Source organism: Styela clava, chromosome 14, assembly GCF_964204865.1.
Source record: "Styela clava chromosome 14, kaStyClav1.hap1.2, whole genome shotgun sequence".
NCBI lineage: Eukaryota > Metazoa > Chordata > Ascidiacea > Stolidobranchia > Styelidae > Styela > Styela clava.
The window spans coordinates 8645492-8707404 of NC_135263.1; the positions used below are offsets into that span (position 1 = coordinate 8645492).

Genomic DNA, 61913 nt, shown 5'->3' on the forward strand with positions numbered 1-61913 from the left:
TCTGCTGCTGCCGATGACACTGATATGGCCTAACCAGCTTTTAGCAGTGGAAACGGCTGTTCATTTTCAATAATAATTCAGATTTTACCCCAAGGATTAAATAACATAGGCGGAGTATTTTTTGCACCATAGATTCTAGCTTAGTGTTTATAAATTTGAATTTACACTTCGGCATAGAAAAGTGTGCACTTTGAGTGATATCCACTTTCTGAGTCCAATTCATATTGATTGGTTTGGATTTAAGGATCCATTGCTTTTTTATTTAATATTCTGGAAAGTTTTATTTAGATGGGTGTGCAGAGCGCGTTATATTGATGAAATATATATTTCAAACATTAGAAAAGTTAGGGGTGTGTTGGGGATTAGACCTCGTCGAAAATGTAAATTTCATACGTTTTTCGAATGTTTGGTTTACAGGACTGATGATATAGTCAAGTTGCAAAATTGCGTATGTCCCCAAGTCATAAGCACATTTCTGCACCATTATCACGCCACATGCCTACATCATACAAATTAATTTAAAATCCGGATACGACTAAAAATTTGAACCATGGGAAATTATTTTCTCTCAATGGCATAACAATATCATTTGGAAGTTTTTTATGTTTTTCTCAAAATTGCTAAATATGACTCACGCAATTTGGTTATAAGCGTGACGATATACAAGTATATGAAGAGAAGAAGAAGAGCAAAAAAGTTAAAAACTAACTAGGAAAAAGACTAAGGTTAGACCTGACGTAATAAAATTGCTATGACATGGCTACTACCCCGTGGGAAATACAAATGGGTGTTGTCGCATTCCGTGGGAACATGGTGATAAGTAAAGATCACGCCACAGCAAACTCTTGTTTCGCATAGTTTTAATTCTGCTGATTTTATTCTGTTCTTGTTAAACCATCGGTATTAGTTAAAGCGCTATAATTTACTCTATACATTGATCACTTATGGTTCCCGCACATTGACGAAAGTTCGTGTTTCAAGCACGTTAACTCAGAAAGTGAATAATCTTTTTTTCAATTCGTTCACAAATGAATTTTAATGATAAGAGATGACTCACCAGCAGATAAATATATAAGTATAGGTATATGGCATTGTTAAGGTATTGCTCAATTTTGAAGTATATTCGAGCCCTATGTAAATTCACGATTTTTTATTACTCGAAAAATCTATATCGTTGGACGATTTTTGTCGATTTTATTGCTATTCAATGAATTTTACCATGTTAAATGGCCGCCTTTTTTAATGATGTCGACCGCTGCTCTTTGAGTATTTAACAATCGTCTTCTTCAGTTCGTGCACTTCAAAATAAATATTTACTATATATACTTATTACGAAACTCACGATTCCTTATTCGAGGATATTTTTATATATTATCACGTTTCAATTGAATTTGTGACTCTGTGTGAAAGGTTAAAACGTATATTAGTTTATTCAGTAGTCTCCGATTTGTTGCCATTATGATACAGTACAGCTATTTTTAAAGCTTGCAATTAATTACCATGGAAATTTATATATCATGAGATATTTGTAGTAGCAAATAAAAAGATCCACTCACTTCAGTTGATGATAGTTATTCCGTTTGTTTGAAGCGTGTTCTGGTTTTCAGTGTGGTGTATAAACACTTCTTAGAATTTCTATTCTATTCTCGTTTATTTTTTTATTATATTTTGATAATTCACTTCTAAATTTTTAAATTTAAATAAAATCAGAAAAGCAATATGAAGTTGCTCGCGTGGGCAGATTTTACTTTTAGGTAAAGTATTTTCTTCTACGAAAAAATCGAATTTTTCTTTTAATACTGGACCGATTGCTTTGAAATTTTCAGTGGTTAAAGATTATTGTTTTCGTTACAAGATAGATATATTTTACATTGATGTTTCATTTATCGGTAATTGAATCATGCCCCAGCCCCCCCCCCCCCCCCCCCCCCCCACCCTCTCGCGACTAGAAAATGGCAATATGAGGTAGGATGTGTTGTTGATCCAAAGATTTCCATGCGATGATCCTAATTTTGTGGAAAATAATGATCGAAATTGTTCGACAATTCTTTCAAGTGTTGACTAACGAGGCTTAACAATTCTTTATTGTTAAAATTGCCACGTGACGTATATTCATTTAAAGTTATGAACATGACTGTATTTGATTCGACCTAAAAACTATTTCACACAGCCAGCTTCTTTTTAAATGCATGTGCCTTGTTTCTTAGTACAAAGATATTAGTGCAAACGACTGGCAGGAATGTATTGAGCTCGTTCAAACGACCGAATATATCTGCCAAGTAAGCAAGCTTGCACAACCAATTTTCATCCGTCATAAATTCTGTTAATAGGAAGTTCATTTCAATAAAAAAGAGTTTGGTTTTCCTCGGAGTTTAAAAATGCGGGTGAGGACTCGCCCTCCAACTTCTGCGTGAAAAGGAAGGTGTTGATTCTGTGAATCAAACCTTTCGCCCACTGCAACAAAGGAGAATGACACAGTTACTTGGGTCTGTGGATTCGTCGAGTTGAATCAAAAAACACGACTCCTTTGCTTTCTCTACTACATCGGAAGGCGAAAGAGAAATTGCGTAATAAAAACAACGCAACTTTGTTTTTCGGTTTCGGTAAACGAAATCTCTCGCGAATCGGCACAAATCCGCGGACCAGCGATTGGGAATCACTGATCTAAATCTAAATCACCGCACGCACAGCGGATGTTCAGTTCACTATTTTGTCTTTGAGAAACTGCACGCAAACTGTGTTCTAAGTGTGGCGCGTGAGTTATGACCGTCTATTTTTATGTCTATTGGTTCAGCTTTGTGACTTGTTTCTTATTCTTCTTCAGCGAGTGAACGCGTTTAATACGTTTTAAACTTAATTATAGATTTTGTTCGCTTCCAAGATTAGTCGCCTCAATTTTTTTTTGTATGTGTATTTTTTTTTGCGAATGAATCGAAATAAAATCTATCTGCATGGCACCGGTAGTTGTTCCACAGTTCCGGCTTCGTGATTTTCTGGGAATTGATGGTAAAATATTGCATTTTAGCTTCCGTGTCCATATATTAGATGGAGCTTTGCTCTCTTGTATTTATACGAATTATATATCAACTATATTAATTCTAGAATAAATGTTAGGTATGGGTAATTATAATAAAGTAATTTGTATAGCATGTATTGTTGTTATATCAATGATCGCAATGTTGCAATATAACGCATCATACTTTCGATACGATGAGCTAATTTCGCAATGTTGCCAAGAATACACGAAGGAATGTTGGGCTTGTCAAAAAGGAGAAACAATTAAAGAATTTTGTGCTTTGAATCCCGGGCGATTCGGTTGCCCGACTTCACCTCCAACTCTTCAAATATCGCCTAAGCCAAAATGCTGTACACAAAAAAGAAAGGAATGTCTAGCTTGCTGGCTAGAAATTGAGGTAGATGAATTCTGCAAAATTAATTCTGGAAAATATGAATGTGACGGTGATATAAAAGAAACCAAGGAATGTTGCAACAGATTGGACAAAGAATGCCTTGCCTGTATCGGTGGGACATCAGTGGATCTATTTTGTGAAAAATACAGAGGTGTTATCGGTTGTGTTGATGATATCATGATCGGAATTCCACTTAGCAATAAAACGGGTATAATGGCATTCACCGCTTCTGTATGGAGAAAGTATCACAATTTTTCCGAAGAACACATTTATTTGTTCAAAGAATCATCATCGTCTCAAATAAATGACGACGAGTTAAGGAAATGGTACGGTGATAAAATAAAAATCAAAGCGTCTTCAAAAGATGGAAACGTTTTCAGGATTTTTGATCATTTCTCACAATCAAGTTACAAGATTTTGTTGCTTGCCGATTCTGAAACCGTGCTTTTGAAAAATTGGAAAACTTTGATTGATGAGAACATTTATGAAGCGACTGACGGATTTTTATCGCTATATCATTCATCAGCAATGCACAATTATACAGTCGATTGTGAACATATGTCCGGTGATTTGTGTGTAGGGAATGCAGTGGGAAGGTACGGCGTTGCTCTCACCAAGGAATTAGTTTTAAAACTTCTGAAAAATTACGACGTTTTTTTCGAAAGCCTGAATTGGAATAACATTCTAAACGGCAGAAAATTACGCTTGCTGTATCCTGCTAAATCTTTGGGCATGCAGATTGGTCAAACGAATCAACTTGAAGACAACTGTGGTGAAAACGAAGTCGCATATAGATTTAATATTTGTGAATTCCCAGAGTGGATCAAAAATGGAATACAATTTTATTTTGAGAGGTGCACAAATCCAACAGAGCAATATTTACCAGACAAATCCATGGATGTCATTGATAAAGAAGGACGCTTTTGGGCGAGACCTGCTATATCTTACTGCTTGTATGGCGATTCAAAACGTTACAATCAGCTCGCTCGTCAAAACATACGCAGAGTTTTCAGCATCTACCCAGGCTGGAAAATATGGATTTATACAGATGGTTCGACTCCAGAAAAAACAAACAATGAGCTCTGTGAGTTTAACGTAAAGGTTATCGATATGTCTAAAACTACGATAAAAAGCAAAATGTCGTGGAGGTTTCTCGTGGCGTCGGCCCCAGTGAAAATGTATGCGATACGGGACATTGATTCGTGGTTACTTCAACGGGGTAAAGAAGCAGTAGACGAATGGATTGCATCAGGAAAAAAGTTTCACAACATGAGAGATCATCCAAACCACTCCAGATATCCAATGAACGGCGGAATGTGGGGAGGAGTACACGATGCTATTCCAAATATGAAAGAGCTTTTAGAATCACGACAAATGAATAACAATTATATGACTGACATGAATTTTTTGAACAGTGTTATATGGCCAACCGTAAAACAGTCGGTTTGGACTCATGATTCCCATTCCTTGCACAAGTTTGGAGAGGATCATCCATTTCCTACAAAACAAAGAGGAAATAATTTATTTGTAGGAAATTATTTTATGCCCGATTTTCATTTAGAGTGAGCATATCAAGATGCACAAAGTACTTCGTTATATTGCATATTCTGTTTTCCTAACTTATCTGCCTTGCCCTTCTTTTTGGATTGCCTTTGCATCCTATTTTTAATCACGATCACCACGGCATATTTTTGTTTTTCAAAATTGTATAACAAAAATTACATAGTTCCTATAGCACAATTTTTACCATATTTAATCCAGGCCACAAATACACTCTGATGTCTACGTGACAGCTCAAAATGCTCCCGAAGCTAGCTATTTAAATGGCAATTGGGATCGTATATCATTCCTATTCCTAACTTTGTACGTGACTGTGAGACAGAAGATAGTTGCAATAAACATTTATCAATAGAACTGTTTTGTAAAAACATAATAATACTCAGAAGTTGTTGGTGTTATGATGCATGGCTGGATTCAAATCAATCTTTGCTAAAATACAGCTATCAAGTATCACCGCTTGTGAAAAATGTTGTCTTCAAAAACAAGGGGAAAAAACAATCAAAATTAGATTTTGGTTCAGAAGATTATTTATATATGCATAGGCTGGCTTGACTGCGTTAGTTTAATTTCATGCTTGTGATAAAATCAATCGATAATACAGTGGTTGTTGCATTTCCGAAATTTTGAAACTTTACTCGAGAAGGTGAACGCGCATCGCATCGACAAATTTTTCATTTCCAATTAAGTGACAATTAAAACACTTCTGCTTTCAATTTTGGTTTTTGAATGCAAAAATTACGGAATTGAGGTGATTCTAAAGTTTTCTTTAACTCGTTCAATATACCCAGCATGTACATGTTCTATTCCCTCAATTTAGAACGAATATAATGGCGGTTAAAGTTATTTCTAATAATTCTCATTTTTCAGTTATATATGCATTCCTTATTATGGCATTTGCGCGGTTTTGTTTTCCCCTGAAATTAAGGATACACCGGAAGTTTTGATAGCTCGTGTTCGGTTTAGGGCAAAATCCAAGCTAAACATTATAAGTATGTGAGACAGGTCTACAAAACGGTCTCCCCGCAATGTAAAATTGGGTTCTGGCAGCGTAGGATTAAATTATTCTAAGTTGTGCTGCAAAGCATAGCCTACTTCTCAAAAGTTAGCCTATTTTTCTGTTCGGCATAATTGTGGTTGTGATTTCGTTGATTTATAATATGTGATCTATGCACCAAAGGCGCTTCTGCATATAGCACTGCACCCCTATATCTTGAAAACGGAATTATCTCAATTGCTACCAATAGTTCGTCTTTTGTTATCATTATGCGATAATAACGTTCTGATTTTCTAACTAATTTCCTTAAAATTCTTTCATTTTATTTAAATTCCTCTAGCGCTAGTGTCTTTTATGTTATGCACGAATTGACTAATTGTAGTAACTTCTGGTCGAATGTTCGTTTGTTCAATTGCCTACATAATTTCCAGCTTTCATCCGTTTTTTGTCTGCCTCAATTATTCATCAACTCATCGCACTCTTCTGGCTGTTTAAGTAGCCGCCATCTCTCTTTGCTTTTTGTATACTCTGTGCTGCAGTTGCGATGGTTATAATTTTCTGCCGATGCTCGGAGTCGTTTACTTCTAGTAAATACTGGAAATATCCAGTTGTTTAAACGTATTCATATGCCAAATTTTTGGTATTATGTTGTTTTCGACCCGTTACCTAGTATAAGTTTTTTCATAGGTGTCGCTGCTCGATAGCCAATACCGGTTTATTCTGACTTCTTTCACCCTGAAATGCACCTTTTTACTTCATTTTCTATGTTCTATGTGTATTTTCAGTATGGTGAAAAAATAAACTTCTGATGCCGATACGGGCATATTGATAAATGGTATAAATGATACTAATGTGCCTCAATGAAATACTCGGATATGGAAAAATAAAATACACGAATACATACAGAATAGTTATTCAAAATACATACACTTGAATTGCCATATGGCAAGGGAGCGTCATATCTGTACCATTTCCCTCTACTAATCAGAAATTCCGCGTAGTATTTGACTGTTCTACTGAGGCACTTGTTTGAATGACAACTTACAAGCAGTCCCTAATATGAAGAGCTAGGTCTTCCGTTTTATTGATTTACAAACTGATAAAGGTTGTACTGGACAGATTAGCGTTCCATTTTCTATTTATAAACAATGGAGCCGAGCGTTCGCAATGTTTATAAATTAGACTTCGATATACTTACCTGGTGGTATTTTAATGTTGCGATCTGTGCAACAAGGCAATGTCGTATCTGTATTATTTATTCTATAGAAAAAAACAAAGTTCATGAAATGAATTGTGAAATATCGGATGTGTTACGAGCGTACGCTTCCTGGTTTGATTAGGATCAGTTTGAGCATATGCTGAGACTTTTAAGTAAAGACATGAAATTTAGTCATGGGAAACATGGTTTAATGTAGTTTTTTTGTTGTTGTCGTATGCAGAAAATTGCGAATTGATTTATATTATTCTAGGTGTAGAATGAAAATATTGAATTTATCAACTTTAAAGTTTGAATTCAAAGTCGTAATTTTGAACAAAAAGGAGCACGCATATATTTGTGGGTGATGGCTGCATGTGCTTGGTAATGCGAAATCCAATTAAAACAAGAATCTTGTGCTCACTTAAGATAGTCTTCCGTATCAATAGCCAGTAATCATCAATAGCCTGATAATCACCAAATATTTGGAATGATAGTGAGTGAGTGGCATTTTTTGCATCTTTCTTCTCTCTGTTGCTGAGAGAAGTCTCTGATAAATTTAGTTGACCTTGCATTGAGCACACATGCAAGAAAAGATATGTAACGACAAAATTGGATATTCGGGACCGTCATATTTTTTTATAAATGCTTTATACCATCGAATCAATGACGGAATGTCGTGGTTATCAGCAAAGCTGTTCTTCTTTTTTTTCGTTTTAGACGACGTCTATAGTGTGATATTTTGCGTTTCGAAAGGTATGTATTGAATTAATGTAATGTTAATGTAGCCCACGTGGTGACATCACATTCAGTAGTAAATACGACGTTTAAATTGTTCTTATTATGTAGTCTCATGTTACGTTTAGAGTTGTTATAAGGCTACTATAGTTTGGCAGGGTTTTCCGTAATTAGAGAACCTGTTGTTGGTGAGCTTGATTCAAAAAATAATCAGTCCCTAAATTGTTGAATCCTACTACTGATGATATACCCAACTCTGAAATCATAAACTTTTGTTAATTGTGAAACACATAACGGACAATTAGAAGAGAACAATAGAACGGGCTTGTGTTTCAGTAGCCGATTAGTTTTGTCATTCAAACTGAGTTGTTGGGTTTCTTCCTAATGACAGTTTGGTTTCATGTAGGTAAAGTGTAATATATGCATTTACCGTACTTTAAATGCTAAATAAACACACAGGGGTATTTGCATTGTAGGTAATCAACCGGTTCGCATTTTTTGAAAGTTTTATAGTGGATAGGGCGTGTAGAACCAGATGTTACTCAGTGTTGAAACTTGAAAGTTGGGAAACGGCAAACTTGTATTGCAAATTTATAGGTTCAGGAGCTTTATGTAATGAAAAATTTTAAACACGGCAGCCAGCGATGAAGTTGAAATGATGGAAATGGCGATTTGTGCTTCAAGCTACCCTATCAAATCCAGCTGATCAAAGCCTGGCGTTTGCCTCTTTGTTTTTACGCTACAATATAAATATTTGTAAATATGAAAACGAATTCTTTTGTTTGATACCGGCGTTCAGGAAATATGTAAGGAAAGAATGACATTTGTACAATTAGCCATTCTACTGCGTCTTACTGGCGGTTCACCTTTCATCAATCTCACCATTTTGTTTCATCTATGTAGAATTGTCATTCACCCAGGTGTGAAGTATTTACCCTATTAAACAACATTGCAGTACTAACTACTGCGAAATCTAACAGCACGGGTAATGATGATTAACGAATCGTTGCTACACCGTTACAGTAGCCTATGACTAATTTCCGACAGCGTCGACTAAGTCCACTTACCATATATATTTATTCGGATTATATATTAACTATATTAATTTCAGAATAAATGAAATAAGGTATGGGTAAATATAATGTAGTAATTTGTATAGCATGTATTGTTGTTATATCAATGATCGCAATGTTGCAATATAACGCATCATACTTTCGATACAATGAGCTTATTTCACAATGTTGCCAAGAATACACGAAGAAATGTTGGGCTTGCCAAAAAGGAGAAACAATTAAGGAATTTTGTGCTTTGAATCCCGGGCGATTTGGTTGCCCGACTTCACCTCCAACTCTTCAAATATCGCCTAAGCCAAAATGCTGTACACAAAGAAGAAAGGAATGTCTAGCTTGCTGGCTAGAAATTGAGGTAGATGAATTCTGCAAAATTAATTCTGGAAAATATGAATGTGACGGTGATATAAAAGAGACCAAGGAATGTTGCAACAGATTGGACAAAGAATGTCTTTCCTGTATCGGTGGGACATCAGTGGATCTATTTTGTGAAAAATACAGAGGTGTTTTCGGTTGTGTTGATGATATCATGATCGGAATTCCACTTAGCAATAAAACGGGTATAATGGCATTCACCGCTTCTGTATGGAGAAAGTATCACAATTTTTCCGAAGAACACATTTATTTGTTCAAAGAATCATCATCGTCTCAAATAAATGACGACGAGTTAAGAAAATGGTACGGTGATAAAGTAAAGATCAAAGCGTCTTCAAAAGATGGAAACGTTCGCAGAATTTTTGATCATTTCTCACAATCAAGTTACAAGATTTTGTTGTTAGCCGATTCTGAAACCGTGGTTTTGAAAAATTGGAAAACTTTGATTGATGGGAACATTTATGAAGCGACTGACGGATTTTTATCGCTATATCATTCATCAGCAATGCACAATTATACAGTCGATTGTGAACATATGTCCGGTGATTTGTGTGTAGGGAATGCAGTGGGAAGGTACGGCGTTGCTCTCATCAAAGAATTAGTTTTAAAACTTCTGAAAAATTACGACGTTTCATTTGAAAGCCTGAATTGGAATAACATTCTAAACGGCAGAAAATTACGCTTGCTGTATCCTGCTAAATCTTTAAGCATGCAGATTGGTCAAACGAATCAACTTGAAGACAACTGTGGTGAAAACGAAGTCGCATATAGATTTCATATTTGTGAATTCCCTGACTGGATCAAAAATGGAATACAATTTTATTTTGACAGGTGCACAAATCCAACTGAGGAATATTTACCAGACAAATCCATGGGTATCATTGAAAAAGAAGGACGATTTTGGGCAAGACCTGCTATATCTTATTGCTTGTATGGTGATTCAAAACGTTACAATCAGCTCACTCGTCAAAACATACGCAGAGTTTTCAGCATCTACCCAGGCTGGAAAATATGGATTTATACAGATGGTTCGACTCCAGAAAAAACAAACAATGAGCTCTGTGAGTTTAACGTAAGAGTTATCGATATGTCTAAAACTACGATAAAAAGCAAAATGTCGTGGAGGTTTCTCGTGGCATCAGCACCAGTAAAAATGTATGCGATACGGGACATTGATTCGTGGTTACTTCAAAGGGGTAAAGAAGCAGTAGACGAATGGATTGCGTCAGGAAAAAAATTTCACAACATGAGAGATCATCCAAACCATTCTAGATATCCAATGAGCGGCGGAATGTGGGGAGGAGTACACGATGCTATTCCAAATATGAAAGAGCTTTTAGAATCACGACAAATGGATAACAATTATATGACTGACATGAATTTTTTGAACAGTGTTATATGGCCGACCGCAAAACAGTCGGTTTGGACTCATGATTCCCATTCCTTGCACAAGTTTGGAGAAGATCATCCATTTCCTACAAAACAAAGAGGAATTAACTTATTTGTAGGTAATTATTTCATGCCCGATTTTCAATTAGACTGAGTATTTCGCTTCTGCGTGATATTATAGGGAGGATTTGGTCCCCATCTACGTTTCCTTATTCCCATTATAATGTATATTATGTATATCGTAATCATGAATGCTTGTAAGCGATAAATCGCCAAAAGGAAACAATTTAGGTTGGCCTTGTTTCCCTGCATTCATAATGCTATTAGCGTCAAATAGTTAAAAACATTGAGATCCTGAGTTACCATTCTCATGTACTCCCTAGACTATTTTTTACCTCTTTTGTGCTTGAATAGGCACAATATACATAAAACTGTCTTATCATTATAATATGCATTGTGATGTGTTTTTCGTGTTCGTTATTGAATTCAAGAAATTTATTGTTCACTGTTTCTGTTGTTTTTGACCCTGTATTCTGATAAAATATATTCAGTTTGCCATTCTGTAAAAATACCATTTGAGAACTGTTTTCGCATTGTCGTGAATAGCTACCGTAGTGCGATCTTGTAATTAAGTGTAGAGATATTTCCGAGGAGGGTGTTGCAGCCACTGACACAATAGGATCTACATATAGATTTATTGGTGCAACAGATATTGTTGGATGATTCCCCTCGATATAAGATACTATGTACGTATTTAGATAATATCTCTTCCCCCATTGACTCAAAGTGTCCGCAGGTTGATTTCAAATTGATTGGAAATCAATGAAACTTTATTTCATTATGTGGAAAGGCTATGAGTTCTTAACGTCTTAATAAACAAACAAGAGAGCGGTGCTCCAATATATGGTCATGAAGGCAAAAACAAATCAGTACGGGTATGCAATCTCTCACAGTATACTATAGGTACGGCAATCTTCAGTTAATGAATAGTTTGAATTAGTATTTAAAGAGAAAAGCGTTTTTCTATAACGATAAGAATAAAAACAGCAACAACATAATAACAAAACGATCCATATGTACATTTCGTGTCCAACAATTGAACCTTCATAACTGTCATTGGTTGAATAAGTTATATAAGTAATCACGTTACAATATTCCTCCAGATCATACGATTCCAAACTATGCGCCATGACACACTGGGGTACCGTAAATGGATTAAAGAGTGACACACGAATTTTGTGATTATAAATTTCTTACTTTTATACCATTGCATGCTACATTGTTTTGTATTTAAGTTTTTCTTCTTACTGCTCCCCTACAACAAAATTATAAGAATTTTTAAGAAGTCGTGTTGACATATTTTTCCGAATCTGTAACTCAAATAACACCACGGTAACCGTTGGCAAAACAATGTTGAATGTGTAATTAATAGAATGTATCACCACTTAACCTCCAAATTGAACCGATTCAATCGGGTCGAGTAAAATTATAGGCACTATAAATTTTCTGAACCTCTCATGTTTTGTAACATGTCGGTACTTTTATGTCTTGACTTTTCATGTTTGTTGTTCGGTAGAGAACCAAACATGAATCTGAATATGGCGTTTTCTCCACAACTTACTTTGGTGATTCATTTTCATTTGGTGATTCACTCTGATAAATAACATATATTCCAACACAAAAAATGAAGAAGATGGAAAATACAATTATGTATTAAAAAACATTGTCTTTTTTCTTTGCAATTGTTATCTATGAATGCTCTTGTTAAGTTAGTAAACTTGTAATTTGTTTTAGATAGCTTTTACTAATGAGTCATGTGCTGGGAAACATTTGTAAAGCAGAAAAATACTAAAGAGAATCGAACTAATAGTAAGAATTGAAATATAAATTTGGAAACATCACCAGTATGACCATTTGCGAGGCTCGCCTATGTTTACGTGATGAAAATTCAGAACCTGAAAATAAAGAAAGCATGTGTATCCATGCCTGCGAACCAGGAAATTAAAGGGATATGATGAGTCACATCATTCGGAATCGTCCCAAGGACAATAACAATAACATATCAGTGGGCACGATTATAAAAGAGGTCTAACGGGTTTCGGTAGGAAATGACTATGGCTTCCCGTTAACCTATGTATGCCCTGGCTAAAAAAAAACAAGCCAGTGTTGCTAATAATAATTTCCACCAGCATATATGCACTACGATTATATTTCTGAAATTGCTATTAACATGATTGAAAAAGTAATTGAAGGACGCTACTTTTAACAAACTTCACCCTCTTTAATGAATATTAGGATTTTAAAATAATATTCTTTATTCGTAAACTTTTTATGCACACAAGCTAATTAATTAATAATACCTATAGTAATTGAATACATAATGTAAATTTTATTATGGATTATATTGTTATGGGACTATATATTATCAACTGCTGGATAATCGAAATACAAAAGCTGCGGCCATCTTGTTGACACGAAGTGTACATATAAATAGTTTTTCAAAGTTGTTGTTGCTGGTGTTGTTGTTGTGAAAAAATCGCTGTTCTATGCAAGCTATAGATCAGGCCTGGGCAAGCTCCGGCCCGCGGGCCGCATCCGGCCCGCGGCAACGTTTCATCCGGCCCGCGAGCAGATTTCTAAATTAAGACACTTACATTTTTTATTTACATATAAAATATACTTTGAGGGCAAATTTCATTAATGTAATAGAAATAAGCGTTTTGGTAGCTTTGTGTATTTTAGATTAGACCATGGCATAGTACCAACTGCTATCTGTAGTCATCTTTGTCGCAACGATCAGCGCTTGTTTTTGCACGTGATTACTGAACAGCAGAGTAATCGAAGCTTGGATTTTGCGCGCGTAATTTCGATGAGTCCCGTTTTGATTCGTGTCCCAATTAAGAAGGATACAGTTAGGCTAGTCAGCTCTGCGCTACTCAGCGTTTCAAATATTGTAGAAGTAGTGGTATGTAGATAAATTGTTGAATTGCGCCCAGCTTTATTTTATTCTTTGTTTATCCTTTTATTCATGTAACTTGAACTGTAGCGTCAATTCTAAACCTGTGCTAGATCTACAAAGTTGCAAAATGTCAGCCGAAAACAAGAAAAGAAAAGTTGACACAGAATGCAGAATTTTTAACAAAAGTTGGACAGCGAAGTATTTATTCACAGAAGTCGATGGGATAGCTGTTTGTCTGGTTTGCAAGGAGAAGGTCGCGGTTATTAAGGTTTTTAATTTAAAAAGGCATTTTGAGACAAAACATGCAAAAAAATACAAAAATCTAAGTAATAATGAAATGGCGCAAACAGCGGAGAGTATGGTAGCAAAGCTCGAAAAACAGCAAAGTTTTTTCACACGACTCCATGCATCTAATGATGCAGCTGTCATGGCCAGTTTCGTAATAGCTCACAAAATCGCTCAAAACAGCAAACCATTTTCTGAAGGGGAGTTCGTCAAAGAATGTTTAGTAGAGACGGCAGCAATTGTTTGTCCTGATAAAACAGATGCTTTTAAACAAGTTCCGCTATCGAGAAGAACTGTCACCAGAAGGGTTGAGTGTATCGCAGGAGATTTAAGAGATCAGTTGCTACATTATGTCAAACAATTTGACTTCTTCACTTTAGCGTTAGACGAGAGTTGTGATGTACGCGACACTGCTCAGTTGCTTATTTTCGTTCGTGGAATTACTTGTGATTTCAAAATTACTGAAGAAATAGCTGCTATAAGACCAATGAAAGGAACAACAACAGGTGCAGATATTTTTAGCGAGGTAGATGCATCCATGGATAAGTTGGGACTTAAATGGGAAAAATTGGCGGGAGTGACGACAGATGGGTGCCCAAATCTTACAGGAAAAAATGTGGGATTGTTGAAGCGCATGAAAGACAGAGTTAATGAAATTGACCCAAAGCAGCAGTTAGTGTTTTTACATTGTATCATACATCAACAGGTATTGTGCAAGTCAGTGCTAAAAATAAGCCATGTCACTGATGTTGTTACAAAACTAGTTAACTTCATCAGGTCTCGAGCACTAAATCACAGACAGTTTATTTTCCTGTTGGAAGAGCAAGAAAATGAGCACACTGACATAGGATATCATACAACTGTGAGATGGCTCAGTTTAGGCAAAATACTGAAGCGAGTTTGGGACTTGCAGCAGGAGATTCGAGAATTCTGTCAAACAAAGAACAAGGATATTCCGCAGCTTTCAGATAAGAAATGGTTATCTGATTTTGCTTTTGTTGTTGATGTCACTGCTCTATTGAATGAGTTGAATTGCAAACTCCAAAGTAAAAAACTGTTTGTGCATAATATGCACAGCTTGGTAAAATCGTTCATAACGAAATTGCAGTTTCTTTCACGCCAATTACAGAACAATAATCTCGCTCATTTTCCCACACTCAACACAGCTACCACATCTGCAAATGATTTTCAAAAGTACTCTACAATGCTAGATGCACTGCATGCTGAATTTTTAAGACGATTTGAAGATTTCCGATTAATTGAAAAAAAAATGAGTATGGTCTCTTCTCCTTTCACCAGTAACGTGGAAAACATACCATCTGATGCACAACTCGAGCTTATTGATTTGCAGTGTGACACTTTACTTCAGGAAAAATTTAAATCATCTGAAATTCTGGATTTTTATTCCTCTCTAAATAAAAAAAGTTTTCCCAACATAAGGAGACATGCTCAAAAGATGCTAGTTCTTTTCGGATCCACTTATATTTGCGAGCAAACCTTCTCAGTAATGAATTTTACCAAATCGAAATTTCGGTCGTCTCTCACCGATGAACATCTTTCTGATTTGCTGAGAATATCTACGTCTGCCATTGAACCCGACATTCAAGGACTTGTTAGGGCGCAGCAGAGCATACACACGTCTCATTAAAAATAACAATTGTATTAGATTTTGTTTCATTCAATTGTGTAATAAAATACAATAAAAAACGCAATGTGGGTTGACTCAAATTAGTCCGGCCCGCCACTGCATTTTGATTTGCAATGTGGCCCTCGAGCAAAAATAATTGCCCAGCCCTGCTATAGATCATTTGATTTAAAATTTTCAGTTCTTAAAGATGGAAAAATTCGTTATTTCATTTTGTTTTCCACTTTTCTATGAGACCTATAGTTTTGGATATTTTCACTAAAATAATTCTATTTTGGGTATGTTGCGCTAGCAAGTGCCACTTCGTCAGAATATTCGTCTTTTTGGCGTTTCTTTGTTGGTATCCATTTCTATACGGAGATGTGCGTGACAATATTGTTAAAATCAACCACAAGCGAAACATATTTTGTCAAAAGAACTGTCGGTCATGTAATGCCGGTCCAATCGACCTCTGCAAAAATACAGCTGGCATTTCACCGGTTTAGAAGATGTTGAGTTCAAATAAACTCCGCCGATACAACAAAAAAATCTTGGATAAATTTTAGTTATAAACTTTTTATTGACTCACCATAAGAATGTAATATTTACAACAATTACATAAAAACTAATAATATTGATTAATTTAGTATGAAAACTGGAACTAGAAAATAAATCGAAACTTATCTATGGCCCATGCTCATCTATTCTATTCGACAGTGAAACAGTATGTAGATACTTAGTGAATTAGAACTAAAATCAATCAAATATAAAACATTATGACAAGGTTGCGATAATATAAATTAATTGACGGGTCATAAAATGTATCGGCAACCACAGAAAAACATCAGTTGAACGCTAGAAGTCTTGAAGCAAGTTTGCAACCGAAGCTATAAATATGATAGTACAGAATTGTTACGTTTTTATCAGATTCACTTTGTTCCATTAAAAGGTTTACTATTCCAAATATCGCATCAAGTATTTCAGAAAATAATCTGTCAACATGTTGAAAAACTGGACTCATGCGTTAATGTATATTTTGTTAACGCTCAGCAATGACGAGTGGTAACTTTGCACCAGTCTGCGAACTTCCATAAATAGTTTCACATGCAATCCCTGGTACCGATAAGTATCGAGTTTGATAAAAATTAATACTTCACATCGCAACGAAACAATGTTAGATTCTTTGAACTTTACTCATGCTTGTTGGAACGAGGTTTCAATTGAACGATACATTATTGCTATTCACTCGATTATTCACTTACACAGATTATAAAAATTTAAAATTGGATGTAAATTAGTACGAAAACTAAAATTTTTGTTCTTGATAATTATGAAAGTCTGCATGATCATCTCCGTCCTCATCTTTGAGTCCAATTTCATCAAGAGACGGTGGAACAACTTCCAATAATTGTTGAAGAAAGATGGTTAAAGATTCTACAAGTAATAAAATACTATATATGAGATTTAAAGATATTACCTTGAAATATGTGATCAATTTAAGTGACACGGAAAATCATGTCTCAATTATTGAAAACCTTGGTCATTTATTTGTTTGTGTAATCTTCTATTCCATCTTTCGTTTGTACTTTTATTATTCAAATTATAATGCTGTCTAACCTTATCTTTATATTATAATTGTGTGTATCATGTTTGACAAATTTAAACTTACTCATAAAAGGAAGATGTTTTTTGTAGTAGATAACAGGAACATAGATAACAAATCCCAACAGAATAAAAATAGTTGCGTATAAATACTCCAATGCCGGATTGTCGATGATCGGGGCAACGATCAAGTAGAGAGAACAAAGGGTGCAAACTGCTGGGATCGCAATAAATACCTAGAAATAGAAAAAAAATCCTTTATTGGGTTCTCCCTGTGCAACAGGGAGCATAGATTTAAAATTATAAATTAATTCATCACGACGTTAATCTGTATTTTGAAGACATTTCATACGTTCAAACTGCAAGAAAGGGATTTTCCAACTTCACATTACTTACTCTGTATGGTCGGTGAAGATCAGGCAAACGATAACGTAGGACAATCACAGAAGCAAATGTAGCTCCGTAGAATATCCAGGCAGAGAAGGTGAAATAGTCGATCAGACTTTCAAATGTAGAACTGTTGGGGATTATCATGAGGAGAGCAATAAACGCCTGAATTATAAGTGTAAACAAAATTAAGAATTAAGATAATTATTCAGTTATAGGCAAACCTGTCCCTGATTAGCGTGACAGTAATAAAATATTATAGAGACAGATAAAGAATAAAGAGGAGGAGCTCACATTGAACATAGCTGCTGGAGAAGGTGTTATTCTTTCAACACTAATGTATGATAGAATCTTTGCCATGTGCCCATTCCTTGCTGCGGCGTAAGTGAGTCTGCGAATATATAGTATTTTTTTCAGTATCCAATTTATTTCATCTAGTCTGAAACAAGTTGAATCTAAACATAATTTACCTTGCGCCAGTGAATGCGCTTCCATTCGCTGCTCCGAAAGTTGAACAAGCAACAGCTAATGGTACAGTCCAAGCAAAAGATCCGAACACTCGGTCTCCAAAGGTCTGATATGAGCATATTAACACATAATACTTAATAGCTCTTAAGTTCGATATAATTCAAATTTTCAATACTCTCTCATATTCTATGTTGTGGGTACAAAAACTTCACTTGTACGTGCCATTCTATGCCTATATCGTGGGTTTCACTAGATAACATCGATAACCAGTTAGAATGTTAGTTCATGTGGATAAATAGCTTGTTTCGACCCCAAAAATGAATGTTTAATCCGAATGTATTTTTCATTCAAAACGTCCGATAATGTTATCTAAAAATAGATTAATGTACTAAAAGTAGATATGACAGGCCGATGATGACCTGACTGTAAGAGCATAGACTGATGGCTGCAAGTAATCGCTAATGACTATTGGTTTGCTCAAAACTTGAAGCACTTTGAATTAACGCTTTCAGCGAATCAACTTTGTAATTTTTAAGGCATGTACGTAACTTTGATATATATATATATATGCCCCCGGTGCCCAGTAAGTAAAAGTATCTTTCAAGAGTTTGTATTCATCAAAGTCCCAAAAGGATTCTACAATTCTAAGACACACACGGTATATTCAACACTACATACCACAGCTACTGCATTTGAAGCAAGCAATTCCGCAGGAGACATCGTCGTAAAATAAGCTATGTTGACGAGAATGTAGAGGATTGTCACCATCGGGATTCCTATGTAAACAGTGAGTGGAAAATTTCTGAAAGAAGAATGATAATAGATCAGTAGACTGGTGAACTAAGTAGTTTTCAGCAAAATGAATGCTGTACTAAAATACAGGTTTTATAAATGCGATTATGAGAAGAATCCAGCTCAGCTGCAATAGAAAATTAAATTAAGGTGTGCTGTGGTATAGCCGCCATATTCGGGTGCGTAGTCATTTTACGAGAATGTATGACAATACTTAAACAATGCTAATATTTGCTGCGCGAGATACATAGCGTTACCACTTATATGAAATTTACACCAATAAGAAAACATTGAACTATATAATATGTAGCATATGACATACTTCGGAGTTTTGTTTGTCATTTATAGATGATGGAAAGAAAAGATGTGTAATGGTATAGGCTCATATCGTTTACAATTTTATAAATTTTTCTTTTTCAGACGTATAACATGCAAACTTCGGACCTCCTGAAGTATGCGCACCAAGATGGCGCACAACCTGAACTTAGGTTGTGTACCAGGTTAAAATTCAGGTTATGCGACATCTCGGTGCGCATACTTCAGGGGCACCCAAACTTTTCATAGTTATAGTTTTCCCTATTTTCTATTATTCCCGAAATCATGTTTAACTACGATAATTGAACCCGTGTAGAATTGATATCATGGGTTGCACATGTATGTATGTTGACTCAGGAAGTTAGCATTTACCTTTCTGGATTTCTGATTTCTTCTGTAACAAAATTCAATTGATTCCTGGTTATAAAATTGACATTATGTTATTAGGGAATTACTACTGCTCATATTTAATGAAATGCACATTGCTTGCATTTAGATTACAACGAGAATAAACAGGAATCAGTAAAGCACAACCACCTTTTCGTTATTATCTGTCGAATTTGCGTCATAATGGTAAAATACTACAATGACCCAATAATTATTAATTTGAAATTAAACCTCAACCTTCCCCGAAAGGCGAACAAAGTCTTGACGCTTAAATTTTCCAAAGTGGTTATTCCAAAGTGATTTAACACAGGGAATACATTCTCGGATGTATACTCAGTCTGCTACTCAAAGTTTAAAAGACATCTCATTTGTGGCGCATTGCCGATATTTGAAAATTGTTAATTACAGCATAACGTTGGAATATATAGCATATCAACTCTTTTTTTAATTTTGTATCCGGCGTAATCAACTATATATATATGACTTTGTGATCGGCCAAAATTCCATCGATTCATAATTTTAATTTGAAGAGAATTGTAATATTTTACTTCCTATAAATCAAATATTTACCATCCATCATAAGACCAAAGTCCAGAATAAAATGCCAATGCAATAGCCGAAGCAGAAGTTGTGGTTCCTTCAAACGCATTTGTTAAATATTGAGTGTTTCCGTTTGCAATTTGAACAAATCCTCCGATAATAATGGCAGCTATAATCAATAGCTTTGCAGCCGTGAAAAAAATTTGAATGAAATTTGACGCTTTCACGCTGAAGCAATTGACTGTTGTGATGGTAACTGAAAACATAAGAGTAGATCTGACAGGAAATTCATGTGACCATGTGCCTTTGCTCATATGATCATCGATAAAATATTCTCACCCAAAACGCAAAAATCCAGATATTTCTCTCTAAGAGATTGGTAGAATTAATGTTATAAAAAACTTACGGATACATATTGCTGCCGCAAATTTTGTTGCACTATCCGGTGGCACACATCCGGGATAAAACGGTGCGGTAACGTATTGAGCAAATCCGATTGATATAATAGCAAATGAAGACGGCTTTGAGATGATAATTGAAGTCCAGGCGAATACAAATCCAATGGCTTCTCCATATGCTTCTTTCAGATAATTGTATTCACCTCCTGATTTCTTGATCATTAGCCCGAGTTCAATGTAGCTAATGGCGCCTGAACACACACATTTTTAATACCTTTTCCCAATAAAACATTCGGAACATAGTAAGCTATGTACAAACAACATTTTTTGAAAACATATGTACTATAGTTGTAAAGTACATGGGCTAGTTGTTTAAAATGACAATACTCGAATTTAATTATGAGTTGTGCTGTGCGAGACTAACTCCCTATCCTTTCTCTGTGTCTTTATGGTAGTAGATCCATATGCGTACAATGCAAGGATGCTGTAACCGAAATAAATAAGACTATACTATGCAATTCAAGAGTCCTTCTGCACACTATAGCACAAATTTATTTCAATGACCAAAGTCAGATGAAACGTTACATAAATACCTTCGAATTTGAACCGTCATTCCTACATGCCTTTCCTTTAAACTTATTTGAAACCTTTTAACTTATCGTTTAACTTTTACTATAAAAATTGATTTGGGGTAATTTCGGTAACCCTCGAATTTCTGGTTTAAATGCTAAAAAACCTACAAAACATTCCAAAGTCAATATTAATGATGGTAACATTTAAATATAAAATGCACCTACTCAGGGTAGCAAGAACTCCACAACCTGCCCAACAACAAAGACTTGCGCCAACAGATTCCGCGTTGGCAAGAATTGATTTTGGCGAAAGAAATATTCCTGAACCAATCATTGTACCAACAACAAGAGAGATTCCACCAATTACTCCTAGCTGAAAACAGAAGTAAAAACACAACGATCAAAAACAGAAAACAATAAAATGAATTCGGTTACACTAGCAAAATATATTGAAATAAAATTAGACTCAACCTCCTTTTTGAGCACAATTTTTTCCTGCTTCACTACTGAAATATCCTTGTCCAGACTAGAAAATCGTCTCTTACGTATTTCGGTTCCGTACTCCATATTTCCTTATTGTATATTCGGTAAACGCAATTACTACATAAAATAAGAGTAGCAGAATTTGGTAAAAAAAACTGTAAAAACAAAATTATAGGGATGACAAACAACAGCATAAATACAACAATATCCGCAACATTTACCCTATAAGCATTAACCTACCTAATTTGAATCCTGGTCATCTTACCTTTCTGTATTTTTATTAAATGGTACATTATTTTTAAAAATCGAAAAATGGGATTGAAATCATTATGGCGCCTTTAATACTAATAGTCGCAGCAACAAAACTTTACCGAAAAATGTTAATTTAACAAAACTTGCAGATATTATTGCATCGTTTCCTTTTGAACCATTGAATTTATTGTTCAAAACTTTTGTTTGCTTGCGTCAAATTTACACAAGAAACAGACCAAGAACAGGCACACAACAGGTCGTTAAAATTCCACGATTTGGTTTGGCGGGACAGATCAGCAATTGAAAGCATTCGACAGATTGAGGTGACGTAGAATGAACATGTTTACCGAGCAAGCCGTTACCTTCCATTATAACAAATGGCCATATAACGCTTTTTGAACAAGTCGATGCATCGGAAAACAAATACCCATCCTACTAATTCCATAAATTCCAACCATAAATAAATTAGCATCATTTTATGACATCACATCAATATTCCAAAGTCAGAGGTAGGTGCTTGTAAATATATAAATGGAAAAGAGAAAGAAAGGGGTAACCTTTCAATTTATAACAATTATCAATAGTCAAACAACGGTGGTTCCAATTCTCCAAGACGTTTTGAATCTGGTTCTCAATTTGTTAGGATGCATTTAAGACTGATTTTCGTTGATATATATAATTTGAAAAAGTTTAAAATTGTTGCTTATCGGGGTAAGAATCTATGATCAATACGACTCTATACAAACAATGTTGTGGAGCCTTTTCCCGTAATTCACGATATCATTATCTGATTATTGGCGACTTTAAGGTTAGACTCAATAATAATAACGTTTCTCGTATTTCTCTCACAACGATTTGCAAAATGTCACATTGGTTGACATAACGGCTGCAGACCTAAATGGGCGAAGAATATCATCAGGCGATAAATAGCAATATCGCGCCGTATAAGGCGACCAGTGCGTGTATTCGGAAAGTGGTGACAACTGGATTCACACCTTAACTGTGACGTCACTTTCTCACTATTGAGTTTTCAATATAAAACATGACAAAGTCTAAGAGTCAACAATCACTTCTATTTCAACGTTCTCAAGTTATATATCTATAAACAAATCAAACCAACAAAATGTCTGACGGGGAAGAAGATCAAACTGCAATTGTCTGCGACAACGGATCCGGATTGGTCAAATCAGGTTTTGCTGGAGATGACGCACCAAGAGCCGTGTTTCCTTCCATTGTGGGGAGACCAAGACATCAAGGTGTAATGGTAGGAATGGGACAGAAAGACAGCTATGTTGGAGACGAGGCTCAAAGCAAAAGAGGAATTTTGACTCTCAAATATCCCATCGAACACGGAATCATTACCAACTGGGATGACATGGAAAAGATCTGGCATCACACCATGTATAATGAACTCCGAGTCGCTCCCGAAGAACACCCAACTTTACTCACTGAAGCTCCACTCAATCCTAAAGCTAATCGTGAAAAGATGACTCAAATTATGTTTGAAACTTTCAATGTCCCAGCAATGTACGTTGCCATCCAAGCTGTGCTCTCACTTTACGCATCAGGCAGAACCACCGGTAAGTCTTTCTCTTTCCAAATATCACATGTCTATTTGTATATCGGTATATATATATCAGTATAAACAGAGAAAAGACAATTCTTCTGTTTCAATTTGTCTAATTGTAGATGATCCTTTTTCTAATTGTTTTTTTTTCTTCTTTTCTTCCAGGAATTGTCATGGATGCAGGCGACGGTGTATCTCATAACGTACCAATATACGAGGGTTATGCTCTTCCTCACGCAATTGCTAGATTGGATTTGGCTGGTCGTGATCTCACTGACTATTTGATGAAAATTCTCACTGAGAGAGGATATTCTTTTGTCACAACTGCAGAACGAGAAATAGTTCGTGATATTAAAGAAAAACTGTGCTATGTTGCTCTTGACTTTGAACAAGAAATGGCAACAGCTGCTTCATCAACATCACTAGAAAAAAGCTATGAACTTCCTGACGGACAAGTGATCACAATTGGAAATGAAAGATTCCGTTGTCCAGAAACCCTCTTCCAGCCTTCATTCATCGGTGAGGAAATATTGTCCGTAAAAACACTTGTCTGAAATACCCAAATATTTACAAACTACTGAACGAAGTATTTGATACGATTAAAGTCAACATAAGTCATCCACAGATTTGATTAATTCTTTGGCTCATGAAAGCAATTGATTTAAATTGAATTTATTGTTACAAAGCATTTTACGATCGGCGCGGCGCCTGACGTACAATTCGCAACCATTTTAAAGCTGTCTAGTTTAAGTTCATTCGTTTTCAATTTGAATCTACTATATTCGTTGATTCATTTAAATCAAAATATTTATTACCACAGGAATGGAATCCGCCGGCATTCACGAAACAACCTACAACTCCATTATGAAGTGTGACATTGACATTCGCAAGGACTTGTACGCTAACAACGTTCTCTCTGGTGGAACCACAATGTATCCTGGTATTGCTGATCGTATGCAGAAAGAAATCACTGCCCTTGCACCAAGCACTATGAAAATCAAAATCATCGCTCCACCAGAAAGAAAATATTCAGTCTGGATCGGAGGATCAATCTTGGCTTCTCTCTCAACTTTCCAACAAATGTGGATATCAAAGCAAGAATATGACGAGGCTGGACCTTCCATCGTTCACAGAAAATGCTTTTAAATAATCTTTAACAAAGACCTTCTCACGATAATTATGATAAATAAATAATAATACTGCAAACCATTTGTTTATTGAATACAGTTTTGGGCACTGGGTTCTTTTAAGACATTGTCATTTTTAATAATACTCACCTACTGCAGTCAGTAGTTGATCTGCATCAACTATGGGCGCAAGGCATAATAGTCGTAATACTGTACTAATAGTAACGTAAATAGTCGTTATCAAGCAAATATTTGACTGTTTACATGAAAAAAATTAACAATAAAAAAAATGACAGCGGTAATCTCAAGAGAACAAAATTTTGCGGCCGTGTGACCTTGGCTTTAACAAAAAATTGACAATCGTTAATGATGAACTTTTCAAACGAAAAAGATGCCTTATTCAAAAAAGAACCACTTTGTATGACTTAAGCGCTAGAATGAATTATAACGACATAAATGCGACTTTGTATAACTTTTCAAAAATAACTCTCATTTAAAGGAAAAATACCAATCCATATTCTGTAAAAGACAAGTTTGCTGTTGGAATTACATAACAACCTGAATAACTTATATATGCCAGTTATGATATTAACCTCCCGCAAAGTTTATTGATTTGAATCTCGCACGAGTCAACAAATTCAGAAATCACAAAGAACAGCAAACCCACATATATATCACTACAAGCGCATCGTGTAGTTTTGTTGACAAATCAATGCATTTCGTTTGCACAAATATTTGATATTCACCACAATTAATGCGTCATACGTTTTTACAGGTGGTAATATATATATTGGATTTACCGATACCTTGAAGTAATCTGACAAACACGTTATAAGAATGCAAATATTGATCCGTAAGTTTAGGATATAGCTAGATACAGGTTTGTTAATATTTTAACTCAAAATGATGAATACTTACTACAAAATGCATGTAGTTTGAAAGTGATTACCAACAGTGTGTGTCGATTGCCTCGTGCTGGCACCACTTCATTGAATTGAATGTTATAAATGTGAAAACTTTTTTTACAATCAGCAGCCATCCATCAAACAAAGCCCTTTGCAATATTTTTGTGAACTAATATAGAATCACTTTTTCTTTCGATCGCTAACTGTCTGGCGTCACATATATACTACTCGGGGCATTGAAAATTGCAGAGAATTTATTCAAAGTGAATCGCAAATTTTCCTGAAAACAGAAAAACATCTATAGCCATGTCTAATATATATATGAATGAATTTTAAGATATATTTTTCTAATGTTCCTATATTCAAACTCGTGAATAAGACTTATACATGTAGCGTGGATGATGATATTATGTAGCTTCGAAATGTGTTGCAAATACGGTCGAATACATCTTCAACAAAAGACGCCTTCAAGTATTGTTTTAAGTATTACTTATCTATCATAACAACGGTATATTCTTTCGTTTATATTTAGGTCTCAAGTTGATACTTCATTTCGAGCGATTTTTCGCTTCTAGTGAGGCATCACCGTGACAAACAATTAGTTGCTGTTCCTATGAGAAGATAAATTATTTCCTCCCCCTTTTTTAATAACAAATTTCGCAAAGAATAGTCACGAATACGTTAGCTAATGACGATTTCCCAATGAGAAAACCAATTACTTCTTCATAAATTATCTTTCTTTAAATAAGTTTTCTCAATCAGAGATCGCAATGACTTGACTGACCGTGAACAGAAATACCGACGGAATAATAATTAACAAGCGACCATTTAATGTCTATAATATACAATTCTTTCAACAACACTGCAAACTGCCAACAAATTTAATTGTTATACAATTCATAGTATGGCAGTATTCAATGTGAACAACAAGCCACACAAGTCTCACATGATTTATTGCAGTCATAAGCAAACACATTGCGTTACAACAAATACTAACAATACGCCTCCATTAAATTTAGTTTAGTGAATGACCACGCAGAATTACCCAACAGAAGAATGAGAGGTATCATTGGAACAATATGTATTTTAAAACTTTACTGCCATGTCATCGACTGCTTAACAACTTGCGCTAACGTTACAAATATTTTACTGTAATCTGTTTAGACAAGTGGTTTAATAGTAGCCTCTTATAAGAGAACAAAATTAAAATTTATCTCCCATCGTAATTCAATAAGTACATCCTATCTAATAATATATGGATTGTAGGAGAACTATCAATGAATCAAATCGACTTCGTTTGGGCAATTTGATTCATTAATTCTGCATCAGACAAAAATAGACAACAGGTCATTTGGAAGCTTTCATTTTTCTTCAGCTATCGATTCCGTGAGACACTGTAACACAATTGTCTGCCTGTCTGTAAGTTAAGGATAGAAAGTTTAACTATTGTGTTGGTAACAATGACGCCGTATTTGATGGTGAGACAGGCCTCTAAATATTCACTATAAATAATCCCACGACCGTTCAAGCTATTAATGATGCATGTCTATGTATCTCAAAGCTCCAAGTAACGATTTTACATTTTCAAAATACTGTATAGATAATACAAATAGATCAATACATCGAAAATTATCTGCGCTTTCGATTGATTCAAACTTAGAAATATCTGATCGTGAAGATATTCAAACTTACACTAGATATTGTTAATTTGACATATACATGTATATAGTTCATTCCATCCCATTTGAAATATACATTCAATATACACTTACCGATTATTCTTTTTAGAACGGAATGCTTCGGCAGAACCACAAATATATAATATATAGGTACAGCAGACAGTACAACTCCAAGTCCTATCCCACTTTCTTCAGGTGCTTGGAAGAATGACATTATTCCAGTTATCAAGCACACAAGAACAGCCGTAATGGGAATGATCAGTGGTAGCTAAAAAGACATATTTTGTAGTAGAAAAGGTATAATAAACTATGCTTAAAATAGCCCTCGAAAAGCTTTCAAAATATTTGAAAATACATTTCAACATTTTACCTTGAACGAATGGTTCGATCTTGGATTCTTTATCCGTAAGACGATTAATCCCAATATAGCGAATCCCATCGCAAAGAAATAGACAAAATTAGTGTAGTTGATCAAAGCGAATACATCATCAGTCACCATGTACAATACTGTTAATATACTCTTAAAACAAAAATATTTTTACATATTAGTCAAAATTTTGGCGCAAGCGATTGAAATTTGAATACAAAAAAAAAAAAGATTAGGATAGAGGAATATTATCTTATATTAAAATTAAAAAGTTCTAAATTAAGAACCTGCATACCGTTAGCACGATGCTTGATATTGGTGCAGTACTTCGTACGTTTATCATTGCTAAAATTGCAGGTAGATGTCCGTTACATGCTCCAACAAAGAAAAATCTGAAAAGCATTGCAAATATTGTGGAAATTTAAATTTTCTCTCATGCTTTAATCCAAAGAAAAAATATAAAATTACGAGCTTGAAATTTTGAAAGCAAAAAATTATTTATGAGTATCAGTATATAACACAACTGAGAGCCAGAGTACATCGTGATAAAAGGACTAATACTTGAATCTGATTCGCCAAAAAAATGTCGAAACTTTCAATGTCTTTTAACATGTTAAATGCGGATGCTTCATTGAAGCGCATGTTTTTTCAAGTATATATTGAAAAATATATACCTGGATGCTGTAAATAACGATCCGTTGATACCACCGAAGCAGCACAGTGCCACACAAATCGGAATTATGAAACTGTATTTTCCCAGAACAAGATCGCCAAACAGCTGTAGAAATCCAAAAAATATAGCGGGACTTTGATAGTTTAATGGGTCAGTCAAGATGGCTGAAGTGTTCAAAAATGATGCTATAACCAAGTTCAATTCTAGACTGAAGAGATAAACTCGAAACAAGCTACGACACAGAGACGAAAAAACTGATATAACTCAATACAGCATCGTTTATCATCGTTTTCGCTCCTGTTATGCAGGACCAGGACAATGACTGGAGGTGAGCTATCTATCATAGTGTTTGAAAAACAACCAAATATCAGGATTCCTATTCTAACAACTCTTTATAGAATACCAACAATCGGAAAGCGTATGGAGATTGCTAAGATGAAAAAAATAAAATCTAAAAGAGACTCACAACAGCCGTTGCCTCTTCGCTCTCCATCTTACTTGGTGAAAGTAAAGTAAAATAAGATACATTTACCGCGACGTATAAAACAGTTGCAGAAGTTACGGATAATATTATAGATATTGGAAGGTTTCTAAACATGAAAAGATATAATTAATCATCTAAAAGCAGCCGGTTGTATAAGATATTGCAACATAATGAAAACGTGGCTCTTTTTAGTCAACAATATTTATATAGGAACTATGTTTATTTGCCAAGCAATTTCCAGTTGTACGATGCTTGGTTTGAAAGAATTCGTGATATTTTGATTTGGAATTACATGGAATAGATAAACAATAGCGAACCCTAAAATATCTGATTTGTGACGTCAAATATAATCTGAAGCGATGAACATAATCTATATACAACTATTTTACATAAATCCATGATTTCTGCAGTTCGATAATTACAAAAATCAACATCACCTGGAAGGATTTTTCACTTCATCAACCACATTATTCAGTTCGTTCCTGAATTAAAAAAAATCAAATAATAGAAAACGAAATATAAAGGACATACAAACCCAATAACTATAGGTCTTACCAGCCTGAAAACGCCCATAAACCGGCATACACCGCCATGATAATTTTTCCAGGATCTAGTACGCTATCTTTGAATACAGCATCTCTGCGAAAGTTCTCAACGTGACCTGGAATAGATATATATCGTGACGTAACAACTTATAAAAAATCATGAGTAGGCAGCCTTTTGAGCTTAAAGATCTATCGAAAACCCAACTGAAGCATCCCGATCATTCGATCGTACCCTGGATACTCATCGTCGACCATGCACTAAAATAGAAAACAACTGATACCGGCGATGTTGTTTGCAAACAAACCCAACATTCTGTAATTTTCAGTTTCATTTTTTATATTTACAGTATAAAGACAGTATACTACTACTATTGGTTTGAAATTTACAACGTAAACTATTCGGTTAGTTGTGAAAAAAACGTGTTTTATTTTAATCTCAACCGTTAGACGCCTATTTACGAAAATACACTTAAAATAAGCTATAAAATAATACTTTTCTTCATTAATTGCTGTTGCAGTGTTTCATCACGTCTGCTTCATGAACAATATTTTATAACATTGATAACATGTGGCCGCTTAATTAACAAGATTCTTACGTTTATTTTCTTAAACAACTGGACGGTCATCCCTTCATTTGATCAATGAATTTAAGGCTTTACTTCTTACCTTTTGCTATCTCAACAGCTCCGAGGATCACTATCAGCATGAGTGCAGCAACTTTGCCAATAGTAAAAACAGTTTGAATTCTGGTCGCCCATTTTACGCTAGAACAGTTGATCCAGGTCAGAAAACCTGCAAATGCAAGTTTACTTGCAGAAAAACTACGATATCGAATGTTGCACATTTCCTCTCCTCACAAATGGTCATTCAGGTACAGAAAGCCACTCTAAGGTAATAGTTGCAAGAATTCCGGTTTACACTACGATGGCGCCTCTGCTACGCTAATATTCTCAAGCAAAGTTGTCAGCAACTGATGAGAACAAACTATAATATACATTATCCAAGTACAGAAGTACAGCAGTGTAAACTGTAAACTATGCATTCATTTTTAAATAACGTTTCAAGGACTAAAACAAAGTAAAATATACCGACCAATTGATGACATTCCAAGAAGTTTTATTGCCAACGATGGGGGGTCTGAGCCGTCTGTATAAAATGGATACAATGCATAATATGCCATGGTAAGAGCAATTATGGCATGACCGGCAGGACGAACAACGATCATCTCAATCCAAAGTCTGCAAAAGAGTAAACATTGTTAAATGGTGAAAGGTATTTATCAAAATTCTTGATATTCTAGAATCTAGATTCTAGACTCTAGGTCTAGACTAGAGAATGGCTAGTAGCACATGGCAATACGTGAAATTATCACAACGGTTGGGCAGTTGCCAAACTTTTAACAACATGGAATATTTATTTAATCATCTGTATTCAATTACATCAGGGTACAAAATGTTCAAATTTTAAAATGACCGAAATATGTGAAATAATCGTGCAATTTCAAATCTTAACATTGCGTTACGTTGAAGCTACGTAATATCAAATCTGTCGCATTGTGAACAGATTGTGAAGATTTGGAACATGTGTATCTATTTGCAGACAGGCTTAAGATGTGATTAAGGGCACGACTTTGATCAATTTTATATTGCTTCCGTTGGAGGAAGCGCTTGTGCCAGAACGGTTTAGCCATATAGGATTCATTCGATCGGAGTTGGAATTGTGAATCTTGAACTGTGCAAGCTGGTAAATTGAGGCAAAAATTATGCCGCATAAAAGGCAGGTGTATGTGAGATAATAATGAATATAGAAGTTGGAGGCGCAGAGGAATATTTGAATAATACTATTCGTTTGCTGTTAGTTTCACCGCTGTATCGGATGCGATAACTAAATCGAGGGACCTATATCTAGCTTATTTGTTGTTTCTTATACTATTTTGTCTGCTTTATCGGAATTTTAATACGCTCATTAAGCGGCAGAAGTTTCCGTGTTTCATAAATGTTGAATAATTCCAAGAATACGGAGTAGTTAATTTTTGCAATCCTGGCAATAAGACATCTAGGGTGTCGGGCATGTGTGAAAATGTTCTTCCCAAATGGGGATTTTGAAATGTTGATTTTGAATTGTTCAGGTCAAATGACCCTTCAATCGAGTCATGGCAATTGATTCGGTAAATGATTCATGTGTCACTATTAATGCAGGACTAAATAATAATTATTGTTGGTATAAATGGTAATCGGGATATATATAACTAATTTTGAATATTTGTCTATTTCAGCTAAGCTGGATGGAAAATCTAATAAAACTCGTGAAATGTGTCTTTCTCGTCATTCTGTTCGTATCCGAAAGTAAAAACGCAGAACAAAAAGAACTTATTAACACATCACAATGGGTTGTCACGAAAAAATATCAAATGAGTGGGGATGAATTCGTTCGACTCTTTTTTGAAAAAGGGAAGATTCTCCGTATAACTGATAACCATCGAGAGTGGGATTTATATAACTACTGGTGGCAAGATCATCCAAATTTAACTAAAATTGAAGTGGGAAATCATAATGCAGAATTTGGAGACGTCGTTTCGCACATATCTCTAGCTAACTTGAAGTCGTCAAAGAATCAAATCAGTTTTGAACACGAAATAACAGGTAATCAGGATGTTTTGGTGGAATCTGTACTCATTCCTGTCACGATTCTATCTTGCAAAGATTTGTACCTGAGGTTTAAAGACACTTTAAAATATTCATTGTTTTATGCTGATGGTCAAATGACAAATTTCGGACATTTTAGTAGAAGTACATATGTTATGATCATTTCTGGGGAATGGGAGGTTTTTATTGAAGATGAACGCGTGATGTTCAGGCATGGTGAATTGCTCTACATACCGAAAAACTTTAAAATACAGAAATCTTACACAAAGGGAAAATTTCTAGCTATTGTCATAACTTGGGATCAATTCAAGCAAGGGGAAAATGAAACGACTATAAACTGCAACCCTGTAACGCTGCAAAGCGCTCAAGTTAAACGTGGTTGGAGTAGAATTACGTCGATTTCAGCACAAGCAAATAGCACAAAGTTGAATACTGGATATACCATTCCTCCGATAGGTCTTGGGACATATAAACTTGGACCAAAAACTTACGACACTATTGGGCGCGCGTTACGCATTGGCTATAGAATGATTGATGCTTCGAAAGATTACTTTGCAGCCCATGATCAAGATGATTCAGTAGTACGAGAAATTGGCAAGGCAATTGAAGAGAGCAAACTCTCAAGAGAAGACATTTTTCTTTCAAAAAGTATTCTTCTGGGTACAACTAGCGAAGAAATCTATGAATTGATTCAAGATTCGTTGAACAATCTGAAGTCATCTTATATGGACTTACTGATGATTGAACTTCCGTTTCGCGATCATGAAGACAATATCCCTTTGCCAGAAAGTCTCTGGAAGGTTTGGCATCACTTGAAAAAATTTCAGAAATCTGGCGTAATTCGCAGCTTAGGAATACGCAATGTAAAAGATCACAACGAACTTTCTTCAATACTCGCTGTGACTGGAAAATCCTTATCGGTTGTACAGAATTGGTTTGACCTGTTTCGCCAAGATAATAAAGTGAGGCAGGAATGTAGAAAGAACAATATAACCTATATGGGATACGGTATTATGGGATTCAGAAGAATGATCTTAGAAGATGTAAGTTTAAATATTTAACACCACTTTAAGGAGAAATGAATTGGCTATTCAAGTGGATATGTAATTATCCGCTAAAGTCTGGCTCTGGTAAGTTTAATCTGCATCACACTTTTGTGAGACACATTAAAATCGTCATAGTTAATTTAGTTTGCATATTTTGATTTTGTCACCGAACGCAAATTCCTCATTTGACGAGCTATATAAGCCGACGCAATTGTTTGAAATCTACAAAACCTAACTCTGTGATTCAAGTTTTGCATTAAGTTATTGTTCCTATTTCAAACAAAATATTAAATTGTTTTTAGACATCGGTGAACAGAATTATAGAAAACCCAGTTGTGACGCAGTTAGCTCTTGGGCGAGACATTCCACGTGGTTCGTTACTTCTTCGATGGGCTATGGAAAGAGGAGTCGTAGTCACACCGTCCAGTAGTGATGAATATCATTTAGAAAGCAACTTCTATAGCAGGCAACTCGGAATAAGAGAGGATTCTTATATTGAACTTGATAACATAGAGAAAACGGCAGAAAGTGAAATGAACGAAGAAGACGAAACCGCTCTAACGGTAGAAGTGGAAAACATAAACCCAAAAGAGGAATTGTAGTCTAGACACTAATCACAGATTTAAAAATTACTGTCCCAATATAACTTCTTTGTCAGCTGAGCAAAACGATATCTTACAAGAATGCAATATATCTTTAAGATCTCAATAATATTTTATTGAGATTGCATAAATATATTTCATCAAATCTATAGAAATCTGCAATTTACTTTATTAGTGTTATTGTGTGTATCAGAATGGTTTAAAGAAATAGATTAAAAAGAATGAATAAAGTTTCTGATTTTTCGTCAAAAAATCTGTTTTTCCATATTCATACGACTTTACGTGTGACAAGATTTAGAAGGTTTTATCTTTAAATTGTGTTCAATTGGAATGTTATGCTATGATTTAACAAAGAACCCTTCGCGAACCTATAGTTGCATACGATGCATTGTAAAAAAACGTTCCTCACCTCATGAAAGCCCATAAAGGCCCAAAAATTTCCAGCAAATATGTGTAATCCCCTCCTGATTTGGGTATAAGTATTCCGAGCTCAGCAAAACAGAGCGCCCCTATGGTCGAAAATAATCCACACATTGTCCAGATAATTAAAGCTTCGCCAACCGATCCACTGTTTTGAACGACACCTTTACATATATATACAAAAACTCGTAAATTTTCCACCGCGTTTTTTCTGGCGTCCAGTATTGATCGGAATGTATTTCAGCGAATAACTAAGATTGAATTCACTAGAATATCCTCAAATGGCACGAAACAGATTACTATTTACCTCATCCATAGATTTGAACAATTATACTCTGGTATTGTATTTATATTATAGCAAATAATATCGTCCTACCCGCTGGAGATATAAAAATCCCGGATCCGACGATAATCCCAAGCACAATGCTTACAGCTCCAGGTATTCCCAGTGTTCTTCTGAGTTTCACTTTGTCTTCATCATTTAATAAATTTCTGATAGAGCATAAAAACATATACATCGAGATAAATGGTCAGACTCGCCATGTAGATAACTTTTAATTAACTAATGTATCAAGTTGAATAATGACGACTAGGTATATATATATATTATAACTGTCTGAATTGACGATACTCTGCATCAATTACAATTTGACATCGCCCCAATTCGGGAATCAACGAAAGTTTAGTCAAGGAAATATAACCATTGCTTACATTTCTTCGGTTATCCACGGATTACTTTTTGGATCTGGAGTCTTATTTGTGACTCCCGCGTCATCCGCTTCTACATTGCCTAAATATTCGACATTGGCAGGCGTTTCCAGCAAAGGTTCAATGTCTTCAAATTCATCGTGGCATGTAACTGTTTTCCAATCAGACATTTGAAAATATTTTGAAATACACCTAAATCTCAAATTGCTAAACAAATAACCAGTTTAACACTTATATTGGTTTGGCAAATTTTTAAAATTACCCACCAGTATAGTAGGTGACATCTTACAGATTAAGAACGTGATTTCCAGGACCATGGCCAATAGTAGATCAGAGAGTTTCTGAAACTATCATAACCGCAATAAACCAATGCAACCATCGTCGTTTGGCTGCGGTGGAGGGTTATCTGCTAGTGTGACATCAACAAATTTTCTCAATCAAATACTGATTTATTTGTTTGTCAACAATCAATTACGATTTGATTGACAGTTTCATTTAGTAGTCGTAGAATGTAGACAGCGTAAATATCACATGTCATCTAAAACTGCGCGATTGAGTCATCAAGAATTTTTTCTCTTTTTACTCTTTTAGGCCTCTACTTAGTTTTTGATATTTTTATGTAAGAAAAGTTATGGGGTGATTTTGTTTTTTAGAGAGAAACCATTTTATTGTATTGTTTTTCTTCAATCCGTTACATACAAAAACTTTTTATGTGGCTAGTATTTCGGTATCTTCATTTTCACGTTATTAAACTGGAGACATCTCTAGATATCTAGGGTCAAACACTTAAGTAGAATTGGAACATTAATCTTTAAGTGTTTTGTTAAGAGTGCCCGTGATTTGTCAGAAATTTGGAAAGTTGACTGATATGCACCCGTACCACAATGACTCGTTCCGGAAACCGTCAACAAGAGCTGAGAGGAACATCTCACAGTTGATTACAAATTGTTCCTTGTTCACCCAACAAACTTCTCAGTCAAGTGTGATTTCCCATAGTTCACAAACCATATTTCGCCTGCAAACTACGCATGCTCGCCACGTCCATTGGCCATCGTATTTTAACCATACTACAGATATATCTATCCACTATAGGGCGCTACAAATTCATCATTCTTGAAAAAACAATATTTGTTTCAACGGCAGTTATTGCAGTTAAATTATAAGTAAATAAATATAAAAAAAATATAGAGTAAACAAGAGAGCTGTGCTCAAGTATGTCGACACGGAGGGCAAATCTAACTATTTTAGCGTCAATTTCCCAAAAATCATATGCGATAACGTACCAGTAGCCGTATCGGGACAACTCGACTATACACGGAAGAACCATCACAGGCAACGGTACAGGGACTGTCATAGCTTTGCTAGGTTCTGTGACGATGATCCATTCTTCATGATTCGGTTTCGCCGTGAATTAAAATACCAACTGATTTGAGTCACTTCCGTATTACCAGATCAGGCACCGCAGTCTAAACTTCCCACATTCACTAAGCACGAGATCCGCCGACGTTCGCTGAGCAGGAGACTCGTTGATATGCATTCGCAGAACCGCCACGAGGTGCGCAAATTTCAATGACCACTCCGTGTCCAATAAACAAGGCTGAACCGTGAAAGAGAAAACTTTGAAGCATCCCTGCGTGATAATTCAATGGTTTACCAACGTAGATCGTGAATGTTTAATTTAATCGAACACAATCAGCTAGTGTCTGTATTCTCGCCAAACGTCTTGGAGTATAAAAATTTGTATATCAACACTTGCGCCATTTTTATATATAATAATAATAATATAGTTTCCGTTCACCACTTTGTCACAATGATTGCACGAACTGCAATCGATCTCAATTGCTCAGTCGAATAAAAAGTTTGATCAAGTGTTTCTCCATACTTGATGTAGAGTGAACTTGGAAAAAAAATATTTTGAGATTTAATTAGAGAAGCTAGTGGTGATTTTCACACTGGGAAAGTGCCGTTACATGTTCATGTTGATCATGCTCTATGCTAAACTATTATTGAAATGTTCTGTCATGCTGTGGATTGGAAAAGTCCTAGAGGTTGCAGAAGGACAAAATTGCACTAATACAACTGATCGATGTTTTTATAACAACCACACATTCATTTCTGAAGCATGGAATTATCAATCGTAGGTTAATTGATTTATTATTAAATATGACGTGATCCGTCAAATAGAACGGAAATGGAAAATAATTTTTATTGCCACCATAACATCCGGCGGGCAATATCATTAGCTTTTCAATTCTCTGTAACATGTTCTGATTTATAACTGAGCAAAGACTGGAAACAACAGAACAGTTTTTAATAACGTAAAAACGTCATTTACTGATAACGACACAACTTGCAATTTTGTTGAGAAATTACGTATGTCTAGCACTGCATGTTGTTTTGGTACATCAACAACGACAATGAAATACTATTAATTTTAACAGTTTATGAATTTCTGCTTCAAAATAAACATGTGAAGTCCTATTGTTTGTAGAATTTCGAACAACAAAACTTTTTCAAGTTAATGCCCAGCATGTTCACAGCATTATTGTGAGGAAATCCGTTTGGAGTGTTTTATCTTATCTTGAAAAAATATTCAATTAGCAAACTTGAATAAACACAATACATTTTGGAAGCTATTAAACGGTAAATTTATAATATATTTAGTTATCTTATTTGAAAAACTAGTCTATCTGTAATACAATGCTATAACGGTTTATTTTTTATCCGAAGGTGAGGTTAGGTACTATTGTGCTCGTTTTTCTCGTTCCATTGCCAAAATGTACGAAAGAAAAATGCCATAGAAAGTATAGAAACTGAAAAAAATATCGGTTATATGAAAATAGAGTTATCTTAATGCACGTGGCGCAAAGGGCGCGACCGTTGTATTCTCGGCACTCCGCCATAAATGAGCCGTGATATTCGCAGGACGACGAGTTGCCCCGGGCTAATACAGACTGATGGATGAAGATAGCTGTGACAGGGTAGCGGAATCGATGAAGAGAAAATTTAATTGTTCCGCTGTCAAATCGGGATGCCATACTGGCCTTAGAATAATATATACAAAAAACAGCAAAGCTGACTGTAAATATGCTGATAAATCTTGTTTTACTGTTATAAATGCTGTGTGTACGCTTTATGCGTAATATAATAATCATACGCAAAGACATAATAAATCGAATCACTTATTTTTTGAAATTGTCATTTCATGTTACTCATAAATAATTTTAGCATATATTCCAGGAAATATTTGAGATTAAGGCCACATTAGAATTGAAGTTATTTACGTATGGAATTCGTGGTCATGACTCATGAATAATAGCCTGTGTTTTTGCCTGTATTTCTCTTAGACTCGATGATGCTTTCAAGATGAATTGAAGCACTTCAATGCGACCTTTCATCCATTCTCGTTTCCAACGATGTTGCATAATAGTTTACATTTTGTCGCACTTTGTTTATCAATATGTCGTCTATTCAAAATAAATAAAAGGCTGTGTTAAAAGTGTGATATTACCTGGTTAGGTTTTTCCAAGTTCATCATTTTTGTTTATTTGTTTGGAACAAAAGTGGAGACAAAATAAACCCGATTTGTGATGTTTTGCCTGTCATTTGACAAAGAAATTTCAATTTGAAAAATAAACACTCTGTGACACTATTGTAAATAATATGTGAGTTCTTAACCGTTGATTATTTTGGTTACATCACAACAGGAACAAAATGAGTGTAGGTTTAGCTTGTTGTTTACATGTAACTTTGTTTCTGGCCTGCTCAAACAAACCACAGTTAGTTAATTTTGTTTGCATGTTCAAATAAATCTCCATGTTACACATATATAAATAAACAAGTTAGAATTAATTATAGGCAGCACTATACACAAACAAATGTATAAACTTTCTTTGCGTAATGAATCCGTCCCAAGGAATCCCAATGTTTCCGTAGCCATATCAGCAAACTTTTTTAGTTAGCACGAATAGCATCTTAGCATTTAGGGGTGTTATTTTTTTGAAGGGCAACAATCGCTCTGTTTCAACGAAGTTTACCTAATTTTCCTTGCGCCGAGATGTTTCTTAATTGCCTTAACATTAGATCAATGTAATATCAGACTTGGCAATAGCATTGGAACACATATTTTGTCTGAATAAAAATACACGTCTCTCTCTGAACACAATATTCCTATCGGCTGCCTAATTAAAGACATTCGTAAAAAGTTGTCGTCAGTCAACTTTGCATTTCGAGGTATAAAATTTGTGTATGCTTTCTGAATAATAATTACTTTCGTCATTTATCACAAAAATTACCAACCGCAGTTTTTAATTTCCACAGCATACGAAAGTGCGCTTGAGGTTTCCTGGACGGCTTTGTCAGCAAACAAGAATTGTTTTTTTAATCAAAAACTAATTCAGGATGACAGATTACAATTTTTATCAGAACAAAAATCAGCGTGGTAATTGAACTTCCATGCTGCGCATAGCGATGGAAAAAGCTTCAGATGCAGAAAGTTTTGAGGTAAGCACTATTAAAAATTTCATACCTTTCATGCTATAAAGGTTTTAAAGATTTTCATGCATTAAGTATACAAATTGATATGCAAAATTCGACAACAGAAATAGCTGATAATTTGAGAAATACCTTATTTTAGAAAGAGTTGATCGAAAATAAGCTTTGTTCACTTTGGAATATTTTGGTTTATTTTATTTGAAAAATTAATTTTTCATTTTTGCATAAATATTTATTTGCAAATGAGGTCGGCATTCCACGATCCCATACTTCTTTACTCCAAATCAAGATGCTCCATATTTGCTACTAAAATGTCCAGAGGTAAAAAGCTTTAAAGCATAGACGTATTTTGATAGATAACTTCCAAGCCACGTTAAAAATGAAAAAAAAATAAGAGATATAAAATGGTAAAATTTCTTTAGTTAATGTAATATGATGATAAAATATATTTTCTACAATATTTTCAAAAGCTAGATTCATAAAAGCGAACAACAGGGTTCCATGGATCTTAATTTAAATCTAGAGGATAACATTTTTTAGAGATAACAAGTTTTTAAGTGAATTTAAAGTCTAGGATATTCTCGGCACCGAATTTCAATCCATAAATTAGAATGAATGAGTCATTTTTTTATGAAGCTACAATGCCAAAATTGCTGAATGGAAACGATTAAAAAGTCAGCCATTTTTAGGTATCATAGATTCGATTTTAGATAAGATATTTCTTGAGTCAAAATAGTTACATGGGTGGTGGTCTCGTTCGGAATAAATATTGCCAAAAAGTTAATTTTAATACTTAAAAACTCATAATATAAGCAAATAAACAAATACTTAAATTCCCACATCATCTTAATGGGTTGGGAGCATGTTAGAGAACGTTTAGGTATTTAATCAATTCAAATCATTATTGAAGTTTGTACAGTAGGATAAACAATTAAATAAATAAACAATATTAGACAAAGCTTCGAATTCGACAAAGTAATCTGTGAGATTATCATATTTTCATCACACTGATTATGACACGGTAACAATGTGACAAACAAAATATCAGTAACGCGAAAAATTTGCATTTAATTGGGTATTGGATGACTTGGTATAATAGCCGAATATTTGCTATATTTCCAACTTGTAGGCCATCTTGCTATAACTTGCTGGTTTTGTTCTGGGTACAATAATGTTTGACTTTCGATTACACATTTCTCTATATTTTGGTATAAATAAACAAATTATTTTCGCTGATATATATCTTATATTTTAGATAGATTAGGTACAAACTTAAAGAGAAAATACAACCTACTGAAGTTATCGTGTTATCAAGGCTTTTTTTGAGACTATAGATGCTGAACTTATTAAAGTATTACATAGTCTTTTGACATATCAAAAAAGTCTGTTGAGTTGGTCATATCTAACTCAGTATCAAACTCCGCACTAACAGACACTGACACACTGAAAGTTAAGAATTCTGCTGAAAATTCAGTGTACAATACTGCAATGACTGTACAGAAGTAGGGTTCGGAGATATCGGGTTGTTTAGAGACCTCATAGGTATTTTTCTCATATGAAATGCATTTGTTTATTTCGTCTTTTTCGTGAACCCGCCTATGGTTTGCATGTTGTATACAAACATCTATAATCTATTTGACGCCTAAATAGACGTGATATATTATTTTATATGTATGACGATCTTAATAATTTTAAGGTCGTGAACTCACCAAAGGCCTAATGTTGAAAAAATTGATATTATGCCCACTAATATTCCAGACTTTTCCGATATGGTGTAAATTAAAAATAGATTGGCAGACAAGAAATTATCGAAATCATAAATTCTCAAGAATTTTTCCTGTATAGAATGTTTATATATTTATATAACGTTGCCACGCGTCAAATCAGGACATGGTTTTTGAATTCCGCTAATGTGTAACAATCACGCGGTGAGGAAAAAAATTTAGCAATGCAGGATAATTAAATTATTATTGCTTCAAACTTGTTGGTTTACGGTTTTTATTTCAATTCAGGGAAATCTAAAAATAACGATAAAATATTGCCATCCTGTCATTTCCTTGAAAATTAAGTAACTTTGTTTTGCAAAAATAATAATTCAGATAAAATGTAGGTACAAGTCATAAAACGCACAAAATCGGAAGCACCACAATCATCAATAGTCGTAAATATTTCCGATCCAGAAATAAGCGCCAAATAATATTGTTTATTTATATTTGAATCGTCAGCGCTAAATAGGACAATGATACGGACGTCACAAGACAATGAATGAGCGGAGATTACCTCGACTGAAACTTTCCAAACTGTGAATAGAAATTGACTTTATCCAAACAAATTTCTCCGACGAGAGTAAAACAATTATCCGGGTTTTCTTTTTTCTAAATCCAATCAGCCAGTAATTATCACACAATTTTCACCTTCATTGTCATACGCAACAAGAAAAATGTACACTGCAACCTAGTTTTCATTTTAATAGATGGTATAAGTTAGGTATATATTTTTCAAAAGATTCAGCATTTTAAATTATCGCCGAGACAAAATCCGGTATATATAAATCACTGAGCCGCAAGATGGCGATATAGTTCATATCTTGTTTTATGTCTTTTCACCAAAATTGGACTTTACCTATTATTGTTTTCTGGTACTTCCTTTGCCTGAATCAATTTTTTTTATATAGAAAACCTTTAAGCATGTAGCAATTAGCCTTGTCACGGATTCAGATAATTTATCATTGCAGAGTGACAGGCCGGCCACCCCGACAAGCCGCCGGCGCTCGATATATTTCGAATAATGATAAACAATAGGGATTATCTTCACCAGGTCGCATTACCGACGTCGAGTCGTCCCAATCGGTACACGTCACGCCTTTGCTGTTAAAAAGCACGTCAACGTCCTAAATTTCACAGTAATTATATCTTGTAGCTGAAGCGCGGGATGCGAAATATCCCGACCGAATATAATCAATAAATACAGATCGAATGTATTGCCCGTTCTATCTATGGTCATGTACACTGTCATATATACATACCAAGAAAAAAATCGCCCAACTAAAATAATATGTGGACGAATTTTTGAAATATTTATTCCAGTCGGACATTGATTCTGGACTGGTATGCACCGCGATGTAAAAACAACTCACATCTGCAACAGATCAGCGATTATTTAAAAAATGTTGTTCAATGACAAAAATATCACGATTGGTAAACAATAACTTTTGTATTTGAATATTTCATTTAAACTTACTTATAAGTTATCAAAATTAAATATTCAAAAAGTTAATTTTATTCTCTGAACAACAATATTATATGCATTTATAATTTGAATAAGATAATGAAACGTTTATAGAAATTTTGAGATATATAACATAAATCGTATAAATATAGAATTTATAATTTTCTACCAATCACTGATTTAAAAATATTTTATTCAATAAGTTACAACCATAGAGACAGTTTGATCAAACATACAAACGCTTGTATGTTATTTTACAGCCTATTTGAAAATATGAAAATTTGTTTTCAAGTGTATCCGGAGAAAAAGTCCTCATCAATTGAGTTTTTCGTTTAAAATATTAATAAGTCCCGCGTAACGTACCATCAGATAAACATGCGCGGGTCTCATCCATTCAACGCGCAATGGGGACAAGTGTTGTAAAAGATGAATGAGAAATTTTAAATGTGTATTACGAACACGGAGTATATCGAAACACAGAGTAAAAAATTCGTATGAATGAACCACATTCGAATGCTTAAACATCAGCAAATACCTATGATAGAAAGCAAACCCAGACGATTTTTGCAAATTTTCTATAGCTTTTACTTGATTATGGAAAAAAATCCTAAACGTTGCTCGCACTGTTACACGATAATTTAGTATAATAAATTATCCAAGTAAGTTGATTGAAAACCATGAAAAAATATTCTATTCCAGAAAAGGTTTTAAACTTTTTTCCTAGCAGCCAAATTATCCGTTGCTTGTTACAATGTTTTTGGTTTTGGTTCTTGTCCAAAAATTCCATCTAAATTCGAAGGACATTGTAAATTTATTATGACACAAATTTGAATACTACATTATTTTATTTGGAAAATTTTATATTCAAAATAAAAACTTGCTTTCCGAATCAAAGTTTTGTTTCCTTACTTTTTGATATTTTTTCTCTCATTTATATCTTTTATCGAAATCAAATCGGAAATCTCGAAAGTTATTTCGGTAAAATCAATCCTCAATAAGTCGGATAGGATGATACTGTAGTTTCCTTTTTAACTGTCATTAGCACCTCGAAAAATTAGGTTCCGACGTCGGAAATCGTTAGGAAAAATATTTTCGTAAATTGGAACAAACATCCCAATTAGTATTAATTATCGCCGCTGATAAAAACCTGGCATAATCCAAACCGCTGGGTGTTTAGGCGTCGTTGAGGTACCAATTAAATTTAATCGCAAAAAAGTTATTGTTTCCTAACCAACGATTCGATCTTATCAATATGGAACTGGCGATTAGGGAATACAATCGTCTAACTCAACATACTAGACAGTTTATAAACTTCTCAATTACAATTGTTTTGCGTATCAACCTATACCATATAGCCCACACGGAAAATTTGTTTACTAAAATCACCGACAAACACGTAAAAATATTTTTATTTAATTGTACATGGAATGAACTAGTTATGGCATATCATGTTTTGAGTGAGACAGGATTATTGAGTCCAACATAATTGACTGAGTCGATAATTTCCTCCCGGAAGATTTAGACAAAATGGCGACTTTTCATACCGGCAGCTGTCTGCGCACGTCTTCTTGGAATAAAAGTGTCGCAATTTGAAAATGGTTTCTTTTGTATTATAATTCTTATCATCATTGATAAGTTGTAGTTTTCAATGCACAGAAACCAGTATTCAAATAATTTGACTTCATTTAATACACCTTATTCTTACAATATGATGTAATTTGTTTAACGCTACTTTGATTGTTTGTGCGAATGATAAATAATAAACCATTCCCTAGTAAAGTCAAATGCCTTTCTTCCGTCGAAGAAATCGGAGATCAAAATCTATGTCGCTTTGGACCCAGTAGACATATTTCTATTTGTTTACACTAAAAACACAATTTTGAATATGTCGACTTCATGCCCAAACATGGCTGGTAGGGCAGATTGATATTTTGGGTTAAACTTGAAATTAATTTGTTATGTGTCGAATTACCAGTTAACATCATTCCATTACTCTTGGGAGTTCGCTGACATTATTATATGGATTTTCAAAGTTGAATAAAATTTAATCACAAATTATGTAACACTATTCGTTGTCTTTTTGTAATTAACAATTTTGGATAAATCATGGGTACATATATATATACTCATGGGTCACAGCATAGTTATTATGAAAGACACCTCTAAGATATTTCACTCTTGCGAATATCCGCATTTTTTACCCTCAAACATTAATTCAATTTGATATTTACGAGACTCGGTAATAAACGCGCAGTTCAAGTCATTCCTCAACGCAAGATTGTAGTAAATTATCAAGTTCAACCTACGGTCGGAATCGTAAACACCAGTTCAGTTTAAGTTGCAGTATTCTAATTGAAATATTTTCCATCACACTTTGATAAAATGTCTAAAAAATTTATCACATATTTTCCGAATAAACGGTTTGAAGTTCTATAACTTTATATATAAGTATCAAAAGTTTAAAAGTGTAGTAGTGTAGTACATAGTAGTGCAATTCCGGAATACAATTTGAAACAGCAAAATATCTGAATACAAAATGGCGTAATATTATTCTAACCCAGAAGCTCTTGAGGAATACTATTTGTTTTATCTTAAACCTCGTTGTGGTTAGCTATGCATGTATTGCAAACTTGAGGGAAGTTGCCGTAAACATCGATAAGAGCTCAGGTTTTCAATAATGTATAACTAAATCTTCGTATTTTGTATTGGAAAGATATAAAAAATCTTTATCAGTATCTTTTAGTTTTGGCATATTTGAAATGTAACCACGGATAAAGTAGCGTTTTTCACTTCGAGAACAAATGAATAAGTGAAAAACAGACTATAGTGAGATTCCGTTTACTGAAATGTTGAAAGAAATAAAATCAAGCAAATTGTTCTACAGGCGAACGCGAATCTCTGATTTTGCATACAGCGTACAATTTCGTAGTAATTATATCACCCGTTTATGAACTTGCTTAACGCAGCGATTGAAGGCATCATAAAGTTTTATATTTATTTTTGTAGTGCTATCATGGTGAATGAAACAACGTGTTTAGCTTAATTTTCATTACCGCGAATTTGTTTATGCGATATACCGTTAGTGGAAATGTTTACATTTAAATAGCAACTAAATTTTATTTAATATTGAAATTATATTTCGCGATAACAACGGATAGGATACATTGTTTATTTATATATAGAAACAAGTAACGTAACTGCTTCATTTAGCAAATTTTGTTGATGTTAACTGGTTTGAGGTGTGTCTTCATTTCTTGTTTTCTTCCCACTTTGATAAATTAAAAAAACCTTAATGAATAGCGAATCCCGGTTCGATGCAAAAAGCTTTCTTCGATATTTTGCATTTTGACGCTCATGCATATAATAAGCGCGTTCGATTGTTAATAGCTATAATTTAGAGAGCAACGAATGATCCTGCTAAAACTTTTTTGTGTAGCGAAGTCGAGCGCTTTCATTTTTTCTCGATCGAGAAGCGTTGTACGCCTGTGTCTACGGCTAAGAACTTTCGAGTACTCGCTCTGGGTTGTCGTTAGAATAGCAGCTTATTTTTCTCTTCCGACTTGATGAATTTGCTATGAAACATTATGCTGTAACAAAGTGAATGAGTTTTCAATTTATTAAGAAATAGAAATCCTAAAGATGAGCTAGAACACATAATTGCAATTTAGTTTGAAAAACTAGTTCGGTTCATTTGAACTGAATATTTACGGTTGTAAGTCGAGCACGTTTTACAAGTTTACATTATTTGATGTAAGATAAGAGTGCGTTCGCATATATTATCGCCAGGTTACAGAAAAAGAGATGATTCGAGACTTTGTAGAATTGTAAAAAGAGGAGAAACACATATGACAAATAGGAAATTTTAGTTTTTCAACTAAATCTTGTTCATTCAATATTTATAACTGTTTATTAGGTCGGCTTCCTATCGTATCCCTAATTCATTTTAACCTCTGATTACGTTTTGTTTCTATTTATTAAGTAATATTTCAGTTTTTACTTACCATGTGTAAATTGTTGATGCGGATTACTCGTTTTATGGGAAACTTATATTAAATTATATTTTTAACAGGAATAATTGTAATCTTTTTGGAATCTGTTTATATTCTGAAATGCAAATCAAAGGGTAACAGACAAAATTACAAACCGTTCGATACACTGACAACATACTATTTATAAATATTATCACAATTATATTTTCGATTCTGCGTGAGAAGTTTACGCCTTTGTTGAATAAATACAACGTCTTAGAATGGAGGCGAGTAGTTGTCGAAATTCGTCGGTCAGCGTCATGAGTCCAAATTCAAGCGATGGACATTTGTTGACCAGTCCACATCCAATGTCACTCGCGAGGCCGATGCAACACCACTCTCCTCATTCGACATCGCAACATCGTCTTTCGCTATCAATTCCTCCTCATCCCGGAATGTTACAACCAAGTCCAGATGGTTATCTTCAGGGAGGGCATTTGCTACCGCATCAACAAATTTCACCAGGATCTCAAAATGCCGGTGCCGCTCATCATCAGCCTTTGCAACTAAGTCACTCCCATGATCCGATGCATTCTCACCACGCCATGCAATATCACCAACACGCACAGCATCAACATTTACAACGTTCTCGTTCCCTACATCCTGTTTCTGCATCTCAACAACTTGCATCTTTGGCTCCTGGATTGGATATGTCATCAAGACCGAATAGCAGAGAAGCTCCGAGCTCATCGCCTCAAATGCGCTCCCATAATCATGATGAAAATAGTTTAGAGCCTCCCATGGCACATCAGCATCCATCCCCTACTTCAGAAAGGAATCTACATACTTTATCGGACACAACAGATGACAGCAATATTAACAATAACAACAGTACTAAACTAAACTCAGAGCAAGATCAAAACACCGACGGAATTGTTAACGCATCCATGAACGGATCTGAAACATCAACATCGACTGAGGAAGATGGAAGTGACGGTGGCGCTACTGTAGCAACAAAGAAAGGTGGTACAGCCAATGCAAATCCTGCTCATAGAAGACCAGAGAAACCACCATATTCCTATATTGCTCTCATCGTAATGGCGATACAAAGCTCAACAACGAAAAAACTTACTCTGAGCGAAATTTATCATTTTCTACAAAGTCGATTTGAATTTTTCCGAGGTTCGTATCAAGGTTGGAAAAATTCCGTTAGACATAATTTGTCTCTGAACGAATGTTTTATCAAATTACCAAAGGGTCTGGGGCGACCAGGTAAAGGACATTTCTGGACTATTGATCCAGCTAGTGAATTTATGTTTGAAGAAGGATCTTTCAGACGCAGACCCCGTGGATTTCGGCGCAAATGTCAGGCATTGAAGCCATATGGTATTTTCGGCGGTGCACCTGGACTTATGGGACCACAAGGTTATCCTCCACATGAAATGTTTGGTGCTGCAGCGTCGCTTCAGCATTCAGCAATGCCTCCGCCTCGCCACCAGGCTAATTTGATGGGCTTCGATCCACAAGGAATGAACTTTTTGAATGGGGCCGCCGCTGCTGCTGCGGCTGCCGCTTCAAACGGTATGTCGAGCCCTACATCCCCCAATCATTCAGTCACACCGAAGTTACCACCAACTCCACATTCCCCAAATGGAGCCTTGAATGCCCATTACACAACCTGTCCCAACACTGGTGCTTCGCAAATTTCACCATCGGCAGCCGCCAGCATGGCCGCGGCACACAACCACCATTATTCAGCTTCTATGTTTAACTGGCCGGGCGCAGGAAGTCACGCTGCCGGAGGATACATGCGACATGGACCGCCATCGGCAGGATCTCCAACCGATCATCAATCTCCCCACCTCATGAACGGCGTTCCATCTGCAGCATCAAGAATGGACTATCATTCGTTGTATGCCTCTGCTCGAGAAAATCATCTTTCATATGAAGGTATGTTATTATAGTATTACTTTTGCATAGAAATTTCATTTGACAGGAAAAGATAAACTAAAGTATTTTTATCGCATACAAAATATAAACTGGAAAACATTCAAAAACCTTACTTGCATTAGAATAAAAATAAACAGCGTAAAAATAATGATGAAATAAGCATGATATACTCCATATTTTCCTATTAGCTCCCAACTGGTTGTTTATTCAAACTTGATTCAAATGTCGCATCCATAGCTATCCTACCCCCAATCTCCTAATCCGTTATTGTCTCTTTATTATCATAAATTTTCAAGTGTTTTTAAAATGCGCAGGAAATATTAGTAGTCACTTATACTTGACTTGAAGCCTAATCTGCTATTAAGAAAGCCTGCGTGGGTATTTCATCTTCGGAATATTGTCTTCTGTTTCTTTGTTTTTAGTCGCGAACATCTGGATTTAAATTTAGTTTATTTTTGTTATGCTCATGCACTTATGTTCGTATTTGCCAGTTTGACTTACTTAAAAACCCAATAATGATTTAATCAATAAAAAGATCACTATGTATGATATTATAATGAGTAAAATGCTGTTAGTTGAAGACGGTATGGTAATAGAAGATATCAAGATTATTTCAAAATATATTTCGTCGATTAAAGAAATGATTCAGATAACACCGAATTCCTAATAGCATCATAACTAATAATAATATTTTTGATGAAGTTTAATTGGTATTGTTCAATTATCGTCAAATTTTATCACTTTTGTCCCGAAAGATGTTGTCGTTCCATTTCATCATAATTTGTATCAGATTGTTAGCTTTTTAACCGGACATGATTCACTGCGGTTGAATTTAACAACGGATTCAACTGTCATATTATCAATAGGTTACTTCTAAATCTTCACTTAAATATGACGATTTGATAACATAACAGTCAAAATTATTTGTATCAATAAGTGTCTCACTGGGTGATCCTATTAAAATACTACTCTTCTCGTGATAGCCCACTAACCGTTGGCTCATTATTTTAAAAAATGAAGCAATTTAAAATTCGTCGAGTTTCAATATTTTTTTAAATTCTCAGTTTGTCACCTTAACCTGTTATTATATAATTTGTCTAAATAATTGTTAATCTTTCGCCACAAAAAATTTGTCGTGATATGAGTAATAATCGGACATATGAGTTTTTTCACTTTAAATTTTGTCACGGGCGTGACGTAATTACAAAGAAATACCTCGAATCATAATGGAACAAATTTGCCTAAACTTTGGGAATTTTGGAAATACCTTAATATTTATTTTTCGTGACTATTAGCCGAGTTTATTTCATACGTACAATAATTGTCCCAATGTAATTTGATATAGAGGTGTTGCCAGCATTTTCGGTTCTGCATTTTAATAATGTCGCCTGTCGCATTAGAGTTGCCCTTTACCATACGCGGTAATTATATGAGAATACGGCCATAAAATCGCTAATTTTGTCGAAATTAATTATAACAATGCAAGATAATTGGCGCGTGATCGGGAGTTGTCACAAATGAATATTATTACGAATCAAATTTGAAACTTGTTAATTTCAAATAACGTGCATATCAACTTTAATAATGAGCAATATGCGAGTGGAAAATTGGATTGAATTTCGTAAATTACGTCCGCAAAAGACGCATACGTGTGTGTGAAGAAAACTAATTTAATAATCATTTAGTTATTTGGGTTGCTACCTTGCAACATTAACCCTGAAAATTACCACAAATTAGAGAATTCACACATTTTCTTCCTAATTTGTTTTGATACCCTCAGGTATTTTTATAAATAGGTAATTATAGCGAATTGTTAGAACAGTGTTGTTTTCCATTACTGTCTCAGTTGCGATTCAACAAGCACATTGGATAAGCACAATAAAAATTAAAAACTGATTGCATATAATGAAGTGGAATCAAACCAAGGATTTTTATATCTAAAATGTCTCAGGACGCAACTAATGAAATGGTGAAATAGATTCATCGTAATTTTTTGACATAAAAATCAACTTTGCCATTTCAGACAGCCTTTTAAAAATAACCTCCAATATGGCATTATTTGATAGTCCCTTATTATAATTCTATGGCAATATTATTCTTGATAAATAATTGAAGAGAAATGCCCAATAAACGCCAATGATAGATCGTATCAAACCTCATTGGAATTGAGTGCAATGCCTTTATGTCAAATATCACCGTCAGACAAGGTGACGCGAAAGCCACCTGCTACACAAGCTGTCTTCAACATTTAAAAAAATAGCTGAATTTATAGTAATGATGCCTGATGAGAATATGTACCAGTTTATGCTACATTTTTAACTGAAAATAAGAAGAAATTTAGAAAATTATGTCCACGATTCGCTATAAAAACATGATACCCTTCTATGAGAATAATATTTTTTCAATTTTTTTTAAGATGAATTTTTACATAGATTAAATTTGCTTCATTTCACTTGGCTTTGACAATTTGATTGAATTGTTTTCAAAATCTTAATTATTGGAATAAAACGCGCAGAGAATCCTTAGAAAATACGGCAATAAATCATAAGATGTCGATAAATGAGTTTGGCTTCAACCTGTGACCCCTCAATCACCACGAAAACAACGTCGTTTATGACGTATGAACTTTCGAAGGATTGTTTTCGACTTAACTTAGTAGGAAATAATTTATAGAAGTTCTAATTGTAAGAACTCAAAGGCTATCGTAAATAAACTTTTTATAAAAGCAGAGTAAATATTTCAACTTTATTTGACTTTTATACACTTTAAATAAGTGAGAGTTAGTTCTTACTCGAACTATGTGAAATTCACGGTTGAGACTATTGTTTGCTGTTTGATAACGTATGTGGTAAAAATGAACCGATGAGGTTGCGTCTCTAATTGAAGCATTTTAGCCAGTAATACATCACCATTTTTATTCTACAACTGATAGAATTTTTATTAAGCCCCGCGGCGACAAATAAAATATGAATTAGTTGATGGAGAGTCTTATCAAGATCCTAAATACTTAGCATGTGAGGTCGCTTATTCATTTTGTTTTGTGGGCACTATGGCAAAAATCAATGATCAAAATGAATAAGGCAGTGTTTCCCGGGGCAATTTAGCCCGTATTTGTGGACGTTTTCGATACCTATCTAATTATAGAACTCAGTTATTTGCTGTTTTAGCGAGATTTTTACCTTGTCGCATTATCTTTGACCGTCAACCGAGGTTATTTTTATAGTCTTTTCTCCATGTAACCCAATTGTCACAACCGTCTCATTATTGCATTTCAAAAGCCAGAATAAACAATAGCTATATCTGGAAAGTACGATATATTTAACGCAACGCCAAGCGATATCAGACGTTTTGCGTCCACATCCGCCATTTTATTTTGGCAAGTCAACGCATCAGCAAAAAAACTGTTTTCCAAATTGACCACCTGAATACGAGTAGGCAACCGTGCCACAATCGAATGCCTTTCATCGAAATTGATAGTGATTGTGAACAGTTTTTCCATGTCCCCATTTCTAAATGGAGAAAAGCATAATCAGTGTCGTCATGGAAGCCACGACGTTTTAGCGTAGTAGAAAAATTGCATATCCTCTCTTTCTCCAATTGTTTATTGATGTGTTTGAATTTTCTATATATATAACGAATCGCTAGGTATTTTGTTATTTTGCGCTATTTTAAGCTATCTTATTTTTCTTCGCCGGTTAATGAAAATCTGCAATAATCGTAACCGCGCTCGTTAAATTTGAGTATATTTTCGGATAAAATCAGTCTGTAATTGCACAGTTAGTTCGAAAATTACACGATTTCCCGTAATCAGGAGACAACACCTCATGTTTTGCCCGAATTAGATAGATAGGAATGTGCAAACGTTTGCACACCGCGAAAGAGAATTTTTTTGCCACGCTTGCTGTTTATATCATTTCAGCAACATATGGGCATTGGACACTCAAGTAAACAGCATTAAAGAAAGTATCCCAAACGTATTGGCATCATTTTACAAACAAAACTGTCGGTTGCTAGCAGTAGGCCGGTGCTGAATAAACAAGCGTGCCGCGGTAACTGGACACTATGCGTGGACATACACATATGTCCATATGTTCTTGCATATACGCCCCATTTTGCCTCCTGTTTAGTTTAGGCCGCTTCTAAACACATTTTTGGTCAAGCTTCACCCATAAAGTGCGTTTATAAAGCTCTTTGTTCAACTTGCTTGGTGAAAAATAATTATTTAATTTTCGTGTGCCCTGGTTAAGTCACCATAAAAATACGGGTTGTGGTAAACTCGTATTCTAATCTTGCTATTTTTGTGTGGAATGTCGCTGCTGACGAGAAAAACAAACCAAAATAGATCTTATTATCTTCTTCCCAGATATTACAATATTTTTAAAAGTTTCATTCAAAAATGACACTATTTTGTCGATAATTTGAGTATGGACTAGTTTTAAAATGACAAGACCATGCAACACATAAATTGATAGAAGTTGATAGATACAAAAAATTGTATATATTCATAATCTAGTCAAAGAAAATTCTTACCCGACAGTACACAAATTAACTTTTTTCTAATTCAGATTCTATTTTACAATTTTTATATATTTCCATTATCTACCCCTGTACATGGCGTTTTGTTGTCATCGCTTTGACCTTATCTATCCGGAATTTTCGATCTACATAGATTCATTTAAATGATAATCTATAAAATACATGACAATACTTGAATTTGGTGAGGTGCTGACAACAGAAACCGCTACAGTAATCTAGAAGACTTGTCAATAATTGAGTTTATCGTTAGATAGGTACAAAATCCTTGGGCAAATTTGAGTATTTTGTACCTAGCTGACAACAACAGTAAATATACACGACATATTGTGATGTTTAAATGCTTAATTTTGAACACAAATTCCATAGCAACAGATTCCTCTGCGCTCGCGCACGCGAAAGTGTCGAAAACTCGACTAAAGTTGATGTTTAACAGAGAATCCACTTCGATAAGATTTCCGGGAAGCTGTCGAAAGATTGTTTCAAAATTCGTTGCGCGACCTAGAATGCAAAAACATGTATATCGCACATCATACTATTATGGAGAAGATCGTTGTAAAATAGCTGTGATACTCGATGTACATAATTTCACTTGAGTTTCAAACTTCTCAACAAAAGATTTTCCTATTTGTACGTGGCATCCCAAAATTACCCAAATCTTTCCAGCATTATACACACAAATGACAACACCTCTTGAATCAGAATAAACAATCGTTTAGTAAATTTGATAATTACTGGTTATCGTGAGTATATTCCTACTAATCTCTTTACTTTCGTTGTAGTCCTGACTCGCAGGTGGAGAAACGAGCTTAGGCGCGTAGTTCAATTGTACCGAAATTATGAACGTCTCCCTCACTCCCCAATTTTTATCGTGATCCGATTGAAAAGGATCATCCTGCTTTATATCGCACAACCTTTGATTCGAGCGGTGTTTTAAAATAACTAGAAACAGAGTATACTTTGAACTTGGTCGCTAAGACGTTTAAAATACACGCGACCTACTTGTATCTGAATTGAGAAGTACTAATTTTCTGATTAATTTTGTATTTGTTGTGTAGTATACCTCTTCATTTTTGTCTTTGATTTTGGCCGATCATTAATATGTCAAAGGTTGTATAATGTTAGAAAACTGGGTATCATTTTTTATACAGTATCATTCCACATATATTGTGTTCATTGACAAATTGACTACTCTAAGGCGTACTTTGGAAAATGAAGTATTACCCTGAAATGTATTTCACTTAGGCAACAATTATTTTCAAATCATGGATATTAAATAATTATCATCACTTTTAGTGAATTATCAAAATTATCTCACACATATGGTCTGAAATTATTACACTTGTTATTCCATTTGTTACAAAATATTGATGCACGATATTTTGTGATGTTTTTGAACTTATATTTGTTGATAAGTATAATTACCAAATTAATCAATATCTTCAGTATCTAATTTAATTGTAGCTTCTGTCGCCTTTCCGGTCTGAGACCAGTAAACGTATATAGTATCACTTAAATAAATTAGTAATATGAAATATTTATATATTTGAATCAATCATATCAAACAGGTGCTTTTCATTAGCATATTGTGAGGAAAATAACGAACGACTGTGTGGAGCCCACCAATGACGAAACCCCAATGCTACGCTCCTATTCTTGTTAGTGATTTCAATCCTGATCCATGAGGGTTTATTGCTCAAATACCCATGAAATGTTTTTGTAGCCCCCGAATCCTTGTGGTGCGGGGGTAAAGTGCTTACGTAGCTTATATACGGCGCCGAAATTACTGAGTTAAAGATCATTGAAAATGGTATGAGAAGAAAAATTGAGGATATAAAATATATATACATATATATTGAGCAAACTCAAATAAAATAAAAACATTTAGATATTTACTCATTGAACAACTTTTTATTTAAACAATCGGTATATTTTATGATAATTATCAGTGAGACCTAAACATGTCGCAAATATTTTACAATTCAGTTTTGTATAATTTTCTTAACATGAAATTTATTGTATATCTAGAATAACCTTATTTCATTCTTGAATTTAGTGAACATGTTTGTTTTGTTTTCGTCAAAAAGTGATAAGCTAATTTGACTCATATTTTCACAACGTATAACGAACTTAAAATAAGGATTATGTTCTGTCCGAAATATGTCCGCTCATATTTTCATCAATTGGAATGTTCCCCAAATTAATGATAAAAATAGCCAGGCAAAATACTTTGTCGACACTTCAAAAGCGCCGGTTCAAAAGCGCAGAAATTTTCCAGGTCAATTAAACATATTGTAACATATAGACACAAAATATTTAAATATTTTCTAAAACGTAATCTTTAAGTTCAGTAAATATACACTAGCAATGTAATTTTCGCCAATTAAGTTTGTTCTTTGTTGTAGGCAAATGCTAGTATATTTACCAAGTTTTTTGAAAGCGATACTGAAAGAGTGGTCAGTCTGAATGAAGTCATACTACGTCGTCGTAACAATATAATTCTTTAATCCTGCGTAATGTAGGACTTTTTGGGGAGCGTCATATCCGTATATAAGCTTTTGGTGAAATATCATCTAGAATAGACGTTTTTAGGGTGTTGTAGACGATTTGATCTTAGTGCCCCAAAAGATTTGATTAAGCCCACAGTTAAAGGCTTAACTGGTAGCTCAAAATTTGGCTTAAAACTGGCCACCCCTGAAATAAAGCCTTTGACTTATTATATGGGAAATTTTACCAGTTACTGTTCACTGAGATTAAAACTAAACCCTGTTATTGAAATAGCAGGTCAAAAATGCTCGTGTGTGGTACTTGATTCTAGTGGTAAAAATTGATTGCTTGAGAAAGTGTGTTGAAATCTGATCAATTCATTGGTTCCTAAAAATTTATCCCGCTCTGTTCACTCCTGGTGTTTGGTTTGTATATTAAAAAACGACATTAGCCAAAGAAGAATTCTAATCTTGCATTGTTTTCGATATGAGATTTTTACACAAGATCGAGAACCCAATCTACTGTACAATTAATTTGAGTGACAACAAAGCATTAGGTGTTTTTGTTATGGTTGTTATGACAACGATTGTGGGCAAAATACACAGGAATAAATTTCGTGATTAAAAGTACAATATAATTTTTGTTTTCGCCGAATTTGACAAAGAAACTTCATCCATTTTGTTTGAGGGATTTTGAAGACTGCGAATGACATAGATGAGTCGCAAATCTGCTTTACTTTCTATTTTCACTGAAATTACAACAACCCATATACGTCATAACATTTTCATTGTCGTATAAAAGCAACACGTACTCTTTAACCGCTGTCCTTCAAGTCACCAACGTAATTTCAAATAAAACTAAAGTGCTACGAATAACGCATGTACAAAACAAAGTTTCCTTAACGCAGCCAATATAAGCCGATTATTTGTCGGATCTCAACAAAGCCGTTACATCTCAACATATCCAGTTGTACGGTACCAGTCTCCCAATGTCGCACTATATTATGGCAACAAGATTTTCGCAATTCTTCCCATCATTTAATGGTTAGTCCGTCCACAATGCAGTTGTATTCATAAGGAGAAACAGGCGTCATATTAAAGCAATTCGGTTCAAATGACTAGAGTTTAGCAATCACTTGTTGCGAATATAATTTTTATTTGGCCAAGTACTGATAATACCTAAAACAAGCAGTTTTATTCGATCACGGCATATTGCAACTACCAATGAAAAATACCTTATTTCATAACATTTAGCTCAACAATTGTTACTGGGGAATGCCTATAAATTTACCTCAAGTGTCAACGCGTGAGCTAAGTTGACAAATCTACTCATTGTGGCATTAAAATAACATTGCACTTTCGAATGCTATTATTTTTAGTGACAATATAACATAAATTAGACCAAATGACAAAATATGACGACAAACTGTTTACATATAAATATCCGGTTGAATTTGTTAATAGACAGGTACAAAATTATAAAGATTTATTTGCGAGTTTTCTTCTGTAACAACTTTTGATTATTACTTTGATGTTTATTAGAAAAAAATTAATATGTCTAACGAAATATTAATATTATCTTTTTATTTGTATTTCAGCGGCACAAGGCATGAAATTTAAGACTGAATTTGACCAGTACGCTATGTCAGACAGGAAACCTCCATATCCCGCCATCACACCGCCACTGTCAGCCGCCGGCTATGCCACTGGTTACTATGACACCAAGACGTGCGCAATGTAAAAAGGTTCAAAGCCGCTGCAAAAAAGCCGTTGTTTCAATTCTACAGAAAGCAACGTTATCAGGACAAGCTCAGGATAAAGCTTGGTGATGGTCTGTTCAAATCAAGTGAATCCTCTCAGAGACATGGTTGAAGCCGAGATGGCATAGAGAATAATTTGTGCTTTTAAAAATACATGCCAGAATGACCGAGCTTTTGCGCTTCATTTAGACATTTTGTTTATAACTTCGCGCAAAGATTTACATGGGAATCGGCGGCGATTCACAAATGTTCACCAAGAGCTGAATTTTCTCCGTTTAACATAAGCAAGCTATTATTACATTGACCAAAACACTGACGCATGGCGCTATCATCTGCGTAAAATTAAACGCGGTATTCTTGATTTCTATCAACAAGGTATTCACAGCTAAATCATAAGAATTGTAATTTTTGCAAAGTCTTTTCAAATAAATGGAAGTGGTCTGTTTCTCGAGATGATGTTTAGCGCCATCTAGAATGCTGCTGTGCAGATAGAGTTATACCTTAACAAGAATAACTAACAATTATAACGCTTGACATAACCAAGCCGAAGATATAATTTGGCTTTTTAAGATTATTCTTTTCCTTATTTTCTTATGTTTATATTTTCTATTTACCAATTATTTTAGTGCAATTGCTCTTCTTTAATTGTCTGTGGTGAGTCGATTGAAGAATTGCCTACAACTACCCAGAGTCAACATCATTGCTTTTATTGTATCTTGAAGCATTCCAAACCAAATCTTAAAAATTCATTTGAAGCTAAACATATCTACTACAAAATATTCAATTTGATTTGTTTTAACTGTTCTGATAATGATTGTAGTCGACTGCAATATCAGCCTATTTTTGGCATAAAACACAATACCCATATATATCCAAGATAGTTTGTAAAATGACTGTTACAAAATGAGTAATATTTAAAACTACTTGTGTAATAACGGTATTCCTCGGAATCTTGTAGATTTTATATTAACAAATTGAAGATAGAATTTATGTTTTCATTTTGCATTGTTGAAAATAGTAAAAAGATTTTCAATGAATAAAATACCCATCATGAATAAAGCGCCATTTCGTTCCGATAACAATACCATTACAAAACTTTCATGGTGCCTGAATTTATTTTAAGTTTCAAAGTTTCTCACCGCTTATTGTGGTGCCTCACTCTGTCGATATCAGTTTTAAAAATATCGTTTACCTACCGTACTGCCTTTTGATTTATATTTGTTTCCTTTGAGTGTTAAATCGAGAATAATAAATTTCCTACTGAGCACAAAGGTGTCTTCATTACATTGGTTAAAATGAGTGAGAAACAACGTATAAAGGAGAAATTTCAGAGATTCGTATTTATTTATTTTTATAGAAATATAAAATAAGTTTGCAAATTTCATATTGCAAAGAGAAATGCACAAACGCGGGAAGGTCACGAAAATCAAATCACCACAAGGTAGTGCAATTTTTCAAAATAAGGTTTTGTTGAAGCCGACTCACCAGAAAGATATTGAAAAAAAGATGTCTTAAGGGCGGTATTTTCACCTATCAATACTAAGAAATTGAAAGCTATTAGTTCAGTAATTGAAAGCAATTTTATATCCAAAAAACAATAACAATTTTGGAAATGATCGATAGACCCAATTCAATTTACTTATTATTGGGCATATATATTTTCTTACGAATTTCTAACTGGATAATGTTGTTAAGTTAGTAAAAATATAGAGTATTTACTGAAGAGCCCACATTGATGCTTTGCAAATAAGTATAAAATTTGTCAAATATTTATACTTGTTTTAAATAAGATTAATTATAACTTGATATATATATCTCTTTGTCTAATAAATAGTCAAACAGCCACGAAAATGAAGTAAAACAAAACTAGGCCTTTCAAAATTCATTTTATATTTTTCTATCTACATAATATTTTGATGCTTTAACAATTAAATCGATTTTATCTCTTTCTAGTTGCTTGTGTAGAACTTTATATGAGTCGCTCAAGTTAGTCACCATGAAGTTTTGTCAAGTTGTTACAGTGCACACACTTCTTTTTCAAATGTATAATAAATTCCGCAGGCTATTTACGATTTATTCTGAAAAGCATAACCTACTTTTTGATTTATTCAAAGCTTATATTTGATTCAGAATTTCATCGTCCTAATTTGACTATTTTTGTTACAATCTTCCTCAAGTTTCTAAATTTGGTATCGAATTAGCACGCGGATTAATTTGTTTGGTAGATCTTGCTCGCGACATCTCTTAACAAATCTGGTTCCGGCATATTTGTGCAGATCATATAAGCTGCACAAACAATAGTTAAATATGTCTTTTAAAATTCAGCCTATTATTGTAAAATAAACATATCAACTAAAACTTAAAAATGATCCGTATGTATTCTAAACTTCTGTGACATATCGGACAAAGTATGTGACACTTTTTGACATTCATTATAAATATGTATATAGCAAAGTTTATAGCAGTTATTAGATTAATGATCAGTGGTTTGTTCTGCGCCAGGATAAATTATATGTAGGCATTCCCTAAATAAATAAGTAAACTTAACAATTGTGCTATATATTGCAATCTATCTTTGAAAAACATTTACATGATGAACGCCGTAAGAGACGACACTGTGAAAAAAATTACCACATACATTTTCAAATTCTTGTCATCAATTCCAGGCATTGCATCAAATATATATACAAAAATTATAAATTGAAATCTGAAATGACGAATGTATTTGTGAATCCAATTTTGTTACCGCTACATTTTCACTTTACTATATCTTGCAAACAGTTGAAAGAATACCGAGTGTATACTACAAGATATTGTTAATTTGATTAGAATTTATTCTGCTTTAATTTCGCCATTTATTTATTAATAACTTCATTGTACTCTTCGGTTCAAGTCATGTTTTGAAAACATAGCAACGCGTTAGCGTCAATCTCAATCGCAGTCAACCGAGATTGACTTGTGATAACCTACGAGTTTCGGTATTTAATACTTTTCGTATATATCTGATTAAAATTAATAGGTTCACTGGATAACTTGCACATATGACAAAGGTTGTTTTATTAAACTCATAGCAGATCAAGAGGTAAAATGAACAACTTTTCCAGAAATTTTTCTGGTGAGAAATATTTTCAGAACTTATATGTCAGTTGGAGAAAACGATCACAAGAATTACTAAAAACTTATTAAAACTCCAAAACAGAAAGTAAAGTAACATCATCCAAACTCTAACATTCGCTTATTGTTTACACTTTCATTTTCAACAAAAGAGTATATTCGCCTATGTTGTTGCAAAATATAATATCGAGTAATTTTCTTATATTTCCCTAACGCAACGTGGCTAATATTTAAAACGTAATGAAAAATATGTAGATAGTATGCAGCAACCTGCTAATAAAAGGAAGCGAAAAAAATGAAAGAACGGAATTAGCCAAAGAGAACAATCAATGTTGTCACAATGTTCAAGACATGTTAAGAATTTGACCCTCAGTTGAGTATCGGCAAGCAATATAGTAACTCCCTTGTTATCAAAATACCACCGAATTTTAACAAGTGAAACCATTTGAAATATTATACATGCTACAGACAGACTAGTAATATCAATTTTGTTGAATAATTAAAATTACATTTATGATAAAGATGGGATGAAATATCAAACAAATCAGGTGAGTTTCATTGCAATAAATTATAACTTGATTAGCATCCGAACTGAAGAATATCATTTTTTTAAATTAAACAAAATCTAATAAAAAGTTGCTCTTGTTTAGACTATCATTTTTATTTTAGGTTTTACCTCTAATCAGACACGCTATCACAAGTCAAAAGTACTTAAAAAGACAGCCCAGAGAAAAATAATTTCACGCTTAATCACCGGAACATTAATTTGATTTTATCAACGCAAGGTTTCCGGACCTCTCGCGTAGTTAAACCGATGGAAAAAATCAAATTAACGCAATAAAAGTGATACATTTTGCTTCTGATCTATCATTTTAATCAATTGGAAAAAAACTGAATACAAAACTCTGAACCAGTTGGCTCCACATATTTTGAGGAAAATTAACTCCATCTCTCTCTCTATTACCAAATGAAAAAGCGGGGATTCACTTTTATAAGTAGCCTATACATGCTAATATATATCAACAATCTGCAATATTTTATTCGCAAATACTTATGCAATCGATTGTTGATTGTTTTTAGCGGGCTTTATTAATCTCTATGGAAAGGAAATATATGAATCTCAGACACTAAAACAACATTGAAACGAAAGGCAAGTTTTCTATCATTTCTGCTTTATTTGTATATCGTATATAGGAGAAAATATTTTCACAAGAACTGAATAAAATGAAAGTTGGTGTTATTAATATTCCGAATATTAGTATGGTAGAAAGTACAATGAAATTCGGAAAAAATATTTGTTGCTAACTAGTTATTAGATCCAATTGAAAACTACAAAATTGTATGTGGTCTTTGTCAACACTTTTCCTTGTCGATTATTCTCGTCTGAGACTCTGCTTTTGGTTGTATTTGGCTTTGTGTTTAGTATCAACCGCTTAATTGAGCTAATCTTGAAAAACAGTCTATATGTATGATCCGCGTCATCATGTGGGATTGTATTTTTGTCGCATAACAGAAAACAATGCTAAAAAATGCGTTGACTTGTCAGCTTCACCGCCGCATACGATCACGTTTTGCGACTATCTATAATCAAAAACGACCTTTTAGGTGTTTTGCGCCAAACAGACTAAGTCGTAAAATCGCCTTAACCTTTATGGAAACAGTTCCACAGCTCATAAGCCGATCTTTATTGCAATTTTATCATTTTCAAGAAATTAGTTTGAGGGATTTTTATTAGACCAATTTTGAATGACTTGAAATGAAAGTTACTTTATAATCTCCTACATTAGGCGATTCATTTTTCCTTTCTGTTAAAACAC

At 34.4% G+C, this 61913-nt stretch overlaps 4 protein-coding genes and 1 pseudogene across 6 annotated transcripts; 4 read left to right on the forward strand and 1 right to left on the reverse strand.

Annotated features, from left to right (window-relative positions):
- The first annotated feature begins 13817 nt into the window (after positions 1-13817).
- LOC120340053 (general transcription factor II-I repeat domain-containing protein 2A pseudogene) lies at positions 13818-15623 on the forward strand (annotated as a pseudogene).
- Positions 15624-16159: 536 nt separating this feature from the next.
- LOC144432048 (uncharacterized) lies at positions 16160-35164 on the reverse strand. Its single transcript, XM_078120062.1, has 23 exons — positions 34567-35164; positions 34232-34347; positions 33845-34019; positions 30235-30380; positions 29809-29934; positions 29153-29258; positions 29035-29079; positions 28580-28703; positions 28115-28218; positions 27736-27832; positions 27444-27593; positions 27167-27341; positions 21532-21632; positions 21286-21433; positions 20497-20739; positions 20121-20346; positions 19536-19580; positions 18735-18858; positions 18059-18162; positions 17883-17979; positions 17598-17753; positions 17269-17437; positions 16160-17033 (listed from the first exon to the last, which is right to left on the reverse strand). Exons 1-23 carry the CDS (start codon positions 34731-34733, stop codon positions 16906-16908), a joined length of 3072 nt encoding a protein of 1023 aa, XP_077976188.1. The 5' UTR covers positions 34734-35164; the 3' UTR covers positions 16160-16905.
- On the forward strand, positions 22865-24568 carry LOC144431947 (actin, muscle). The gene is made up of 3 exons (XM_078119782.1): positions 22865-23375; positions 23528-23881; positions 24183-24568. Exons 1-3 carry the CDS (start codon positions 22919-22921, stop codon positions 24506-24508), a joined length of 1137 nt encoding a protein of 378 aa, XP_077975908.1. The 5' UTR covers positions 22865-22918; the 3' UTR covers positions 24509-24568.
- Positions 30399-33806, forward strand: LOC120340735 (uncharacterized). Of its 3 annotated transcripts, none has more exons than XM_078119781.1 (3): positions 30399-30414; positions 31418-32830; positions 33136-33806. In XM_078119781.1, exons 2-3 carry the CDS (start codon positions 31427-31429, stop codon positions 33433-33435), a joined length of 1704 nt encoding a protein of 567 aa, XP_077975907.1. In that variant the 5' UTR covers positions 30399-30414; positions 31418-31426; the 3' UTR covers positions 33436-33806. The 3 variants fall into 3 exon arrangements, 2 of the variants coding, with proteins under 2 accessions (XP_077975907.1, XP_077975906.1); XR_013480291.1 differs by lacking the exon at positions 30399-30414 and adding an exon at positions 30707-31309 and having other exon boundaries at positions 31418-32917; positions 33136-33274; XM_078119780.1 differs by lacking the exon at positions 30399-30414 and adding an exon at positions 30719-31309.
- Positions 35165-46343: 11179 nt separating the features above from the next.
- LOC120340621 (uncharacterized) lies at positions 46344-58253 on the forward strand. Its single transcript, XM_039408925.2, has 2 exons — positions 46344-48203; positions 56821-58253. The coding sequence occupies exons 1-2, from the start codon at positions 46535-46537 to the stop codon at positions 56961-56963; spliced, it is 1812 nt and encodes a 603-aa protein (XP_039264859.2). The 5' UTR covers positions 46344-46534; the 3' UTR covers positions 56964-58253.
- The last annotated feature ends 3660 nt before the right edge of the window (positions 58254-61913 follow it).

Excerpts from the sequence above, each read along its gene's own strand:
- LOC144431947 (XM_078119782.1), top strand. The coding sequence starts at position 22,919 with ATGTCTGACGGGGAAGAAGATCAAACTGCAATTGTCTGCGACAACGGA. Across the intron at positions 23,376-23,527 it reads CGCATCAGGCAGAACCACCG|GAATTGTCATGGATGCAGGC; the intron begins GTAAGTCTTTCT and ends CTTTTCTTCCAG. Across the intron at positions 23,882-24,182 it reads CTTCCAGCCTTCATTCATCG|GAATGGAATCCGCCGGCATT; the intron begins GTGAGGAAATAT and ends TTATTACCACAG.
- LOC120340735 (XM_078119780.1), top strand. Across the intron at positions 32,831-33,135 it reads GAAGAATGATCTTAGAAGAT|ACATCGGTGAACAGAATTAT; the intron begins GTAAGTTTAAAT and ends AATTGTTTTTAG.
- LOC144432048 (XM_078120062.1), bottom strand. The coding sequence starts at position 34,733 with ATGTCTGATTGGAAAACAGTTACATGCCACGATGAATTTGAAGACATT. Across the intron at positions 28,704-29,034 it reads GAAGTGAAAAATCCTTCCAG|AAACCTTCCAATATCTATAA; the intron begins GTGATGTTGATT and ends TTTCATGTTTAG. Across the intron at positions 18,859-19,535 it reads GAAATCAGAAATCCAGAAAG|AAATTTTCCACTCACTGTTT; the intron begins GTAAATGCTAAC and ends TTCTTCTTTCAG.
- LOC120340621 (XM_039408925.2), top strand. The coding sequence starts at position 46,535 with ATGGAGGCGAGTAGTTGTCGAAATTCGTCGGTCAGCGTCATGAGTCCA. Across the intron at positions 48,204-56,820 it reads AAATCATCTTTCATATGAAG|CGGCACAAGGCATGAAATTT; the intron begins GTATGTTATTAT and ends TTTGTATTTCAG.